This window comes from Lactuca serriola, chromosome 8, assembly GCF_051521515.1.
Source record: "Lactuca serriola cultivar US96UC23 chromosome 8, Lser_US96UC23_V15, whole genome shotgun sequence".
Lineage (NCBI taxonomy): Eukaryota > Viridiplantae > Streptophyta > Magnoliopsida > Asterales > Asteraceae > Lactuca > Lactuca serriola.
In genome coordinates, this window is record NC_136415.1 from 60,301,309 (window position 1) to 60,362,256 (window position 60,948).

At 39.4% G+C, this 60,948-nt stretch overlaps 1 protein-coding gene and 1 pseudogene across 1 annotated transcript; one reads left to right on the forward strand and one right to left on the reverse strand.

Annotated features, from left to right (window-relative positions):
• Positions 1–8,947: 8,947 nt before the first annotated feature.
• On the forward strand, positions 8,948–9,679 carry LOC145070436 (calcium-binding allergen Ole e 8 pseudogene; annotated as a pseudogene).
• Positions 9,680–30,247: 20,568 nt separating this feature from the next.
• On the reverse strand, positions 30,248–38,556 carry NUA (nuclear pore anchor). The gene is made up of 5 exons (XM_079013292.1): positions 38,066–38,556; positions 30,922–36,601; positions 30,766–30,845; positions 30,598–30,692; positions 30,248–30,513 (listed from the first exon to the last, which is right to left on the reverse strand). The coding sequence occupies exons 1-3, from the start codon at positions 38,369–38,371 to the stop codon at positions 30,835–30,837; spliced, it is 5,997 nt and encodes a 1,998-aa protein (XP_078869418.1). The 5' UTR covers positions 38,372–38,556; the 3' UTR covers positions 30,248–30,513; positions 30,598–30,692; positions 30,766–30,834.
• Positions 38,557–60,948: the final 22,392 nt, after the last annotated feature.

Below are 60,948 nucleotides of genomic sequence, written 5' to 3' on the forward strand. Positions count from 1 at the left end.
CTAAATTTTGTCACATTTTATACCATGTTACTATTCTTCGATGTGTATAAAGTGGGTGTAGTTGTTTGGTTGATATACAACTTAAGGAACACTCTTTAAGTTTGAATTTTCTAAAAAGTTCATGTTCTAAGCTTTTGCCAAATCGTATTCTGAAATAGATGTCAAGTTGTCTCATATTCGTTTTTCATGTCTCATTTTGTCAACTAATATTTATATATTCTGCAATTCATATTTCATTCTCTCGGCTTTTCGAGTCTCTTACCAAATATTGTTCGGCTTTTGATAGGTCATGATACATGCAATGTGCAACGAAAATCGAAATTGTTGCTTGTCATTTTTGTTATAACAACTTATATACACACTCACTACTTTACTCCTAAATATACACATTTCGTCCCAAGCGGGACTTGAACCCTCAACCTTTTGGTTGATGGGACACCTATCCGTAACCTCCTGATACGCTAAGCCAAAGGCCCTTTGGTTGTTGCTTGTCATTTGTTCAACCATTGTACTATACAAACAATAGATTGTCCACATGATGAGATCATGATGGTTAAAGTTTGGAATGCTACACAGGAGGGTTTAGGGTTCAAATCTTGACAAGCCAAAATATTGCTAGTTTTCCTGGATTCACGTGGTTTTGGGACAGGTTGATTCGGGCTACTCAGATGGTGTGGTTTACCATTTTTCGAATATAGATCAACAACAAAGAGATAGACGTAACAACTTTCATTAGGTGCACTCATCAAGTAGTAGGTCCAAACTCCACAAAAACCATAGACCAGTCTACATCCTTTTTACCGGTGGATACACATGGGTGTTATTACAGTACTATCGTACCCTGCTAGGACTTAATACAAAAATTTTTCTTATCAATGACTTAAGTACCTCTCTAGGGGTTGTAAGCAACCACTAGAAATCACCCAAATTCGTTTTAACTCAAATGGGGATCATATTGCTTAAATTTAACCCAAAGTCATTTTAGCTCTCTTGGAACCGTAAGCATAATAATATCTCTTGAAAAAAAGTTATATTAAAACCATTAAGCGCTAAATGTCCAAATATTTTGATTTTGAAGTGTTTTGATCACTACCGTGAATAGGGGTGTAAACGAGCCGAGCCGAGCCCGAGCCTGACCAAGCTCGAGCTCGGCTCGTTTAATTTTGAGGAAGCTCGAGCTCGAGCTCGATTCGAGCCTTAAAATGAAGCTCGAGCTCGGCTCGTGAACAATTCAGTGGGCTCGCGAGCCTAATCGAGCCTCCATGTATATATATATATATATATATATATATATATATATATATATATATATATATATATACATATATGTGTGTGTGTTAGTGTGTGTGTGTGTGTGTATATATATATATATATATAGGCTCGTTTAGGCTCGCGAGCCCACTAATTGAAGCTCGGCTCGAGCTCGTTTAATAAACGAGCCTCATATTTAGGCTCGAGCTCGGCTCAGACTCATTTAATTCGATCTCGAGTCGACCTTTTAACGAGTCGATCCTGAGTAGCTCACGATTAGCTCGGCTCACTTACACCCCTAACCGTGAACATCAAGAACGATGAACACGAACAATCAAAATCAATCAATGGTGATTATAATGTGTAAAAGTTACTTTGATACCAATGTTGGGAATTGTTGGATTTAAAACAATTTTAAGAGTCATGCACATTGAAATTTAATATGTTAGAATTATATCAATTCCCACGGTTAAATTAGACAACATATGATCAACAAACATCAATTGATTGGATGTTTAGAATGTAATGCCCCAATTTAAAAACCAAATATTTCATTTTAAAATTAAGTAAAAACATTGTTTCCATAAAACCAAGTCAAGAAAACCATAAATATCAAATACAATGATCTTGAAGCAAGGATCATAAATATGTATAACCCACGTGGGTTATCAGCCACCCTGGGTACTATCCGTAATCTCATGGTCTCACAACAGTCCTAGATTTATCAGCAACTCGAAGCACATATATCAACAATCGGCAAATAAGACTCAGTTAGTCTAACATTCACACCACTATGACATAGGTAATACAGTGAGAAGACTCGCCTCGCAAATAGCAGTTATACATAACAGCTCTCATTAGTAAAGACTGGTACTACAAGGAACCCAAACACTACATAACCATTAAAGGCCCATAATTGGCCTAACTTTCCAAATTGGGCCTTACTCCCACTTGAACTTTATCCAAAATCCCAATCCTTCACTTGGCCCAAAATATCATTACTCAAGTGGTCCAAAGAGGATTCAAGTATCTAGGCCCAAAAGGCAGCCCACTCGTGAAGCCCAAAAACCACAAGCCCACAGACTGAATATGCGGGGCATACCCAGCTGTACACTTAGCATACATGCAATGAGGCTTGTACGATGCGCGTACCAGCTGGTATGCCCAACATACTTCCCTTCTAATCCCATCATCCCATTAAGTTCTTAATACATTAAGATAAAACCCCAAAACGAAGATCTGACCTTATTGAGCTGCAAAAACACGTAAAGTTGCTAACTTTACATTCATGCAATGCTAAACAAGGTTCTTAAGCTCAAAAAGGGTTTTATACATGACTTAATGCTTGCATGAGACCCTTAACTTCATAAAGATGGCACCTTTATGCATAAAGAGGCCATGGAAAACCTAGATATGAAAGGATAAGTCTTTTGGGACGTCCTAGTTCCATCATCCACCCAACTATGGCTAAAACATAACAATTTGACCCCAAAAGAGATCTAAGCAACTAGTAATCAAGATAAGAACTTGATACCTCAAAATCCTTGCAAAATAGGTAGAGGTTCTAGATCTCCAATAACCCACCAAACTATGAACTTCACTCACTTCAAGGGGTCTTCAAATGGACCAAAGCAACACAAATTTTACTTCAAGAGCTCAAGATGTAAGAATGGAGGCTAAAGGGGATGTTTAGGACTTTCTGGAGGTTGAGGGACATGAAATGAGGCCAACTCTAAAATTTAAGAATGATTATATAGGGTGCAACAACCCACATTAGGGTTTTCCGAATCCACGTATACGCCCAGCGAACCATATCGTAGGCCCAACATACGTACCCGAAGTCCCGATCCAATCCCTAGCTAGTACGCCCCGCGTACTAGCTGCAAGGGCTAAAATGCAAAATTAAAAGGTTCAAGGGGCAAAGGGAAACTTACCAATATCGGGGTGTTACAATGATGATATTATTGATAATGCGGAAATTAGTATAACATAATTGTGCACATCTTCCCTTTTTTCGATTTTGGAATAACGTGGTTGTGGGCGGTCCAGACATGCTGAAGGCCCAGGAGGGCGGTCCAGACATGCTGAAGGTTTTGAGAGTGGTCCAGATAGGCTGAAGGCCTGGTAAGGTGGTCCAGTCATGTTGAAGACTTTGTATATGTTAGTAGATCTGTATGAGGAGAATAAGTGAATATGTCGTCATGCAATAGTAATCGATATGGTCTGGCCCCAAGTATTGATCATGATGATAGAGTTGGTTGGAGGTCGTGCGTGGGCCTTGTTAGTTATGCGATCGGATTCAGAGTATATGGGAGTTCGAGAATGGCAGTTGCTCTACATGGATAGTGTAGAGTGGAGTTTAGCTCAGTGGAACTTATAGGTGTGGTAAGGGTTGTTGAGTAGACTTCCTGGAAAGGAAAGGTATGTAGCTCCGGAAGGGAGTGTGGGTCCTCTGACAGGAAGGCAGTAGAGTAAATGGATGATCGAAAGTGCTTCAGTAATTGGTAGTAAGCACTGGGATTGTACCAGATATATGGAAGCACATACGGGTTGGATGCCCGTTGAGGTTATGGAATGGTTAGCACGGATGCCGAGTCACAAGAGCTCGGAAGTGATGCAAGGGTAGATCCTTGGGTCCCGAATTATGGTTGTGGTCATGAGCTATGTATGTAGTGGTATTTCATCCTAGGGATGGCTGGACCATCGTAGGCGTGCCTGGTTTTCCAGCCCGAGGTTGATTGGGCCAGGTACGATGTGTATAAACGTTATAGATGGGTGCTCAGGAGGGTTTCTCGGAAGCTATGAAATGTTCCATCATGTCAGTGCGGTAAGGGATTTGATACAGGGAGGAAACAGGATGAGTTTCCATCGATGCAAGTTAATAGAAGTAGCGCCGGTTGGGCGAAAAGATAGCAGGTTAATACTGGGTCAAGACCCGGTGGTTTAGAATGGTATCCAGTTTTCGCATGTGGCGAATGAATGCGTAAGACGGAAGTAAGGTAGTGTCTTCAGGTGGCACTTAGTTGATAAGTTTTGTCATCAGAGAAAAGAAGTCGGTGGCCGGCTTGAAGCAGTTATCAGGACCTTGCAAGGGAAGAGATGGATTTTAGGGATTCGATAGTAGTGTTTGAAGGAATCTGGGCCGGTTTGAGATCAGTGGATGCATTGTGGGAGTATCAACCGGAAGTTTGTGTTGCCGCAGGCTTCGAGGACGAAGCCTAATTTAAGTGGGGGAGAATTGTAACATCCCAAGTTCGGAAGCAAGAAGTTGAAGGGTGCTAAGTGAAAATAAAGGAAGGGACTCGACGAGTAGGTCTCTTGACTCGCCGAGTCGAAGCGGGTGCCTGGCACGGGGTTAAGTGGCCTGACTCGGCGATTCGGCGGCTGGACTCGACGAGTCAGTGCTGGTCGAGGAAAAACCCTAATTTTCGAGGTTGCACCCTATTTAAAGGACTTAATGTCCTCCCCTCAGCTCCCTTAGCCCCCTTTGAGATCCAGAAACCCTAGAATCGTGAGTGAGAGCCATTGGAAGCAAATTGGAGCATTGTTAAGTGTTTTGTGAAGAGATCTTGAAGATCAAGAAGCTTGGATCAAGGAGATTTGTGGAGATTCATATTACTCTTCAGTAGGAGGTCGTTTTGGAGGTAATGAATCGTTATCCTTGGCTTTCTCCTTTCTAGATCCATCTTTCATGGAAGTTTTAGGGTTTGTTTGGAGATGATATGATGAGATCTTGGTGTATATGTTAGATCTGGAGTTGAAACTCCATATCTGAGCTCTATTTGGATCAAAGATGTAGAAAGCCCTTTTGGTTGCTATGCAAAAGCCTTTCTCCAAGAGTTAAGTTCCTTTCTAGCTTGATTTTTGGTATTATGGGGAAAGAAGCACATAAAGGTAGCAACTTTATGTTGCTAATGGACTCTAGAGACCCAGATCTATTGTCTGGAGCAAAGGAGTAGCTCTGTGACTCGAGATTATGGGAATGCACATATGGACTCGACAAGTCGGGCTAGAGATCAGACTTTGAGTCGCATGGATGACTCGGCGAGTCTTATGATGATGATCTTGGACTCGACGAGTTAGAAGAACGACTCGGCGAGTCTATTGAAGATTTTCGTGGACTCGACGAGTCTGGTCGCAGATTCCAACCTCTTTTGGTTATAGCCTCAGATTAGTGAGTCGATTGGCGACTCAGTGAATTGGACAGGATGGAACTCAGAGATCGTTGGACTCGATGAGTCTTGGGCCACTCGGCGAGTTAAGTCGTGCTATGTGAGTTTTCTGAGTATGAGAACTCGGCAAGTCGACGGGTTGACTCGGCAAGTAGAGTCAATCAGGAGGGTTGACTTTGGCCAGGACTTTGACTTTGACCCGTTTGACCTTCAGGGGTGCTATGGTATTTAGAGTATTTATGTCTTGGTCCATTGATGGCATCAAGTGTTGGAGTTGGGAGCAATGCTTCGGGTCAGTGTTTTCGTGGCTCGATTCGGCAATTGCAAGGTGAGTTATCCTCACTATATCGACAGGGTCTACGGCACCAAGGTCGGCCCTTTATCAGATGGAAATCCGGGTATTGTTTGTTATGTTATTGTTTTGCTAGATCTGCATCCTGGTATTTAGGATGGTGTTATGTTAGTGACGTGGTTAAGGTCGGTACCTGGTATATAGGGTAATGTTATGCTAGTGACCGGTTATGTCGGAATCCTGGTTAGGATGGTGATATGTTATGTGATCTGTTAGACTGTTTGTCTGGTTAAGGATTTGTTATGTGATTAATTTTTTTATGTGCATATGGTTGTTTAACGGGGGTTGGGTTGAGGCGGGTCCTGCTTTGTGTTGTAGGCCAACATACCCAGGGCGGACCGGATATCCCGAAGTCCCAGCGAGCAGTCTGGATAGGCTGAAGGCCCCAAGAGGGCGGACCAGACGTATCGAGGCTCAGAGAGTGGACCAGGCAGACTGAAGGCCCGGTGTGGGCGGACCAGTCATATTGTAGACTCAGAGAGTGGACCAGGTGGATTGAATGCCCGGTGCAGGTGGACCAATCACACTGTAGACTTGATGTACATGGCTAGACTCGGAGGGTGGACCAGGTGGACTGAAGGCCCGGTGCGGGCAGACCAGTCACACAGTAGACCCGATGTGCATGGTTGTTCTATTTGTGATATGTTATGAGTATGTTTATGCGTGGTTAGTGTTTTGGGGGTAACTCACAAAGCTTTCGGGCTTACAGTTCAGTGTATTATTTCAGGTACTTTAGGAGATCGTGGCAAGGCGAAGGCGTGATTGTACCGCTCCTCATACTTCATGATTTTACGATTTGGTTCTGGGATACTCTGATGTTTAAACTCTTTTGAAAACAAATTGTAATAACTTAATGGCTTTTGAATGAATTAAACTGTTTTAATTTGGCTCAAATTTTATGGGTGTTACATATGAAGTTCTGACTTCATGAAGATGGCCAAAATAAGTTTAAGTCACTTAGATGAGATTACATGAGTAAGTTCAAGAGAAAGAATGCATAAGAAGATGCAATTTTGGTCAAAAGGGTAAAATGGGTATTTTATGCTTTTGGGCCAACATTGTGACTTAATATTAAGATCCGTATTAATTAAGTGAGAAATGACTTAACATAATTGTAAATTATGTTCCACCCTTCATGTGAATATAAAGATCATAAAAAATGAGTTAGAAACGAAGAATTTATGCACGTTAGAAGTTGGGACAAAAACTGTCCCAAAGCTAGAATGGAATCAGCTAAGGAGCTGTTGTCAAGTAGGTAACGCGGCACAGTGAGTAGATCGTTATGAAGCGATGAGGGTGATGGAGAATGAGTTACATTATTATCGTAAGTAGATGGCAATGTACTCTACCTTGCAACATGGTATATGGTTGCCATGACGCAGTGGCCAAAGTAGGATGTTACTGGAGAAGGCTCTACATGATCAGTTATACCTGGAACTTGGTGTTACAATTATATTATGAGATGTGCATGTTGGGTCTAGATGGGAACAGAATGTCGAAGCATTAGAGTGGAGAATAGATGAAGAGTAAATAGAGTATGGTGCAGGTATGCTAATAGTAAGAGACATAAGAAAAAGAAAGTAGAAGAGCATGCACATAGTATAGAGAAGAGCAGAGAAAGATTAGAAGAGATAAAACATGTGAAAGAAAGAAAGAGAAGATAGAATATGTGTAAAGTATGAGATAAGCCTGAGAATGGGCTAAGAGAAGGTAAGACATGTGTCTATGAAGAGGCTAATGAAGAGTAAGAGTAGAGTAGAGAAAGATGAGATCAAGAATAGAGCAGAGCATGAGAAAAGAAGATAAATGATAGAGTATGTAGAGATGAGGAAAGATAGAAGGGATAGATGAATGAGAAGAATAACAAAGTATGCTATTATAGAAAGAGATTAGATTGTAGAGTAAGAGAATGAAGATATAAGAAAGAAAGAGTAGATGAAACATGAAAACCGAATAAAATATAACTTACTAGACTTGTGGTCTGATGTAGTTGATGTTCTATGTTTTATAGGTTTAGGTAGTAAGCCGGTGTACATGAGAAGACAATAGCATAAAGACCCAGAATATAAAAATAGATTTTTATTTTCCTTGTTCAATTTTGTATGTAAGATTTTATTATAGATCTACGATTAAACCTAAGATTTAAAGTGTATTAATTTTAGTAGAATTTCACAATTATAGATAAAACTCTAAAAATTCTATTAGGAAAATGTATAGAAAATCTGGATCATTACATTACGGTAGTGGCGGAGCTAATGCGGGGGCTATCCGGTGCTTGGTCACCCCCAGCATTTTCAATTCATCAATTGTAAATACTAGTAGCATATATTATATTTGATTGGTTGCTAGTTAACTTAAACCACCGCCACCCCTGTCTCTTTAAACTTTTACTTTAAATATCAAATAATATACATTTTCTTCATATAATACTTGCATGTCCCATTTTGCGGATTCTCTTTTTTCAAAATAAAAAAAAACATTTTTTGAAATAGATTATAACATAACAAAACAAGATATATAATACCGATTTCTTTGAAGTGATTCTCATTCAAAAAAGTCTCACAAAAGACGATATAAATTTGAAATTCAAATTCTAAAATCATAATCACATCTGATTCCATCAAAAAATTAAAATACTTTGGACCGAGAAAAACACACAACTGATTTTTAAGACGCTAAAAACCATAAAAAAGAAAAAGGGAAAATTCTAGAATCAAAAAAGCAACCACTCGACAGCATCTCCGCCTCCTGGTCACCGTTTACTAGTACCACCGATAAATAGGGCACATCGGAGGGTTTTCCTACCCAATAAATAGGCACTAACAAAAGAATCGAACACAAGACCAGAATCTCCTTCATATGTTGAAAGTCGGTCCAAGATGTAATCCTCACTCCCGAACTTCCACATCACCATCGTGAGGAAAAGTTCGACGTCGACTTCAACAAAGGAGGAGAAAAAGCTTTTTGATTTATAAATTAACAGTATGTTGATATAACCATAAATAATGTGGGAAAAAATAATTAAAAAATAAACATTACTTTTTTAAACGACGGGAACCATTGTCTAAAAAATTTAAATTTTTATTAAATGCTATTAATTTTTTTTTTCATGAAAAGAAACAGGCGATAAATAATTGTAGCTCCCTTTTGACCATTATTTGATGCATTTCAGCTTTTGACGAATTGGATTCGACCCTAATCAACACGCGTCCTACTCCTACCCAATCTCCTACTCGTCTTCTCCAAATCCCCCCTTATCCCATCCTTACTTTCAGCGATGGCAACTGAAAGCAACAGCGCGTCGGCTTACCTTACCAACATGGACGAAGTAAAGCAAGTCTTCAGCCGTTTTGACGTTAACGGAAACGGCAAGATCACCGCCGTGGAGCTCGTCGATGTCATGAAGGCTCTCGGATCCGACACGTCTCTGGACGTGGTAAAGCAAATAATGGAGGATATAGACACCGACTGCGACGGTTTCATTAACCTGGAGGAGTTCGCCGGTTTCCTTAAAGGAAGCGCTAACGCCGGCGGCGAAGATGACGGCGGGATGAAGGAGCTTCATGATGCGTTCAAGCTTTACGATCTGAATAAGAACGGGTTGATTTCGGCTTCCGAGTTGCACCAGATCTTAAGTCGGTTGGGAATGGAAGAAAACTGCAGCCTTGATGATTGTACTAATATGATCAAATCCGTGGATTCCGATGGCGATGGTTATGTCAATTTTGAGGAGTTCAGGAAGATGATGTCCAAGTCCAACAATTCATCCAAATGATGGAATCAGTCAGTGTAATCTATATCTCTTTCGTTAAATACTTCTACCTTTTGAAATAATTCTGATGACAGATTGTGATTCGAATTTCTGAATTCAGTTAGAACTAAATGCGATTTAAGATTAATTAAATGGGTATGAAGTATGAACATTGAACATTGAACAAGAACATCGATACTTTTGGTTTTTGATCTAATTCATTAACTTACAAGTTAAAAATATCAAGTTATTTTTCTTGTTCTTGTTGTAATTTGTTTGAATATAAACAAGAATAATTCAAGCAATATTAGTTATATGAGCACACATATGGTTGATATTTTCTCAGGATCATTGATGTTTAAAGAATTTAGTTAATTGAAAGAACTAATGGGAATAATATTATTATATGGTCTCTGTTGTTATTTGAATAATTGATACTCGAATAATTCCATTAATTGACGAGTGACCGACATAATAGAATCTTTTCTTTTGTATATTTTTTTAATATAAATTACATGTTTGATCTCTAATGTGTTTGTCTCACTCTAACTATAGAAATGTTACAAACTTAGGCCCAGTTAATATTTATGTTGGGGAAAGTATTGTTTGTGAAAGTATTGTATGGAAAAGTTTTCTGACTAGAAACTATGTTGTTTGATTGTACATCTAATTGACTATGCTGAATGATGAAAAAAAGACAATATTACCCTGCTGTTCTATATTGTGATTGATGAAATTGTTGAATAATTATAAAAACATACAAACTGTCATACAAAATCAAAATTATATAATAATTATTTAAATTCCAAATAGAAGTGTCAATTAAGTTGTTTTTAGTTTTTTTTCAAGTTAATGTTATGTTGCTATTCTTTCTAGCAATTTAAAAAAAAAAAATTATAATTCAACATGTGATTCTAGACTCGGTTTATGTCCGATAGTGGTGGGATGGATGACTTTTTTTCAAAATATATTAGGATGATGGTAGTGTTGTCCAAAAAAATAAGAACTATTCCAATAAAAATGAATTTAAAAAAATAACTAAAAGAAATTAATAATCCAATAAAGTAATATTTATTAATATATAAATATTATATATTATAAATAATATTTTTTTAATATATAATAATCCAATAAAAAATTAATCCATTAAAAAGAAATAAAAAATATTTAAAAGAAATTAATAATCCAATAAAATAATATTAATTAAAACATAAATATTATATATTTAACATAATATTTATTAATATATAATAATTCAATAAAAAATAAATTATAAAAATTATTTATAAGAAATTAATAATGCAAGAAAAAAAAAAGAGGCAGAGTTTATAGCACAATTGTCTTTCCAGTCTATTCAGCCAGAAAGATATGGTTTTGAAGCTTTCTAGGAAAGATATATCCTACCGAGAAATATCCATGTTTTTGTGCATATCAAACAGTCTTTCCGGTCCATTCAGTCAGAAATATGTGTTTAAACCTGTAAAGATGTTTATCAAACAGGACCTTAGTCCCTCATCCAAATTAACTATCAATGTTGGTCTCTGGCACTTAGATTCATCGATAGCTTCATTGCTATCACTATCAATGTGATGGAAGTAGCATTGATAGCGAAAAATCCGCATGGAAACAATAGCTTTCATTGTCAAAAGCCTTGGAAGGTATTGGTTGCCAAAATAGAGATACTAAAACAATAGTTGTTTTTGAATAAAAAAATGATTAAAAACAACTTACTAGCAAGGAGCTAGCAAGAGGATATGATACAAAATAGCAACAAACTTACAAAATAAATTGAAACAACCTAAATGATCGATGCAAGAAACAAGAACTTAAAAACACAACATGAACAACCTTCAAATGGAGAAACCAATACCATCATATAATACTATCACACACACACACACGTGGATTTTGTTCAATGTTTACTTCTACATGTCCGTACATATATTGCATGTTTGTATGTGTAATGTTGACTTTGCATAAGAGGGAAATAGTACTTTTCTAGTTATGTTTTTGATGACACCAAGAGAGGGGAGAGATATGTAGCAAAGGCTTAAATGGGTGAAAAGACTAAAATGTCTTACGTGCCTTACACATGAGGAGGTTAAAGAGAACAAGGAGAATGTGTCAATGTTAGGGATCAACCTTGTGAATTTAATTTAGATTCGTGACTACTCTTGCAATATTTTCTACAGTTGGACGAACAATGCAATGTTAGTAACCAAACATGTAGTTTAGTTTATCTTGCAATATTTTCTACAGTTGGACGAACAATGCAATGTTAGTAACCAAACATGTAGTTTAGTTTATTTTTTTGGTAGGGACCAAACATGTCATTTAGTTTATTTTTTATGGTAGCAACATTATATACAGAGGCAAAAACATGTTAGAAAATGAGAGTGAAAACACTAATACATTGATAATCAAAAGAACTTTTAGATATTTGAATGATCATGTAACTTTGTCATCTATAATTAATATTTCAATTCTATGTATGTGTTCCACAAGTTGGGAAAATCTACCAAAGGCACTTTCATATTCAAACGAAAATGAAAGCAACAAACTAGATACATGTAGGAATGTTCAAAAACTTCAGTCTTAAAAAGATGACAAATTAGGATATATATATATATATATATATATATATATATATATATATATATATATATATATATATATCATTGATTTGGTTTTCCTTCTTAGAGATTTGGTTTCCTTTCTTTCAGGGATTGATTTCACATCATTCTCTTATAAATATTGTATTTCCTTTGAGGTTTGATATATGAAATTGAAGCTTTAAGATGCTATCAGAGTAGGTTTACGCTCTAAAACCTTTAAATTGAAGCTTCTAATGTCAATGAGTCCACATATCATGAAAATGTACTTGCGCCTATAATGGAACAACAATTGACTCAACTAATAAGACGATTTGGTAACCCTCCTGAAGACCGATGTTAGTTTTGTTGTTGGAACTTTTTATTAAGCATGTTGGTGAATCACAAAAATGTAATTGTTTTGGTGAAGTAGTAGATTGTAACTATCATTTGGATGAAGTATTGGATATTTAGATAATACCTATCATTTTGTGGATATTTAGTAATTACTATCATTTTGTTGAAGAATTGAATAGTAGTTACCATTTTGGATTTATATTGAATTATTTGTGTTTATTATTATTGTGGTTGAAAGTGCATATTTGAAGAATTTGTATTTGATTTATAGTTTATTATATAGTTTATGTAGAAACTGCATTATTTATAAGTTCATTAATATTCTTAATTTATAGTATTTGAAAAAAAAAACTGCAACATACTACCTACATAAAAGAAAAAAAAACATCGAATTAAACTCTTCTAAAAAGGGAGTATGCTGGAAATTTGTTGGAAAAGTTCGTAGCAATTTCGTTGGAAACAGGATTTGTAGGAATTCCATAAGAAAAAGGTGCCAGGGAGCCTAGGGAAACCTTGTTGGAAATTTGTTGGAATTTTCCTACGGAATATTTTGTAGGAAATTTCCTACGGAATATTGTGTAGGAAATGTGTCAGACATTTTGTTGGAAGTTTATAGGAACCTTGTTTCCCACGGTCCTTTTTCCAACAAACACTTTTCGTCGGAACTATGTAGCTAAACCTTATTTGCTACAAAATACCAACAATATTCCTTGTAGGTAACCATCCATTTTTCTAGTAGTGTATCACATGCATATGAGATATGGAATGCGGTATCAAAAGCCTTCCATGATGGAAGTAATGAATTGCAAGTTTTTACATTGAACCATAAAGTCTTCACATCCAAACAAAATGGTAACCTCTTTCTGAATATTATGGGGAAGTAACCGCAATTTTCTTGAGTTAGATCATTGTGATAAGGTGGTCATGAAATACCTAGACAATGTTACAGCTTATCATAGGGTTGTTAACCGGCTGCGAGTCTATATTTTTCTTACTGGTCTAGATACCAAATTCGAACAGATCTGCGGTGAAATACTTTGCAAGGATCCCATCCCGGAATTCGAGGTATGTTATGCACTCATCTATAAGGAAGCCACACAACATGCCACCATCCAAGGAGAAACTAGTGATATGGATGCATATGTGATGATAGCTCGACAACAGCAAAAATCGAACCAAGTTGATAAAACTCACTCAAGTGTAGTCATTGCAACAAGATTGGTCACATGAAAACTGGATGTTTTGAAATTGTGGGACATCCATAATGGTGGGATCATACCCATGAACCTTGGAAGAAGAACAACAAAAAGCTACCCATGACGGCTGTTGTTGAAAGTAAGAGTTCTGATGTTGTTGCTCTCAATGTTGAATCTCATAATGTTATGTCTTTAAATTATGTACATGTTAAGAATACTAAATGGATAATTGATTCGGGTGCAACATATCATATGAATTTTGACTCTAAAACACCTCTTCTCTCATACATACAACACAAAAATCTATTTCCACGACAAATGGGAACTTAACTTCAGTAATTGGTAAGTGTTCCTTAAACCTTACTGAAATAATGAATTTGGACATTGTTTTAGTTGTTCCGTCCTTGAACTATAACCTCTTATCAGTATCTCAGATTACAACTAATTTACATTGTGTTGTAATATTTTGGCCTGATCATTGTGTGTTTAAGGACATTCAAACGAGAAAGGATTACTTATGGTGCTAGGAAAGAAAGCTTTATTGCTTGGAGATGAAACCAAAGAATTCAAATAAGGAGGAGGAAGCTCTGTTTGAAGAAGAACATCAATGGAATTAGATATTTGGTTGTATCATCATAGATGTGGTCATACATCTTTTGGTTACCTAAAACAATTATTTCCAAATCTATTTAAAAATTGTGATGTTTTAAAGTTTCGTTGTGAAGTTTGTGAATTAACTAAAATCCTTGTGCATCTTTTCCACCAAATTTAAATAGAAACACGCTTCCATTCATGATTATACATTTTGATGTTTGGGGTCCATCAAAGGTTCCAACAATGTGTGGATCCCGATGGTTTGTTAGATTTATCGATGACTACAATAGAATGACGTGGTTATGTCTCATGAAAACAAAAGATGAGGTAAACATGTTCTAAAAATTCCACAAGATGATTGGAACTCTCTATGGTGCAAAAGTATGTGTTCTTCATAGTGACAATAGTAGAGATTATTAAAACAATATTCTTCAAAAGTATTTGGAAGAACATTGAATTATTCACCAAACCACATGTCCGAACACTCCTCAGCAAAATGGAGTGGTGGAATGGAAAAATAGCCATTATCGGAAGTTATACAATCCTTGTTAATTACTGCTCATATGCCACTTTCATATTGGGGTTAAGCTGCTGCCATGGTCACTTATTTTATCAACCATGTTTCGTCTAGTTCCATTGAGTTTCAAACTCCTCTTCAAGTTGTAACCGCTAAAATGATCTCTCCCGTGATTCCAGAATTGCCTCTCTGTGTGTTTGGATGTATTGCTTTTGTACATCTTCATAAACACCAACAAAGCAAACTAAACCCAAGAGCCTTACATTGCGTGTTTGTCGGATATGCTCAAAATAAAAAAGGCTACCATTGCTATCATCCACCAACAAAATGCATGTATGTCACCGTGGATGTTGTATTTCATGAAGAAAAAATGTTTTTTCTTCAAGAGTCCGAATCTCAAAGGGAGAACTAAAATCAAACTCTTGATTATACATATGAGAAATTGAATGAATCTCGGAGGTGTGTGGGGGGGAGGGGATGGGGGCTTCTTCATGAAGATAATGAAGTTACAAGAAGTGGTGAAGTGTAACACATGTTTTGAATTGGAAATGATTTATGCATGGACTTGGCGAGTTGGGAGATCAACTCGTCAAGTAGGGTCGTGAGATCAAGGAACGCGGAACGGGATCGACTCGGCGAGTCGAAGGGTCGACTCGGCGAGTCCGAGCTATTTGTAGAAAACCCTAAATTTTTGGGTTTGCCCCTATGTAAATGACATGACATGCCTTTGTAGCCTCCCTTACCATCATAAGAGATCGTTTACGGCCGCAAACACTTGGGTGTGTTAAGTAAGATCCTTGGGAGCTTAAACCTTGGGATTGTGGAAGGAATTCCAAGCTTGAAGAAGAAGTATCAAGGGGGAAAACACTAGATCTAGACCTATCATAAGGAAATGGTTCCAGATCTGGACCTTCTTAGGTCTCAAATATCAGAAATTTACACATTTTATTAAGCTCATTCCATCCCCATGCATGAAAACCTTGGTTGAAGGATAATTTTGGTGTTATGGCCATGTGAGGCCTTGCATGCACGTAAAGTTTGCAACTTTACGTGTAATCCACACTAGTAGAGTATAGATCTACAGTTTGGGATCTTGAGTCCCACTGGAAAGGGTCGTAAACATAAGGGACTAAGGGGACTCGGCGAGTCGTGCAAGTGATTCGGCAAGCCGAGAGGGTTTTCTCGTTCACGGTCAAGGGTTTACGGTCAAGGGTTCACGGCCAAGGGTTTACGGTCAAGGGTGTTCAGTTGGTGGTTTACGGCCATGAACATCGAGGAACTCGACGAGTCCCTTGGGTGACTCGGCGAGTTGATGAGTTAAGCAAGGAACTCGACGAGTGGCTGGGTGTACTCGACGAGTTGAGGTCAACATGGACTGTTGAACTTGACAGTGGATCTTGACTTTGTTCGGGGTTGACCTAAGGGTATTTATGGGATTGTGAAAAGCTAATCACTTGATGATTATGAGCAGTTGGAAGGAGCAGTGTGTGGGATATCTGACTTCAGCTTATCAGTTCAGCATTCGAGAGGTGAGTCTTCTCACCATACCAATGGGTCTAAGGCACCAAGGCCGACCCATTTTATGTTAGTTGGTATGCTCGTTGTGTAGAGATGTGTGGCTTGAGTATGTGGTAATATGCTCTAGAGATAGCCCTTGTGGCTAACGGTAGAGATAGCCCGTGTGGCTAATGATAGAGATAGCATTTGTGGCTGATGTTAGAGATAGCTTGATAGCTAATTAATATGTGTTACGTGGTAGATGTAGCTTTTATAGCTAATGGATATGTGATATGTGGTAGAGGTATCTTTTGTAGCTAATTGTTCCGTATTATGTGGTAGAGATAGCTTTTATAGCTAATATGATATGTGGTATGAGGTAGAGATAGCTTTTATAGCTAACAGGTTATGTGTTATGTGTATTGTGTGTGGGGTATGCTCTGGGGGACTCACTAAGCTTTGTGCTTACGGTTTACAGTTTTGGTTTCAGGTATCATCGATTTGGAAATGAAGAGCTCAGATTGATCGCAGTGCATGCACCTATGATTTCCGCAATGAATGATTTTTGGAGGAAATCTGATAAATGTTTTACTTAATGATGATTTGAAATGTTTGGAATAAATGGTATCAATGTTTTAGCTATATTAAAAATGAAATTTTTACCCTTGATTTTTGGGTCGTTACAAGTTGGTATCAGAGTCTTGGTTGGAGGGATTCGGGGATACCTTCGGGTGTGTCTGAACTCAAACTGAGGATCTATAAAGTTTTCAAAAGCTTTCAAAAGAAAATGTATTAAGTAAAGATTTTCTAAGACAAGAAAGGGTGTGGAGCATGCAATCAGCAGAGCTCAAGTAAGTTTCCCCATAATACCCACATTTGTTATCCGTTATGATTTGATTATGAATCTGTGAATCACATGCTAGTTAGGTCTAGGGGAGATGCATGTATATGTTGTATGAGCTGGTAGATTTGCATGCTAGTGCTGAGTAGTCAGAAACAAGTTGGCCTGATATGTGATACTTGTAGCCCTGAGGATATTGGATGTCATGTTGGGATGAGAATGATAATTGTAATTGCAATGTGTATGTTTTGAAAATTATATACGGTTAGGATCGTATAGCCTTAGAATAGCTGATTTGACCTTATTTCTCATGGTCTTAGGGTAGAGTCTATTATTCGACAGTATATTAGATCTTGTTTTGTGTACAATTTGCATGCATGAGGCAGCCGAAAACAAGGGTGGATGTGGGCAGCATGGGTTGTGGTATATGGGTCGAATATTCTAGGATAGTTTGGGGGTCGGAGATTACCCTAAGGAGAGCCTAGGATGAGATTAGTGATAAGTGTTACCTTCTTGCGGGTTGTATGGGTGGATAGACTGGCTTGGCTAGTGTATGCTGGTTAGATTTACCGATTACCTGAATGTTGTTTGCTTTGTGCTTTGTAGGACTCTTATTAATGTGAGTTAGCTATTAAGTGAATATGCTAAGTCACATGTAGCACAGAATGGATAATCTTAGAGTGATGGACTTGACCCTATTGTGCAACTCTCGTTTGAGTCTAACTGTTCTAGGGATGAGTCTTTTACTTGAAGGATTATCTGATCTCTGCTATATGTGGCTATATTCATGAGGTAGCTAGTTGACATTAATGGGAATCTTTCAGCAGCTGAGGGTAGGGTGAGGTTGGGAACCTACGAAGGCCTAGGATATGCTCCAGTGAGCTTAGTGGGGCGGTTCAATGAAGTTGGGAACCTAAGGGGAGCCTACAAGGTACTACAGTAGAGATCATTTTGCTGTTTAGCAAACGTTTAGTATATCGGTGAAGAAAGTGACTCAGAGGATTCAGGAGGATTGTCGAGGAAAGTATGGATAGGTGTGGAAGGTAGTATTAGGCTCGTACTACTGAAAGCACAGGATCCATACTCGAATCGGTGAGAGTCTTGGAGAATCTGAGAAGCTTATGGGAAGGAGAAATATCGGTTATGCCTTGATCATGGGAATAGCCGCTCCGTAGGATGAGGATGAGCGTGCATGAGTAGGGCAAGGGTTTGGTCCCAACTCCGGTGGTGGGCCAGTTGGTGGAAGGACTGCCAGGATTTTGAGTGCACCTTGGATCAGGCGGTAAGGATTGTGCGACCTATTACACATTTGGGATTGGAGACCAAGTCTCAGGGATAGTTTGTAGCCAGCTTTAGAGCAGAGAATGCTCCAGCTGTTGTAGCGTAGCCGTGGCAATTGAGCTAGTAAGTGGATCAGGGTGCGAGACCCTGAATGACATGGATCACAGAGCTGAGGACGGAGGATTGATTAGGAATACCTCAATGCGAGAGGTTCAGGTCAGGTGAATTTGTTGGAGGGGTCTCAGGCGGAGACCCAAGAATTTGGATCAGCTTTTGAGAGGCCAGTAGGGTCGGATCCAGTGAACCATTTGCAGAAAGTGCGCGAAGAAGTTTCATTCCAAGGGTTTGGATCGTCATTGGGATCGAAATGAGGTGTTACATTATGTTCTCAGGGTGGTCGAGGTACCACATGAGGATGGGGTCAGGATTCCTTCAGATGTTCATAGATATGCTATCTTCGGCCATTTTTCGGTGGATATCGGGTATATGTATCGCTTGAGTATTGTGATGAGTTGGATCTCAGGTTGGTTTTCTGCTATTTTCTAGGTTAGCAAGGGTTACCAGATGCCATTCAGCATGTCGAGGAACCTTTGAGAGATCTTCAGACGGACGTACCTCGCGGAGAGGATTCCACATGTACCGTGATTGCTACGAGTCGTTGTCGGAATCTGTTCAATGATCTGGGTTGCTACCGGTGTAGCAGGTTTGGCCACATCATCAGGGATTGGCCATAGGAAGCAAGTCCGTTGCATTTTTGTGTGTTCAGATGGATGACAGGGAGGTCAACCGTTTGAGAATCAGATAGGAGCGGTGAGTGCATCCGCTCCGGCTATTTTGAGGATTACCATTGGACGAGAGGGTAAAGTTGGAGCCCAGCAGGGAGGGGCACCATTTTGCATAGTCAGACAAGGGAGATCGGAACTCCTGCAGGCAAGAGTGCAAGGTATGTACCCTTTTTCCTCCCCACCAGTGTTGCTTGTATTTAGTAGCGGATATTTTTCATCAGCATGGGAAGGCGTATCGTTGGTTGTTATCTCAGGTGGTGGTTGAGTTACACGCATCTTCAAGAAGAGTTATATGCCATCTGCAAACCGCAAATTTGGGTGGAGTAGTATGGGGTCATCTCCTGATATATCGCGGATTTTTCCAGCATTCGAGTGTCATTGTGAATATAGTCGGGGTTGATTCAAGGTTTCGTATGAGGGGATTTTGAATGGGATTCAGTAACCTTAGCAATTATGAAAGCCTCTCGGAGTTAGAGAGGGAGGGAAGGAGAAGTTGTCGATGAAGTACTGTGGGAGCATCTGACCTTTGGACTCCGAGAACTTAGTGTGATGTCAGTGTGAACAGTTAGAGTCATTGGCATTTTTGGGACACATGATGTGCTAGTGGGTTTTCGTGAATTGTGTTGTTTGGAAGGGTTATGCATGGTGTTCTAGATTTGGTAAGCATCGGTCGTCAGCAAGGTGAACATTGGAGGATTAGGAATTCTCCATTTTCCGTGTGCCAAGTGGACTTAGTTGAGTCTAAGTGGGGGAGAACCGTTCAATTATTCAGGGCAGAAGCAAGGGTGAAAGTGATGTAAGACAACGGGGGAGTCGTAGCATTCGCTAATGGTCAGTTAGGGTATAGTGTTGTAAGACTATGGGGGAACCGTAGCATTCACTAGCAGTAGAGAGTGTTGTAAGACTGCGGGGGATCCGTAGCATTCACTAGCAGTAGAGAGTGTTGTAAGACTGCGGGGGTGCCACAGCATTTGCGGAGTCTTTCAGGTGATCTGGGCTAGGGTAGACTAGTTCGCATGGTTGTGGGGGAGCCACAACTTATTTAAGATCAGGACCAGAGGTGATTGACCGATCAATTATCCGGAGGCAAGTTGGGTGGTTATGGGAATTCAGGTTGGAACCTGTGGAGACGGTTGAGCTAAGGGTTGGATCTTGTGATACAGGATCTTGTGGTCGAGTAGTGCATGTTTTTGTAGGGTTGCGGCTGGGTAGCCCTATTATAGGACCTCATAAGAACTTGGTGGTTGGACCGGGTGCAAGACTAGAAGTCTCAGGGAATCGGCTAAGGGTATTTAGTAATCAGTCGAGTAAAGGATGACAGGAAGTCATGGGGCATTATGCAAATTCCGATTCAAGGATCTCTGGATAGTAGCGGAGTAACAATTCGGATTGGATAGGAACCTGAATCGGAAATTTATGCAAGGTTTTGTTTCAGTAAGATGGGATGTGGGGCATCTATATGCCAAGGGAATCAAGGGCAGAATTCCAGGGTGGTGAACGGGTTGGTTTGACGGTAGTTTAAGCTATTGTGATGTGTCTTGGGTGGCTTTATTTGTAATCGAGCCAGGATATGTCAGAATCAGGAAACGGTAGGTCGGAGGAGATCAGGTATGATGTAAGACTACAGCTATTCTGGTAGTATACACCTTTTTGCGTCGGATTCAGTGGCGACAGGTTGTCAGCCTATCTCGATCGGATGAATCAAATGTATTGAAGGGGATAGGGTAGTTATGGATAGACGAGTTATCCTTCAGACGTCACATGGGACTGCTGAGTGTGTTTTGGCTCAGTAATCGGGTAAGTGTCCAGTGTTCCGGACAGTTGGCAGACAGGGTGGGGCCAGGGAGGTCCCCGGTTGTTCTTCTGGAAAACAACCATGTGTCAACAATAGGTGTAGGAGTGACTTTAGTGATTTGGGTTCTGTGTGTGAAATTGCTTGTTATTCGGTAGTCGCAGTTGATCGGTGGTTTCGTTTGTTAGGAAGCCTCAAGGCATTGCGAGTGGGAAGTTCTATTTAGACTGGTTTTCTGGTGGAACTAGTTCGTTGATAATTCAATGTAGGCAGTCTGTCAGGGAGACAGACCACCTCGAGGGATTATCAGGTTTCGGAAGAGTGGCAAGATGGGGCCTCGGTATACAGGTCGTTCATGATCTCAGCCCGGATGGGAAAAGTGGCGTATCGCTTAGATTTGCCAGAGAAGCGTAGCCAAATTGACAACACATTTCATGTGTCACAGCTTCGGGAGTGTGTTGCGGACGAGTCCGCAATCGTTTCTTTGGACGACATTCATATGGATGAGAGTTTGAACTACATTGAGAAGTCGGTTGCCATCTTGGATAGGAAGACGAAGGCTCTTCGGAATAAGGAAGTAAGACTGGTGAGAGTGCAATGGCAGCATCGAAAGGGTTCCGAATGGACTTGGGAACCGGAAGAGGACGAAGTCTAGTTCAAGTGGGGAGACTTGTAACACCTGTTTTGAATTGGAAAGGATTTATGCATGGACTCGGCAAGTTAGGAGGTCGACTCGTCAAGTAGGGACGTGAGATCATGGAACACGGAACGGGATCGACTCGGCGAGTTGAAGGGTCGACTCGACGAGTCCGAGTTGTTTAATGAAAACCCTAAATTTTGGGGTTTGCCCCTATGTAAACGACATGACACGCCTTTGTAGCCTCCCTTAACATCATAAGAGATCGTTTACGGCCGCAAACACTTGGGTGTGTGAAGTAGGAGCCTTGGGAGCTTAAACCTTCGGATGGTGGAAGGAATTCCAAGCTTGAAGAAGAAGTATCAAGGGGAAAACACTAGATCTAGTATCTACTTCGTCTTGGCTATCAAATTGAGGTATGAATCTGTTATCTTAAGCCTAGATTCTATTTGAGAGTTTATGACCAACTTTGAGGAAATGGAAGCAAGCTTAGATCTAGACCTATCACAAGGAAATGGTTCCAAATCTAGACCTTCTTAGGTCTCAAATATCAGAAAATTACACCTTTTATTAAGCTCATTCCATCCCCATGCATGAAAACCTTGGTTGAAGGATAATTTTGGTGTTATGGCCATGTGAGGCCTTGCATGCACGTAAAGTTTGCAAATTTACGTGTAATCCACACTAGTAGAGTATAGATCTAAAGTTTGGGATCTTGAGTCCCACTGGAAAGGGTCGTAAACATAAGGGGCTAAGGGGACTCGGCGAGTCGTGCAAGTGATTCGGCGAGCCAAGAGCGTTTTCTCGTTCACGGTCAAGGGTTTACGGTCAAGGGTTCATGGTCAAGGGTGTTCAGTTGGTGGTTTACGGCCGTGAACATCGAGGAACTCGACGAGTCCCTTGGGTGACTCGGCGAGTTGATGAGTTAAGCAAGGAACTCGACGAGTGGCCGGTTGTACTCGACGAGTTGAGTTCAACATGGACTGTTGAACTTGACAGTGGATCTTGACTTTGTTCGGGGTTGACCTAAGGGTATTTATGGGATTGTGAAAAGCTAATCACCTGATGATTATGGGCAGTTGAGAAGGAGCAGCGTGTGGGATATCTGACTTCAGCTTATCAGTTCAGCATTCGAGAGGTGAGTCTTCTCACCATACCAATGGGTCTAAGGCACCAAGGCCGGCCCCTTTTATGTTAGTTGGTATGCTTGTTGTGTAGAGATGTGTGGCTTGAGTATGTGGTAATATGCTGTAGAGATAGCCTTTATGGCTAACGGTAGAGATAGCCTTTGGGGCTAACGATAGAGATAGCCTTTGGGCTACTGGTAGAGATAGCCCTTGTGGCTAATGATAGAGATAGCCTTTGTGGCTGATGGTAGAGATAGCTTGATAGCTAACTAATATGTGTTACATGGTAGATGTAGCTTTTATAGCTAATGGATATGTGATATATGGTAGAGGTAGCTTTTGTAGCTAATTGTTCTGTATTATGTGGTAGAGATAGCTTTTATAGCTAATATGATATTTGGTATGCGGTAAAGATAGTTTCTATAGCTAACAGGTTGTGTGTTATGTGTATTGTGTGTGGGGTGTGCTCTGGGGGACTCACTAAGTTTTGTGCTTACGGTTTACAGTTTTGGTTTCAGGTATCATCGATTTGGAAATGAAGAGCTCAGATTGATCGCAGTGCACGCACCTATGATTTCCGCAATGAATGATTTTTAGAGGAACTCTGATAAATGTTTTACTTAATGATGATTTGAAATGTTTGGAATAAATGGTATCAATGTTTTAGCTATATTAAAAATTAAATTTTTACCCTTGATTTTTGGGCCGTTACATGAAGAAAAGGGTGAAAACTCCATTCCAACAGAAAGTAATGAAAAAAATTATCAAGATGAATATGAAGATCATGTCCAGGAAGATGAAGAACTGGATACTACCACACCATACCAATCGTTGTCTCAAGAGGATGATAATATTCTCGAACCTCAAACAGGAAGAAAACAACTTCCCCACTGTCATAATAGAGGTATACCTAAACCTACATATGAACCTGATATATCTGCCAATGTTAGGTATCTTATGAGTAACTATGTCTCAGATCAAAACTTTTCAGACTCAAATAAGTCTTTTATGAATCAATTATTTGTTGTAGTTATGCCTAACAATGTGTAGGAAGCTTTAGTGGATCCAAAATGGAAAAAGGGCCATGAACGAAGAAATGGATGCATTATAAAAGAATGAGACAAGGGATTTTGTAGATCTACCACCAGGAAAAAAATAGTTGGATGTCGATGGGTCTACACTGTCAAATATAAGGCCGATGGGAGCATTGAAAGACATAAAGCAAGATTGGTGGCAAAAGGCTATACACAAACCCATGGAATCGATTGTACATAAATATTTGCTCCAGTTGCCAAGTTCAACACAATTCAAGTATTGTTATCCTTAGATGCTAATTTTGATTGGCCTTTACGACAATTTGATGAAGAAAATGCTTTTTTACATGGAGATCTTTCTGAAAGAAATATATATGGATCCTCCACTAGGGTGCATAACAACAGAGAAACAAAAAAACAAGGTTTGCAAGTTAAATAAGTCAATTTATGGTCTCAAGCAATCCCCGAGAGCATGGTTTGGAAGGTTTACTAAGGCTATGATTTCATTCAGTTACAATCAAAGCAATGTTGACCACACATTATTCTTGAAAAGAAAAAAAAAAGGTAATATCATTGATCTTATCGTATATGTTGATGATATGGTTGTTACCGATGATGACCCCAATGAACAAAATGCTCTGAAAGATTACTTGTATCGTGAATTTGAAATGAAAGATCTCGTTCCACTAAAATACTTCCATGGGATTGAAGTTTCTCGATCAAAGGTCGGAATCTTTCTATATCAACGAAAGGATACCTTAGATCTTTTGCAAGAAACTGGAATGTTGGGTTGCAAACCAGTAGATACACCAATAATTGAAGGTTTGAAGCTTAAGGGTGAAACACATCATGTGCCATTTGACAAAAAATGTATCAAAGACTTGTGGGAAGGTTGATGTACTTGGCATACATGCGTCCAGACATTGCTTATACATTAAGTGTGGTCAGCCAGTTCATGTACAATCCAGGTGAGCAACAAATGAATGATGTCATGTATTTACTATGGTATTTAAAGTCGGCTCCAGGAAAGGGAATTCTTTTCAAAAGGATTCAAACTACCAAAGTGTTAAAATATACACGGATGCAGATTGGGCAGGATCAAAAGTTGATGGTCGGTCTACTTCTGGTCATTTTAGCTTTTGTTGGAGGTAATTTAGTAACTTAAAGAAATAAAAAGCAAAATGTTGTGGCTCGATCTAGTGCAAAAGTAGAGTTTAGAAGTATGGCTCTTGGTATTTGTGAGGCATGGTGGCTTAAACGTCTTCTACAAGATTTAGGTTATCCTCTCAAACAACTTGTTCAACTTTTTTTTATGATAATAAATCAGCTTGTGACATTGCCCATAATCCAGTTTATCATGATTGTACCAAACATGTGGAAGTGGACAGATTCTTCATCAAAGAAAGGTTAGACAACAAGACATTCGCATTACCAAAGATCCGATCAAAAGACCAGCTTGTAGACATCCTGAACAAAGCAACCTCAAAGAATGTTTTTTCCGATCTTCTTAGCAAGTTGGGCATGTGATATATATGCACCAATTTGAGGGGAATATTAAGAATTAATTTTAAAATAAAAGATATGTTTAGATTATGATATATTAGAAAGATACCATTGATTTGGTTTCCTTTCTTAAAGATTTGGTTTTCTTTTTTTCAGGGATTGATTTCACATCATTCTCTTATAAATATTTTATTTCCTTTGAGGTTTGATATATGAAATTGTAGCTTTAAGAATATATATATATATATATATATATATATATATATATATATATATATACATATATATATATATATATAGGGTTAGGTTATATCGTTTCTAGTAACTATTGTGTGCTAGAATGCACAGATCTGGACCACCGGATGAATAGAATCAACAATCATGATCTGAGGGTCTATGATATTACAATAGGGTAGCATGTATCATATAATCACACAAACTTCAGCAAAAGACTATTTTGGTCAATTAACCTATTTTAAAAAAGGAAATTTTCGGATTTTAAGGGATCATTAATTCCCTTATTTTTAAAAAATATGAATTTTTTAAATTAATTCTAATTATATTTTAATATTAATTTTAATAATAACCGATTTTATTCTGTTAGAATGACAGAAAATCAACAATAAACTAGTAAATATATTTGCGGTTTTATTCTTGCGGAATATTGTTTCATTCAAGATATTTTTTATATTAAACATGCTTAAAGAATTATACAAGATATTATCAAGAATAACATTTTCTAAAGAATACGGATTTTATTCTTTAAGAATCACTATTTACATTCATCAGTAAATAAAAAGACTATAAACAATTATTACAATCATTCTAAAAAAATTATGATTAATAATGGTTTAACGATTACATTTATTCTTAAAGATTAAAACTAAAAATGGTTAAGAAAAGGAATAAAAAAATCATCAAAATCTAACAAAAACACTACTCTATTCCGAAAGAATATTATTGTTAAGAAACAATTTATAAATTCTGACAGAATACATTCTGTTTGAATACAAATATCATTCTCCATGTTTTCTTCATTTTCCACATTAATGACAACCTCTTCAAAACCTAAATTCACAAGGAAAACATAAGCAACTTTCAAAATATTAAAATTTTTAGTGCATTAAATAGAATAAAACAATAAATTTTAATAGAATGTGATATAGATTCAAATAGAATATAACTATAATTTCTACAAACCAACATTAACAATCATCTGTAAACTTGCAATATATATTATTCTGAAAGAATGTAATGTTTCATTATTTAGGATGTCATTCTGTAAGAATCAAGACCAATAACAAGAATATAAACCAAATTTATTCTGACAGAATTGGTTACGGTAATTCACTGCTTAAGTTGACAAGGAATTCAAGATTCTTTTCTGACAAAATTAGAATTCAATATTCCATTCTAACAGAATAATTGACATTAAGATGCATTAAAAAAAACCTATCTAAATAGAAAAAAGGACTATGAAATTGAAATAGCAGGATACATAGAACGCATAAACATATATACTTATATGTTGGTTAAAAAACTGATGATTGTATTCCAAAATCAAAATAAAAAAGCAATTGGATGTAAAATCTATTTTTAGGATTGAGGTAAATAATTTCTACAGTTAAGCATAAGTTACTACATCACATAAAAAATCTTTTGTTTTCCAGTTACAAATAGCTAGATTTCAACTATGCATTTTATCGAACACGTGGTGTGCTTCCTCAGTTTATTCAATTCAGTTTCTTGGTTCGTTGCTGTCTCATTCAAGAAATCAATTTAGTTTGATGTATCACTTTTAGAAATGATCTTTATAGTTGAAAAAAAAAAGTTACAGTTTGACCTAGATTTGTGGTCAAGGGAATGAAATTCAACTTAAAAGCTTATACGAGTTCATTGCTATTAAGGAAAAAACTGTTTTATATGTTAAAAGTTATAGTGTGTTAATGCCAATCGCACCAAAATATGAATCTGTAACAAGTAACAACATCAATCGATCTTCAATACAAAATTATACGCATCTTACCAGGAAACAATGCATCTCTTCTCCTTAGGCAAGAAGCAAAAAAAAACCTCTAATACGAGTTTAAGATCTGCTACGGTAGCATTCATAGAAACCTCAAATTAGTCAAAGAAAAAGAAATCGGAACTTAAACAACTGAAATTGAGCGTGGAAACAGATTATATTACGAAATAACAGAATAAGAATCGGCTAGAAAAGGGTTTGAGGATTTTGGATGTTTCTGATGGTGATGGTTTTTATGCCAATGATGAACGTGTTAAACCACACACATGACTAGGTCAAATATATTTACTTTATTTCTTTAATTGCAAGATTTCAATTAAATGATTTCCTTAATTAAAAGTAGAAAATATCCAAAATACTCTTTAATGATTTATTTAATTATTTATTATTTCTTGAATTCTCATTGGTGTATTTAGGCACACAATAGTTGCTAGAAACATTTGAACCTATATATATATATATATATATATATATATATATATATATATATATACCCATATTTTTTAAAAAGTGGATAAGGATGACGAAATGATAGTTTAAAACTATAAAAAAACATATTTTCATTAGCGGCTTCACGTGTTTGGAAAAACTAATCATACATTTGGTATCTCATGACAAGTTAAGTTGTCTGAGACAGCTGTTCAGTTGGGGTGTTTGGCGGCTCGGGCTTTCCATATCCAAAAAATTTAATTTGTCTTTAGTTTAGTAATGTTTTTCCTTGGCATTGTTTGATCCGAAAATTTATCTAGTTTCGGGGCACTCCTCATCGACCCCTACTGATCGATTAGTAGGACCATGCAAGGGACTTTGTCCTTTGATCCCACAAGAGGACACGGTCCCTTTGATCCCATCATTCGTCGTCGGATCAAACTTGTCTTATACAAATATGCATCTAATTTGTATTAAACCACAATTTGAATCATCTTGGCATTCATATAAATTCCAATTACGCTTAAATCATTGCAAAACAAACAAGTCGTATGGGTTGGGTGTTGTTTGAAACAAGTCTGTCAAATTGAGTAAAACAGGGCTGGCCGTAGAGCATGGGCAAGCTGGGCGACCGCCCCGGGCCTCGTCAAATCTTTGGGCCCTCAAAAATTTTGATTTGTTTATATATATATATATATATATATATATATATATATATATATATATATATATATATATATATATAATATGCAACGAAATACCAAAAGCAATATTGGTTAAGGTGGCTGACATGCATAAGTTTAGGTTTGTGAAGTCTCGTGATCGATCATTGTTTTGATAATTTTTTTAACTTTTACTTATTTTACTTATTAATCTATTAAAGGCTAAAGGCCAAACAACGTATTCCAAGAGAGGACACTTCAGTTTTCAATAAGCAATCAATGTCTCCTCATAATACACAGCTTCACACAATAATTTTCAAGAAGGCAAAAACTTAAATGGGTGAGAAAGAGACCAAAAAGCAGCCATATTGTTTCTCTATTTGTTTAGAGGGTGGTTCAGTGATTATATTTTCATGTTCTTAAATTTTGGTTGCTCTTTATCATGTTGATGGATTTTTTTCCCACGTGGACGGTTTTGCCCCTGCCACCATTTGGCTCCAGGTGTGGTTTGTGTGTCTCTCCAATGTTTTGCTCCTAATGTGGAAGGATTTATATGATTTTGATCTTTATTTTGGGATGATCTATACGCTGGCTATTAGATTTTTTTGCCATTATGGATAGTTTTGCCCCTTGCTCCAATTTTGCTCCTGCTGTGGTTTTTTTCCCTATCGTCGGCCTTGCTCATTGTTTTTTGATTGCTTGTTGTTTTCACGGTGCTTATAGAGAAAGTCATGTAAATGTTCTATTTGTTCTCTTTTGGCCTATTGTTCGTTGTTTTTAACTATGGTTTGTAGCTTTTAGTTTTCCTTTTCCTTTGTTGTAAGTTGCTTTGTTTAGTTCTGGCTTCCGATTGTTGTTTATATAATATCTGCTATGTAATATTTTGTTTCTCTTAAATGCATCGGCCCTTTTTATATTTGTTGTTTGTATTTTTTTTCCTGATTTACGTGTTCTATTTTCTTTTCTCATTTTATTGTAGGTAAATTGAAAGAGAAAAAGTAAATAAAAAGACGGGAAGAGGGATGAGTTTTGAACTTCTGAACTTATGATTTAGTAATTGATGATTGTGCCCACTTTACTTACCTTGCCAATTTTCATATACATTAATTAGTTCTAAAAACCAAAATAATATGATTTTGTTTGTCATAGATGAAATTTTTTGATGTAATTGATGGACAACAATAAAGTTTGAATAAGTATAATTCTTTTTAAATCGGTGTGTAAGCTTATACTATGTGCTTTGATGATGAAAGAAAAAATAGGATCATTTTCTAATTGTTTTAAATTGCCCTCATATATTCTATCCATTTTGAAGGTCAAAAAGGGACCTCATTTTCGATTTCGCTCCAGGCCTCAAATCAACTTGGACCGGCCCTGGAGTAAAACAAACAATCCCAAACAAATATGTCAAATCAAGTAAATTTTGAACATCTAATTTTTTAAATGTTAGTCATATATATATATATATAGTAATCTAATTTTACCAATAAAACAATAACTTTACACATCTTTTAATCCACCTAGCTTAAGCCTTTCCGGGTTTAACTCATTTATTTCACTTAGAATAACACATAAGACAATTCAATAAGACTTCATTCATAAAGTAGATCAAATTTACCACCTCTAATATTTTGTGAATGACTTGGTGGGTGTTCAGTTATAAGTTTCGCGGTAAAACATTAATATAGTATTGTTTGAAAACAAAACTAATAATCACTCTTAAAGTAGCCTTAAAACTGGTTATAAATATCCCATCCAAAAAAAGCCATGTTTTAATGGATATGTCGTCTAAAATCATGCATAATTAATTCTCAATGGCAAATATCGAAAGTGAACTTGTCTACGAACAAAATAACAAAACTTCTTTGTGACTATCTGATAAGAAATACGTCTAAGGTTTTGAAATGCAATTTAACTGAGGAAACTGCAAAAATAAAAATAAAAATATTCACGTTTTAAGAAGAAAATCATTTAAACATGTAGCTAATTTAATATACTTCATTCGGCTCCCAAACCCTTGCAAAAAAATAAGCCATCCACCCCAGTCGCAAAACTCCAAACATTCAAACAAAATTTTAACTCAAACACCATAATTAGCCATCATTCAAAAACAAATCCCTGCAATAACATATACCAATCAATGATTAATAAAAAAAAAATAGAAAACCCTAGAATAACATAATGAAATCCTCCAATACAAACCTCTGCTCTATCCACCAGCTCCACAAATCTTCAAAGTAACTACTTACATTACATCAGCTAGCTGCTCCCTTTTTACTTTTTATATTCCAACCCTTCTGTATTTCAAATAGTAGAAAATTCATAAATCCATTTAAAATAAATAATAAGTGTGTTTATTACTTATATTACCTGACAATGGAAAAACATGATTCACGTAAACAACAGGTGATAGTGCTTTGCTTGGTTGCATTTGGCATATCACATTCCTCCTGTCAATTAAATCCCAGGAAAAATCAATATGTGGTTTTAATAAAATGATATAAATTTTACAGAAAATTATATAACCTTGAGAAGCAGGGTTTTGACCAGCACCACCACGGCCAGCAGCGCGTCCACCACGAACACTTCGTCCACGTGGGGCCTGCCGTCCACGACCCCTGGCGGCAGCAGGAGGAGGAGGTGAAGTATTTGTTCCGGCCAGTCTCTGTAAAGACCTCAGCCTTGCTCTCTCATTCAAATTAATTGTTGTCGAATTACTTGTCTCAGCAGTACCAGTACCAGTACCAGCTGACTCTTCTGGTTTCACTTCTGTTGTTGACCCTCCAGTTTCAGTAGTCAAAGCAGAAGTTGTTGTTGATTTCTCAACATGATCAATAACAGCAGCCTCTTCATCATTCGCATCGTTATTCACCTTATTATCCATTGAGCTCTCGGGTGTAGTTTCCTCCACTTCTATTTCACCTTCTTCATTTTTATCTTCAGTCTCCTCCATTGTCAACAACGGAGAACCAATCTCCATCTCCCCGAGCGTATCCTCTCCTCCTGCCATGTCATCTTCAACCGGCATAGGTGAAGCCGACCTCCTCCCATGCTCAACCACCTGACCTTCCCCGGTTTCTTGGTTACCGACAACAGCATCCGACACCATTTCACCTTCTTCAGGCTCACTTCCCACTTCACCTACTGCCACCTCACCCTCCTTCGGTTGATCCTCAGAAACTTCCGCCTCACCAATTTCATTCTGTGATTCCGTTTGAACATCTTCAACCCCCTGTTCTTCACCAGTCTCCACCTCCTCTTCCCTTCCTGTATCCATATCTTCTTTCAAAGTCTGACTTTCGTCTACAACATTGATCGGAGGAGCCTCTTCGGGTATTACACTTTCGGGAGCATCTGTCATGTTTTGAGCCTCGGGTGGTGGTTCTGAGCCTCTGGATTTCTTGACAATTGGCGCTGCCACATCGGAACCGGTGGTCTCACGCGCATTTGATTGTGATCCTTCTTGTCCCTCTGAAGGACGTTTGCGTACAGACAAAGACTGTTGTGAGTTGGTTGCAACAGAATCTGACATGTCAACATCGCCCTTTGACTTCGCTGGATCAGGCTTTACGATACGAGGCCGAACTAGCCTTCGTGCAATTTTACGTGGTTCCACTTTTGCTTTATCGCTTGATGCTGGTTTTGCACTTTCTTCTATTGTGTTTTGAGGTGGAGGGACAGCTTGCGGTGGTGCACCGGAGTCGGCTGGCGGTGACTCGGTGGTGGTGGTGGTGACCGGAAGTCCAAACTCGCCGGAAACTTGATTGGCGACTTGTTCGAAGTTTTCAACAGCAAGAAGACAAGCTGCAGCGAGTTCATCAATGGAGTCGCCAGAATTCATCTTTTCGATTTCCTCCGAAAGGGTCTTTAAGGCCTGTTTATGTTTCTCCAAGTCATCTGCCAGCTTTGATGAATCAACAATTCCCTTGTCACTCTTTTGATTCTTTGCTTTCTCTTTCTCCATTCTAACTTCGTCTTTTCCTTTCCTCACGTCTTCTCTAAGCCTTTCGATAACTTTCTCCAACATCTGTATCCGTTTATCTTTCTCTTCTCTCTCCCTTGACTCCTCTCTTAACTTCTCAACAGTCTTCTCCAGCATCTGAATTCTCGTATCTTTCTCTTCTCTTTCCCTAGTCACGGCTGCTTGTTCAACTGAACTGCTATCCACGTTACTCTTTTTCACTTGGCTCGAATCAGCAGCTAAATCTTTAGAAAGTTCTTGATTCTTCTTTAATAATTCCTCCTTCTCCTTCACAACAATGTCATTTCTACGTCTCAACAGAAAATAATTTTTCTTCAGCCTCTCAACTTCTCCTTTTAAAAACGTCTCGGTTTCACCTATGCTGTTTAACCTCGATTCCCGTTCATCTAATTCCACTTTACTTTTACCAATCTCCTGTTCCAATTTCACTATCACCTCCTGTTTCTCCAAAACAGCTTTCTTAACCTCCTCCAAGTTTCCATCTTTCTCTAACACTTTCACCTTCAAATCCTGCAAATCCGCACACATCCGACCATATTCTTCAGGATCCATATCTCTGAATTTTTCAACAAACTCATTCACTTTAATCTGCAACTCGTTTTTCTCCTTCTTAAGCATCTCTATCTCCCTCTTACAAGCCTCCACCTCATTCACCCTCTCACCAAGCAAGCTTTCCAAATTTTCAACTTCAGCCCTCACATTATGAGTAGATTGACGTAACTTGATACATTCCTCAAAGTTATGTTTGTTTTCTTCTCGAAGCTGTACGTTACTTTCACGAAGCAAATTCATTTCTCTAACTTGAAGCTGCAACGCCTTGAACTCCTCCTCTGTGAAATGAACTGATCTAGAATTCTCCCTCTCAGCACGAAGCAAATTTTGAGCTGTTTCTTGAGACTTCAAAGCACTTTCAAGCTGTGATTGTAACCGAAGCTTTTCCTGTTTCAACAAAGAGATTTCAGTTTCAGCAATCTCTTTCGAACGCCTCAAATACTTCACCACATTCTGTAATCCCGCATCATCAAATGTATCAGAAGACTGAGCACCACCAAGACTCTTTTCTGCTCCCTTAATGTGTAAGGCCTCGAGCTGATCGTGTAAAATCTTGTTCTGTTCGTTGATTTCATTATACTTCTTTTCGGCTCTATCTTTGGAATCTTCTAGAACCTTCTTTTCTGTCTCCCACTTGCTTTTCAGCTCTTCGTTTTCGATTTTGAGAATGTCTGAAACCTTACGGAGCTCAGATGCTCCTTGTTGTAAGGAACCCAATGCTTGTGATGTTTTTGTTAACTCCTGAATTGTTTCAGACTGAAGTATGACCTGGCGTTCATAATTATCTTGAGAAATACGCCATTTTTGATGCTCTTTCTCCAAATCAACTTTCATGGCTGACACTTGTGACTCTAAGGACTCGATACACAGGTTTTTAGCAGTACATTCGTCTCTCAATTTGGAAATCTCTGACAACGTGTTCACAAGAGCTTCTTCCTGTGAAACAGAAGCAGAAGCTGCTTCTTTTGCTTTCAAATTATACCCTTCTTGAAGCCGATTCACCTCCTCTTTAAGTGATAAAATTTCTTCTTCTAGTGACTTCTTCAACTTTTCAGCTTCAACTTTGAAATTCTCATGTGAAGCTTCCATCTGTTTCAATGCAGCCTCATTCACCTGTGCTATACTCTTATACTGCAGCATGTGATCTTTGTTGGTTTTTGCTTCAACTCTTAACTTCTCAATCTCTTCCTTAAGAACCCGCATCTCGTCTTCCTGGGTAGGGGCGTTTTCGTCATTTGCTTCAGAACTCTTTGTTTTCTCAAATTTCAATAATCGTTCCTCTGCAGCAGCTGCTTTAGCATTAGCATCTGCAACAGCATGTAACGCGTTTGCCAATTCTTTCCCCATTTCTTCAATTCTTTGCATAGCTGTTCTCATGGCTGAATCATGTTCAAGTGTGAGCTTTCGGACATTATCACGTTCTTCTTGAAGCTCCTTTTTAGCATCTGCCCATTCTCTTTCTGTACGTTTGACATAATCGCCCTCACGCATACGCTCAGCACTTCTCGCTTCTTCTTTCACTTCTTCAGTAGTTTGAACAGTATTCAAAGTAGCCTGCAGCTGATGAACTCTCTCAGAAAGTTGACGAACCTCTTCAAATGCTCTCTTTTCAGAGTTGATTAAAATTTCTTTCTCACGCTTCACAACAGAAACCTCCATGTTTAGTTTTCGGGATAAATCTTCAGCAGTGTGCAAAGACTCGGAAGCTTCACGAATCTTTCTTTGGTAATCGATTATCAGCTGTGAGAACTCAACATTTCTTGCTAAAACCCCATTTGTTTCTTCCCTCTGATGCTCAAAATCTTTCATGAACCTTTCGAGTTTCTCATGTGCAAAAGTTGCTTCTAAAGCTGACTTGTCACGTTGTGATTTCAATGTAATGATCTCGCCTCTTAACACTGAGAGCTCTTCTTCAAGAGCCTTAATTTTCTCATAAGCTCGATCTTGTGCTCTTTTTGAAGCATCGTTAGAACCTTCTAAAAAGAGAGTAACATTGCTCCTTCTCTCCATGTGTGTTGTATCTGGAGATTCCAGGGGTAAAAGATGGCGTTTATGTTCTTCTTCATATAGCTTTTTATACATAGCAACAGAAGTATGAAGTGACTCAATCATTCCTGCTTGTTCTTCTGCTCTAGCTAAAACTGCATCAACTTTAGAAGCTGTTTCTTTATTATGTTTTTGGAACTCCTTCTCGAATTGCTCCTTTAACTCCATTTCTTTACTCTCAATCTGTTCAGTTAAAAGACGAACTAGCCCCCGAAGCTGTACATTCTGCTCAACTAATCCGTTTATATCCTTGAAAGTCAACAACCTCTCAGACAAAACAGAGTCACCATCTTGGTCAACGAGTTGACTCGTGTCTTCAATGGCAGAATTGTAATTAACAGAACTACAACGAAGCTGTATGTCACGACATTCCTTTAGCAAAACAGTCACCTCTCTCTGAAGGTCTTTGTTCTCCTTTTGAGCTAAATTGTAGTCACGTTCATGTCTTCTTATTTCAGCTTTCAGCTCCTGTAGTGTTCTCTCAAGTAAAGTTTGTTCAGAAAGAGAATGCTGTAGTTTTTCATTTAACATATCATATGCTTCCACCATTCTTTCGTGTTCAGCTCTTTCATCTAATATGACCTCAGCTTTCTCTTCGATTTCATGCAATACTCTTTTTAGTATAGATTCCGCCTGTTTTCTTCCCAATTGTTCATGTCTCAAGGCATCAACAGCTTCTTGGTATTTCTCATACATTTTGACTAAACTCCAACCATCACGAAGAAGAGAAGCAGCTAATGCTGTCCCTGAAATGCCAGCTGGAATACTGGGAACAATCATTAGATTATTGTCGTTATCCATAGAGTCTTTATATGAATTCGGGTTGAAAGTGGTCATTTGAAGAAGATTAAACTGATCTGAGTTTCTGGAATTTTCCAATTCTGCTTCTAACTTTTCAAGTTTTGCTTTTAAATTTGAAACTTCACTTTCAAACTCTTTTCGAGCGGATGTTTCCTTTTCGAGTTTTTCTTTGTAATCCTTTTCAACCTGATTTGCATGTGTCTCTAAAGCTTTGATAACACCTTCAAGCTCTCCTGCCTTTTTAGACCATTCATCTGAATTCTCCTTGTAAAGTTCAACAAGCTTGTTTACAGTTGACAGCTCAGCAGACAATCTTTCTTCAGTACTTGCAGCTGTATCTTTAGACAAACATAATTCTTCTTGTAAAGCTTCCAGCTTTGATTCCAGCTCCTTTACTCTGTCATCTTTCCATTTCAATGAAGTACGCGTGTCATTGTAGTTTCTCTCCAACTCTGCAAGTTTAGAAGACATGTCTGCCTCTAGTTCATTATGTGTCTTTCTGAGCTCCAAGAGATTGTTGACTTTAGTGGTTAACTCATCATTAAGCCAAACATTATGCCTTTCGACTAATTCTTTCTCTTGAGTTAATCGAGCTAAAGAAGTGTGAGCACGTGCCAGCTCAGCCTCAAGTTCCCTGGTGCGTGATTCTTTAGAGGAAGTATTGTCAGTCAAGGAAACAATCTTGTCAAGATAACCCTTGATGCTACTGTTCTTCTCATTGATCTCTAGATCCTTATGCTCAATCATTTGCAGCAACTGACTTTTGGATTTTTGAAGCTCTGAAGCTTCTAATGACAGTCTTTCAATCTCACCATCCTTGCCAATCTAAATAAAGTACAATCCAAATAAAAGTTAGAAAATCTACACATAGAAATAACTTTTCAGAAAAAATACTTTTGTTACATAGGTGGTTTCAGAAAGGGTCAGAGAAGGTAGCTGGTGTAGAAATACAAAAAGCTTGAATACAACATGTCATATTAAAAATATGTACAAATTATTATAGTATTCTGTGCAAATATACACATGTAAGAAGACAATTTTATTGAACGAGTTTGTTTTTTCACTACAAACTCTCTAGCTTTGGCATCTGGAAAACCTAAAATCTAATTTGAAGAAGCTTAACTGAAGTCCAAAGTCGGGATTGATGTTGTTTCTAGCAAGGAAAACAATTAAACTGAGTCTAAACCCTGGACATTTGTGATATAAGGCAGTTCATATTTTGAAGAGCATACTACAAGGTTAGAGGTTCCAACCAAGAGCTCATGTAGGGCAAATAACAGTAACATGGGTAAATATTTTAAAATAATAATAATAATAATAACTATAATAATAATAATAAAACTTTTCAAACAAACCAATTAGACAAGATTGATTATATCATCCATATAATTGATTAAATCATGCATCTAATCTCCAATTTCCAACCGAAATTACGCAACATTAAGCAGTGGAAAGTAGGCCAAACTAAAGCCTAACTACATGTCTGCTTGAAGGTTTACAAAAATGATAATGAAGATCTAACGCCTTTATTTAAAATGAGGAAATAATTTCAAATAACATCTATCACCATATCAAGTTATCAACTACTGGATCAATATAACCACTAAACATTATCATTTTGTTTTTTACTTTCCAAACATCTGAAAACTAAACAACTTATGCACTTCAGTTAAGCTTCTTCAATTTAGATTTTAGGTTTTCAAATTAGCTGGAAATTAGAAATTCATATTTTTTTCTGGCAAACATAAGCAGTTATCCGAGGGAGAGAACTTCCAATGATTGTAAGAGAGAACTTCCAATCATTGTAAATGAACATTTTAATAGTACAATCATTCCAAACACAAATAAGTCCGCTTGGAGCACACATTCACAGCTTGCATTTTCCAACAGATCATACAAAATTTTACCTCTGTCAGAGAGATCAGTAGAGTCAATGTTTCCTATAATTAATGCATGTATGTGGGTGCATCGACTAAATTTAGTAAAAAAAATCACACTTGGAAAACCCAAAAAACCCTAAAGCAACATCAAATGAATATACCTTTGCAAATTAATCCAGATAGATTATATGTAGGTCACACATTACAACCTAGTTCCAACGAGTTATAACAAAAGAAGCATAAAAATGTATACGATACTAAAACCTAAGAGATTATATTAGAGAATCATCGACATGAAAAGAACTAGCAGATGAAGTTCGCCAAAAACAGCACCGATTGCATTGAACAAGTATTTCTATCCAAACAAAACCATAAGCATATATAAAGTGCAAAGAAATAGAGATATTACAGATTGGAGATAGATTTGATGCTTATCCGCTTGAAGCTGAGCGAGCTCAGAGACGCGTTCTTCAAGAGTAGAATTGAGCTGCGAGTGTTGCGATTGAAGCGTAGTAAATTCAGATTTCAGAGATACATATTTTTGCTCGAGAATCGAACAAGTCTGTTCGGCGGTTATGGAGGAAGCATCGTATTGAGCTTTTTCAGTCTCGAGTTGATTGTAGAGTTCTCTGATATAGGCGTCGGCTTTCTGCGCAATCAAAGAAGGGTCGTGGGAGCAGCGAGCGTACTCTTCGTCGGACAAGAACAACGGCATCTTTTCCAGTACAGATCGAAGATCTATGGATGGAGAAGACGAATGGATATCATGCAGAGGGAAAGAGGAGATCAAAGAAACCCTAACCCTAAAAGAAGTAGGAGAACACGAGTGGATTTTGGAGGGAGATGAAACGCTTTGAAGAAAGAAAAGCCCTAAACATTAAAGTCTGTGGATTCGAGAGACCGAAGAAATCGTATTGATTTACTAGAGGAAGAAGAAAAAATAAATAAATAAATAAAAACTTACAGATTAACTTTTAAAAACTCAAGAAAAATCCAGACTATTATAATTATTATATATATTATTATATTATAATTATAATTATAAATTATAAATACAATTAATTCTCATAACATTGAGGAAGAGTATAGTATTGTTGTTTCAGAAATTTGCCACCATATTTTCAAGATTTGCCACTTCTTGTCCCTACTCTTTATTAAATTGGTGTGCTGGCCCTATATTTTTGAGATTTGCCTCTTTGGTCCCTACTCTTTATAATTTCCTACTTTGAAGGTATGTATGCAAATTTTCTTTATAAAAATTATAAAATGGTTGTGTTGGTAAACATTATTCCATACGTACACTAACATCTTTTGCCCGCACTAAAGTGCGGAGCTTCTCCTAGTTATTATTATTTTTTATAATAAAATTATTTTTATTTTTACAGTACGTTTTTAGTAATTGCAAATCTATAAAATTATTATATTTTTATAGTATATTTTTCAGTTGCAAATCTTTAAAGTTGATTACATAGCATTATGGCTTCAATATAACTTACATATTTTGAAAATTAAAATTATTTTATTACGGTTTACTATAAAATCATTTTCTTTTTTAGTTTTGTACAATAAAATTATTTCTTTCATATCAGCATGTCACATCATTAAAAGTGTTAATCAACTTACAACTAAATTTACTTGTTAAGTGGTCGGAATAATAAAAAATTGGTAAACAGAATGTCTAATTTTAGACAAAAAAAAAGTATCAAAATCAAGTTTTTTGTGAAAAGTTAGTAACTTTACTGGAACTTGTCTTTATTAATCATACAAAGTAACCCAAGGTTGCTTGATCTCAAACAAAATAAATGTCAATCTTTATGTATTTCATGTGTTGATGTTTCATGGGAATCAAGTTCAAGTATACGATATTGAAATTGTAATATTACAAACCCAAAATGTTATGAAGATTGTATTTACCACTATATGATATTTAACTTTGGCACTAAAACGAGAAATAACACAATGGCACTTGGATAGACATAGATGAGGTTGTCACCCAAAAAGATAAAGTTCGTGAGTGTGGAACCACTAAGTGATGAAACTCATAAACTCATCGTATTAAAAACAAAGTACAAATACAAACAAAATCTCACTACAATAAACCCTAAAACATAATCAGCCAAAATGTTTGAATACATAGTGACACATATATTGAATACTAATTTGTTACATGCTCTGAAGAACAAACCCTATACTACTAAAAGAACCAAACAAGAGAATAGTGTGAAGTGAGTACGTGAATGAACGAAACTGAGCTACACATAATGTCGCACCCCCAAACCAAGATGGTGGAAACATTCGGGGGCGGAGGATGTCATTTTCAGTATCACAACAAATGTAGAATAGTAAAACAAGCAACAACATCCATTACATTAAATATTATAGTGTTTACATTGTATTCATTTCATATATGATTGACTCCAAAAGTAAGTAGCAAAACAAGACATGAAGCTACTATGCTCCATCTTCTAAATCCTTGTATGTGTACCTATCTACTAGCTTCCTGAGAATACAAGTGGTTTTGAAAGTGTATCAACATTTAAGTTGGTGAGTTCATAAGAATATTGTTTTAGAAAGTATCTTCGTTGTTCCATGAAAACCTTAATTTGTTCCTCCAGAAAACCCAATATTTTCCGTTGTATTTATTGTAAGAAATGCAACTCATACTAGTTCTTTCTGTAATCATTTAGTGGATACAAGTTATATACAATCCAGATCAAACAGATAATCGATTGTGTGGTTCTGCTCTAAGCCCACAACCAAACAAGGAACAGGAAATGAGGCAGAGATCACACATTCCACTGTTTGTCGGACCTGCTTTGTATGTAACTTTAATGTATTCACTAGTCGATTTCAGTGTTAACAGTGTTGGTCCTTTTTGAGTGAAATTTATCTAGTACTTAGAAAAGCAATGTAATACAGTGTATAAGTATGCAACCCTTTTTATGTGTATGTACTTAGTTAATCATTCTCTTCAGAAAAGTAAGTTTTGTATTAGAAAATAGTATGTTGTACTTGTATGTTATGACCTGACTCATACCTGTTCCCCCCTATGATTACTTAGTGTATACAAATCATATTCACAACCAAAATCGATTAGATAGTAGACGGTGTGAATCTGCTCTAAGCCCACAACCAAACAAAGAACAAGAAATGAAGCGGAAAACACACATTCTACTACCTATCGGATCCTATTTAGATATAACCCTAGAGTATAAACCAAGGAATCATAAAATTAGCGTTATAGGTCCTTTCTACGATGTATGTTCATGTTACTAGTTCGTATGTATGTTCCTGGATCCACCAGCTATACTGTAAAGTATTGGATTGTAGTTTTGTTATTGTATAAAACTATGTAAAGTTGTTTACGTATTCATACACTAATCGTATTGTTAATACCAAATTGTGAGTTATTATAACCATGTTAATGACCAGGATGGCCTGATACAACGTTCTTCGGGCGTCGTAACTGTTATGACATTTGTAACCCCAGGACAACTGTAGCTAACAGTCAGGGTGCGGGATTGTCAGTCCCGTATAGATTTATACACAAACTCACGCTCTCCTCCAGGAGACTCTGGTTATAAAATCAAGTCTTTCGTTGGCACGTGGATAAGCACTGGAATGTAACTCTCACAAATCTATATTTACGATTACGTGTAGAATAAAGAAAAGCCTTTTTATAATGATATATTGTATGTATTATCCTTTTCATAGTTGAAAATTGTAGTATGTAAGTCCCTAAACTATATCTATTATAGTTTATATGATGTGACATCCCCATTTTCACAGCCAGAAAAGACCGATTTTGTTTATGCTTTATGAAAATTAGAGTACCTCTTTTCATAAAAATGTTGCGGAATTTATTCCCAGAAAAACACGATAAATACGTTATCAAAGCATTTCTGAAGAAACGTATTTTATTCGTTTTAAAACATTTGGGATGTCATCGTCAATACAGAAACATAAGCATAAACAGAACTTACATTCATTTACACTAGTGACCTATATCTCCTTAATCTCTCAGTGTAATGTCACTTCATATCAACACCTGTGATATAAATAAACTGAGTGGGTCAGGTTGGGAAACCAGGTGAGTACATAGGGTTTTCAACCCATAATAATATAATTATTATGTTTAAACAATCAAACAATCAACCCAATTACCCATCCCCATTATCTTCTTTAGTCTTAAGGATCTACCCTAAAAATCAGTTATTCCTCGTTTATCATTCCTAAGGATCATCCTAAGGAATCGGCACAAAGTCCATCGTTGCCACGGTTTACACAACGGGCACTAAGTCTGCATAGTCGCCATGGCTTAGGCACAAAGTCTGCATAGTTGCCAGGGTTTAGGCACTAAGTCTGCATAGTCGCCAGGGTTTAGGCATCAAGTTTGCATGATCACCAAGGTTTAGGTATCAAGTCTGCATGATCACCAAGGTTTAGGCATCAAGTCTGCATGATCACCAAGGTTTAGGCCCCAAGTCTGCATGGACGCTAGGGTTTAGAGTACACCGGGTGAACACATCGTTCACAACACCTACAGGTTGCGAGCCTGTTAGTATTCCACTGGACTATCTAGAATAGTCCGTGGTTGTCATCCATACTCTGCTGAATGACGGGGCCATCATTTGGGAAAGGCTTCTCACATCATCCACCTTTCACCCTCACCTCGTGGTCTATAACACCTCCCAACTCGTATTTCATCTATTACATCTACCCATGTTTTACCCCAACATTATCGTAGATATAAAATACATATAAAGTTTAAATCATTTAAAACATGTATAAAATCGTTCATCTAGCATAGACAGCAAGTACTCAGATAATATGTACACATAGCACGTAATTTATATAAAATACTTCATATCTATGGGTAAGATGAAAGTAACTATGCACTCACAACACGTAATTTATATTAAATACTTCATATCTATGTGTAAGATGAAAGTAACTATGCACTCACAGCACGTAATTTATATTAAATACTTCATGTCTATGTGTAAGATGAAAGTAACTATGCACTCACCTGAGAAGGTGGTAACTCGGTACTCGGACAACGCTTCGTTTACTTTAAAATAATTTCCTTCGACGAAACCTAGTATTATTACCACTAGATTTTAGTCTAATATTTACCGTGACTAATTATTAATCTTATTATTATTATTATTATTATTATTATTATTATTATTATTATTATTATTATAATATAAGCGTTTAAACAATACTTTCCAACCACTATGTACAGAGAGGGGTCAGACATAAAACACTGGAGGGCAGAACCATTTTGGCATATAGCACTTCTGAAATTCAACAACCCTATGCGGCCCTTTAAACCAGATTCCCCATACCGCGAGTAGTTAAAAAGATATTATAACGACACTTATATAATAATAGCTCAAATATTTATTATAAGTTCATAATAACAATACTAATTTTAAATATAAGCTATATTAAAATAGGGTAAGCATAACTTACTTACAAGGGGGTTTTAGCTAGGAGTCGGACTCTGCAGGGGCAGAACTTCGTCGCTGAATCTTTCTAAGAAAGATTCGTGCAGTGCTTCGGTGCTCACCTTACTATACTAAAACTACAGAAAGAGAAGTCGAATCACGAGGGACCGAAATGCTCGGTGGATAAGAAGAGAAAGACTTTTGAATCAAGAGAATGATGCAAGAAATATGAAAGCTAGAGGCCCTTGTTTATACTAATTGAATTTTTAAAAACTACTCTCCATAATTACTTAATGACCTTATAGTTATATAAACAACTAAACACCCCTTTATAATACCATTTTAAATAGATTTAACGATATTTGTACTAAACTAATGTCGAAAGCACTCAACATTAGTCTTATAATGACCGCATCGTCGATACCTTTCTAATGATATATACATATGTATATATATGTACGTATATATGATTTATACTTTATTTTAATACGTAAATATGCTATTATAATTTTTAACTCGTTCATACGAACTCCGTTTTTGACGTTATTTATATCCACATGTAGGTGGAGACGTACTCTACAACTTTCGTTTAGACTCCGTCGAGTAATTTTGACTTTATTTTTTAAGTTATATTTTTAACAGGCCGGGATAGGATTGGTCCGTTAAAATCTCATAACTTCTTCATCCGATGTCCATTTTCGTCTGTCTTTTTATCATTACGCTACTAATAATGAGATCTTCGATTCTTGCTTAGGTTGTGTCGGCTAAAAACCGCTCGATCTAATACTCGAACTTCGGGCTGTACACCCTAAGCCGAAACTTCGAAAAATCATAACTTCCTCATAAGAAGTCAATTACACTTTACACATTTCAAAGCTATCTAACTACTAAAACTAATATCATCCTTCAACCCTATGCGCCTTGCATGCTGGAGATGCTTAACCCTACCCAGTCCCTTCGTGAGGGGATCTGTCGGGTTCTCATATGATGATACCCTCTTTGCCACGAGGAGTCCTTATTCTATTTGATGTCTGATGAAACGGTATTTTCTGTCGATGTGTCTGGATCTCCCGTGATCCTTTGGTTCCTTGGCTAAGGCAACTGCATTTTTTACTATCACAAAAAATCTCTATAGGATCCTTTATAGTTGGTACAACTCCAAGGTCTCCAATGAATCTCTTTAGACATATAGCCTCCTTCGCTGCCTCGCTTGCCGCTATATACCCTGATTCGCAAGTTGAATCAACCACTGTCTCCTGCTTGGAACTTCTCCAAGAAATAGCTCCTCCGTTTAAGGTAAAGACCCAGCCTGACTGAGAGCGGAAATTATCCCTATCAGTCTAAAAGCTAGCATCACTATACACTAATACTCTCAAGTCATCACTCCCACCGAGGGTAAGGACCCGGTCCTTAGTCCTCCGTAGGTACTTGAGAATGTTCTTTACCGTAGTCCAGTGAGCCTTGTCAGGGTTCCCCTGATATCTGTTGACCATGCTCAATGCAAAGGCCACATCAGGACGGGTACAAGTCATAGTATACATGATCGAGCCTACAACGGAAGCATATGGTACTCGACTCATCTCTGCTATTTCATCCTTTGTACTCAGGCTCTGAGTCTTACTCGGTCTGGTGTTACTCTGGATCGGTAACTCTCATATCTTGGAATTCTGCATGCTGAATCTATTAAGCACCTTCTCCAAGTAGGTACTCTGACTAAGTCTAATTAGTATTTTACTCCTGTCTCTCAAAATCATTATCCCTAGGATATAGGCAGCTTCTCCAAGGGCCTTCATAGCAAAACACTTCCCAAGCCAGACTTCACTTCATGCAGAGTTGGGATGTCATTTCCTATAAGTAGTATGTCATCCACATACAACACCAAAAAGTTGACTATACTCCCACTAGCCTTGACATATACACAAGATTCATCTTCACTCCTCAAAAAGTCAAACTCTCTGACTTTCTCATCAAAACAAAGATTCCATCTGCGAGGTGCTTGCTTTAATCCATATATGGATTTCTCAAGCTTACACACTCTATTAGGGTACTCTGTACTGAAAAAAAAAACCCTATGGCTGACTCATGTCAACATCCTCAGCCAACTTTCCATTAAGGAAAGTGGTTTTGACATCCATTTGCCATATTTCATAATCATGAAATGCAGCAATAGCTAACATAACCGTAATAGACTTAATATTCGTTGTTGATGAAAAGGTATCGTCATAATCAACTCCCAAAGTTTGAGAAAAGCTCTTTGCAACCAGTCGCGCCTTATAAGTGTGTACATTACCATCCATGTCGGTCTTCTTCTTGAAGACCTGTTTGCACCCGACTGTCTCACGACCTGGTACATTGTCAACCAAGTTCCAAACTTGATTGTCATACATGGATTGTATCTCGCTATCCATAGCCTCTTTCCATTTAGCAGCCTCACGGCCTGCCATGACTTCCGTGTAGCTGTTAGGTTCATCCAGACTTACTAGTGTGCTATCACTGATAAGTGTATCACCTTCTGCAGTAATATGGAAACCATAGTAATGCTCAGGTGCATTCCTAACTCTCGTGGAACGCCTCATAGGTACAGACTCTTATGTCGGATCAACAGGAGTTTCCTCCCCAGGTTGATTCCTAGGGTTTGTGGTTTCTTCACCACTTGACTCTTGAATTTCTTCAAGGTCAATTTTCCTCCCACTGTTTCCTTGGCTCATGAATTCTCTCTCGTGAAAGACTCCTCTCCTTACTACAAAGACCACATTATCACTGTAACATCCCGGAATAGCAACGAGTATAGTTGAAGGGCTAAAAGAGTAAAATTGGAAGGGAACTCGGCGAGTCAATGGGTGGACTCGGCGAGTAGAGTCGCGACTTGGTCGCGTGTTAAGTGGCCGACTCGGCGAGTCAGTAAGGTGGACTCGGCGAGTAGGCGCTGAGTGGAGAAAACCCTAATTCTCGGGGTTGAGCCCTATATAAAGAACATAACATTCATTCCCCCAGCCTCTTTACTCATCCTCAAGTCCAGAAACCCTTACCTTCGTGTGTGAGTGATCATATTGCATTGGGAAGCTTGGAGAAGCAATTGTTGAGTAAATCTTGAAGGGTAGGAGGCTTCCATTGCAGTTGGGGCGTTCTTTTGAGGTAATATCATTATGGGGTTTGTGGGGAGCTTATCTTTTGGTGTTTTGGAGTTTAGAGGTTAGTTCTGAGGTTGCTACCTCAGATCTGGAATGGAGAAGGGTTGGAATGCCTGAAAGTCCATGTGTTTGAGTGTGTTGTGAAGCTATCATGTCCCAAACCTTAGCCCTAAAGTGTTAAAGGCCTAGATCTCTTTGGATTCACGTAAAGTTTGTCACTTTACATGATGGATGGGTTGTAGGAGGCTAGATCTATGTTTTGGATCAATTGCATGGCTTGGAGTGCTTCTGTATGGATTCAGACCGGTGGTACTCGGCGAGTCACATGGGTGGACTCGACGAGTTGCTTGAAGATGAGCTGGAACTCGACGAGTTGGAAGAACAACTCGGCGAGTTGGATGAAGATGGCCTGGAACTCGGCGAGTTGTATGAACAACTCGGCAAGTAGGTTGAAGATAGCCTTAGACTCGGCGAGTCTGTTCTTGGACTCGGCGAGTCTTGTCGAAGAGTCCCAATATTTTCTGGTCGAGTCGAGAATCGGTGAGTCAAGGGATGACTCGGTGAATTGTGTGCGAGTGGACTCAGAGTTGTTGGACTCGGTGAGTCTCGGGGTGACTCGGCGAGTTAGGTCGCGGATTGAGGGAAGTCCTGAGCTTGGGGACTCGGCGAGTCATCGGGTTGACTCGGCGAGTAGAGTCAGTCAGGGGTTGACTTTGACCTTGTCCAAGGGTTGACCAATTGTCTTCCGGGGTTATTTTGGTAATTAAGGGTATATATTGAGTTGAGTGTTTTGGTGTTTAGTGGAGGAGTTCGTGTCGGAGTTTGGAGCAGCGGGATCTTATCCTTTCAGCCGACAGTTTCGAGGTGAGTTATCCTCACTATATCAACAGGATCTAAGGCACCAAGGCCGGCCCTTATCGGATTGAGATCCGGGTAGTTGTTGTTATGTTACTGCTTTGATATGTTTGCATCCTGAGCGCTAGGATGGTATATGTTAGAGACCTGATTGAGATCGGTATCTTGAGAGATAGGGAGATGCTATGCTAGTGACCTATTAGGTCGGTATCCTGGTTAGGATGATGATATGTTATGTGATCTGTTTGATCTAGTTATTGACTGTGAATTGCTATATGATTGTATGTATATGTGCACATGGTTGTTTGGACTGGAGTTGGGTTGAGGCGGGTCCTGCTTTGTGCTGTAGGCCAAGATACCCAGGGCGGACCGGTTGTTCCGAAGGCCCAGTGAGCGGTCCGGATAGGCTGTAGGCCCCAAGAGGGCGGACCAGATGTACCGAGGCTCGGAGAGTGGACCAGACCGACTGAAGGCCCGGTGCGGGCAGACCAATCATACTGTAGACTCAGAGAGTGGACCAGGTGGATTGAAGGCCCGGTGTGGGCGGACCAATCACACTGCAGACTCGATGTATGTGGTTAGATTCGGAGAGTGGACCAGGTGGATTGAAGGCCCGGTGCGGGCGGACCAATCACACTGTAGACTCGAGGTTTATGGCTAGACTCAGAGGGTGGACCAGGTGGACTGTAGGCCGGTGCGGCGGACCAGTCACACAGTAGACCCAAAGTGCATGGTTGTTCTGTGATCAGATATGTTGTGGCATGTTATGCGTGTATGGTATAAGTGGTTGGTATTTTGGGGATATCTCACTAAGCTTTCGAGCTTACAGTTGTGATTTTATGTTTTTCAGGTTCTTCAGGAGACCGTGGCAAGGCGAAGGCGTGATCGTACCGCTCCTCATGATTTTGTAGTAACGTGATTCTGGGAATACGCTAAATGTTTTGTATTGAAAACCCTTTTTGTAATGATTTAATGGAATCGAGTTGTTTTTGAAAATTTTAAAATTTGTTGTATTTTTCGGTCATTACAAGTTGGTATCAAAGCCTTGGTTTGAGTGAATTGGAGAAACACTCATGTGACTCCAGTCTCAAATCGAGGAGAGTTTTCAAAAGAGAGTTTAAAATGATTTTCAAATGAGTAAAGGAGGATGCGGAGGTATGATCAGCCGGAGCCAGTAAGTAACCCCAAAATACCATGCATGTTATTTGTTTTTGAGCTTTGATAGAATAGCATGCTAGTGTTAGGCTAGGGATCTTTAGGATTTCATGATAATGTTGCCTGATTTGTGATGCCTGTAGCCTAGGGTTTCCTTGTGGGAGATTTTCAGAGTTCCTCTAGTGGTGAGGGTTGAGAGTTATTATGCATGTTTTCACTAGGGTGTTGTGGTAGTACTTCATACAAATATGGGTAGGTGTGGAAGGTAGTATGGGCCCGTACTACTGAAAGCACAGGACCCATACGCGTATCAGGGAAACCATGACCTCTAGGGTTGGGTTGAGAGAGTTGGATCCCAGGATAATGGGAAGAGTCTAAGATTTTGTGTGGTGTTTTTCAGTATGGAGATTTCGAGGCATGATGAGAGTGGATCCGGATCAGGATCGGGAGCAAGAGAGGGAGTTCCAGGCGGGTCAGTACCGCCCGAGGTTATCGGTCAGATGAGCACGTGTGAGTTGGATGCGAGGATTCGTGAGATCCTGCATGATGAGATTGTTGAGTTGTTCCGGGCTGAGTTGTCGGAGCTGTTTGGGTCGATCAAGACCGCCATGGTTGAGTATTTTGATGAGCGCTATGCAGCTCTCACAGAGACGGCTGCCGCGGCGGCTACAGCAGCTGTAGCAGCGGCAGGGGGAGGAGCTGGTCGGGGCTTTCAGTATCGGGACTTCGACAATACGAAGCCTCTTGCCTTTGATGGAGTTCAGGACCCGATTGTTGCTATGAGGTGGTTATCGGACGTGGAGGGGTGTTTCTTCACGTGTTCATGCCCTGCTGATCAGAGGGTGAGGTATGCTCTGAACCTGTTGAGGCTCGGGGCGAAGGATTGGTGGAGATTGACCACGGGGTTATATTCGGATGCGCAGAGGGCTGCGGTTTCATGGGATCAGTTCAGGGAGATGTTCAATACTCGTTATGTTCCGCAAGTTGAGATGGAGAGATTGGCTCAGGAGTTCCTTGAGCTGAAGCAGGGTTCGGAGTCGGTGACTGAGATCACCAGGATGTTCACTGAGAGGGCAATGTTTTGCCCAGAGTTCGCTTCGGAGCAGGCTCAGATGTCTCGATATCTGAGCATGCTCAAGAGGGATATCAGACAGTTTGTATCTACCCAGAGGTGCGAGACCTTGTTAGAGTTGCAGGAGGCCGCTAGGCGGCGTGAGTTAGAGATTGAGTTGTAGTTGCGTGAGCTGAGGCAGGCTCCGGTGCAGTCGCAGCCGGCGCCGAAACGGTCCAAGACCGTTGATGTTAGAGTGGGGGATCTGAGCAGCCACACTTGTGGGAAGTGTGGGAGGGGTCACACCGGAGTTTGTAGGTCCGGTGGTGCATGTCGCAAGTGCGGAAATGAGGGGCACTATGCGAGGGATTGTCGGCAGTCAGCGCCGGTTCGGGATTTTAGGATTTGTTATCATTGTCATCAGGTTGGACATTTGAGGGTCAACTGTCCACAGCTTGCTGCGGGACCGGTGCAGGCTCCAGCACCGGCCACTTTGAGGATTACAGGTGGAGGTTAGGGTGGAGCGGAGCCCCCAAGGGCTCAGGGTCATGCTTATCAGCTTGCGGCAGAGGAGGTCAGAGCAGTGCCGAATGCAGCTGCGGGTATGTTTCTCTCTTGATATCTTGTTATCTTGTGATTATTTGTGGTGTATTGTTTATGTGCTGGTATCTTTGTGTGGTTTTCGATGCGGTATTCGTCGTTTTGAGGGTTGTGGTTTGGTTATGGGTTATTGTATTGGGAATTTCGTTGGTTATCATTCATGAGGGTTATTAGTGGAAACCTGGCATTGGTTTGAAGGTCGGGTGGCATCTGCTTTCTGAGGAGTGGTTAGATGCATATTGAATTTCTTTCGAGCGGGTTAATTAGTGTTGATGTGGGATCTTGTTAAGGTTGTTTATGCCTGTGTAAATCAGTCCGCGTGTAAGTGTTGGTTTTGTGCAGAGCTGTTCTGGGAGGTCGGTGATGGCGACCGGTGGTTGTTAATCAGTGTTACAAGTGGGGGAGAATTGGAAAATTCTCCGAGAGATCGATGAGTATTTGAGGGTGCTTAGCTTCTTGGATTTCAGCAGTGGTTCTGTCAGTCAAGAGTATAGGCTGGTACGAGTAAGCGGCAGGCATGCGGGGCGGGATACAGACCTATGGCATTCGATTGTGGAGGGCCTGGGAGCAGGTCAGGATCGAGCATGTGCGATTGAGACAGAGTTCGGAACCCTTAAAGGGTTAGAACAGTATGCATGGGAGGATTTCCGGGAGAGATAGCTCGGAATGATGAATGCTAGTTGAGCGGTTCGGATAGACTGAAGGCCGGTAGGCATACCAGTCAGGCCGAAGGCTCGGAGAACGGTCCAGCCAAAATGAAGGCACTGAGAGCGGTCCAGATTGGCTGAAGGTTCTGAGAGTGGTCCAGATTGGCTGAGGGCCTGGTGAGGCGGTCCAGTCATGCTGAAGACTCTACAGGTATTGCTAGTCCGGTTGAGGAGATGGATTGAGTATGTTGCGATGTGTTAGCATCAGGAGGTCTGGCCCCGGGTATTGATCTTGATTAGTGGAGATGGTGCATGGACTCGAGAGTCCTTGCGAGTAGATTCAGAGCATGTGTGTTGCATGGATAGCGGTTATGCTATAAAGGGGTGGTGCAGCGTTGGGTGAGCACCGTGGCACTTGTTGTGGTGACAAGGCAGCCAAGTGGATTTCCTTGGTAAGGAATGAGAGAGGAGTGTAACTCCGAGAGGGAGTGCAAGTTCACGGAAGTGAAAATGGCAGAGCAGAGTTATGATTAGAGTGATCCGAGTATGGTTATTGAGCAGCATGTTTGCGGCAGTGGAATGGAGTCACATTCGGATTGGGATGTCTGCTGAGGTCGCGGAGGGAATTCCGCGAGTGTAGAGCCAAGAGGCTCGGAAGGGATGCAGGGAGAGACTCTTGGGCTCTCAGTGTGATTCTGATCAAGGGTTGAGTGCGTAGTAGTGGTTCATCCTGGGGGATGTTTGGAGATATCATCAGTGTATCGGGTTTTCCCAACCTGAGGGTGCTAGAGCTAGTTCAACATGTGTATGTGATTACAAGAGGAGAACTCATGGGAGTTGCTCGGAAGAATGTGTCTTTCTGTCAGTAGAATGATTAGAGTTGGACTCGGATCGGGAATCCGGTGGTGCATGGTTATCTTCTAACTCATATGGGTCGAGTGATGGTTGTGATTTGGAGCAGTGATGCATCTTGGGTAATTCTCGATTGTTGAGTGTGATTATCAGAGGGTACAGCCGGTGCCCGGTTTGAGACGGTGGTCAGGACACCGCAAGGAAAAAGGAAAAGAGTTCGAGTTTCGATGGTTATGCCTTGAGGAACCTAGTCCGGTTAGGGCCAGGTGGCGCGTCGTGGGAGTATTTTGGAGTTTAGTTGTCGTAGGCTTCGAGGACGAAGCCTAATTTAAGTGGGGGAGAATTGTAACATCCCGGAATAACAAAGAGTATAGTTGAAGGGATAAAAGAGTAAAATTGGAAGGGAACTCGTCGAGTCCATGGGTGGACTCGGCGATTAGAGTCGTGACTTGGTCGCGTGTTAAGTGGCCGACTCGGCGAGTCAGTAAGGTGGACTCGGCGAGTAGGCGCTAAGTGGAGAAAACCCTAATTCTTGGGGTTGAGCCCTATATAAAGAACATAACATTCATTCCCCCAGCCTCTTTACTCATCCTCAAGTCCAGAAACCCTTAGCCTTCGTGTGTGAGTGATCATATTGCATTAGGAAGCTTGGAGAAGCAATTGTTGAGGAAATCTTGAAGGGTAGGAGGCTTGGAGCAAGGGGCTTTGCTTGGATTCGAGTTCCATTGCAGTTGGGGCGTTCTTTTGAGGTAATATCTCGTCCTTGGGCTGTTATTCTTATGGATTCATCATTATGGGGTTTGTGGGGAGCTTATCTTTTGGTGTTTTGGAGTTTAGAGGTTAGATCTGAGGTTGCTACCTCAGATCTGGAATGGAGAAGGGTTGGAATGCCTGAAAGTCCCTGTGTTTGAGTGTGTTGTGAAGCTATCATGTCCCAAACCCTAGCCCTAAAGTGTTAAAGGCCTAGATCTCTTTGGATTCACGTAAAGTTTGCCACTTTACGTGATGGATGGGTTGTAGGAGGCTAGATCTATGTTTTGGATCAATTGCATGGCCTGGAGTGCTTCTGTATGGATTCAGACCAGTGGTACTCGGCGAGTCACATGGGTGGACTCGACGAGTTGCTTGAAGATGAGCTGGAACTCGACGAGTTGGAAGAACAACTCGGCGAGTTGGATGAAGATGGCCTGGAACTCGGCGAGTTGTATGAACAACTCGGCGAGTAGGTTGAAGATAGCCTTAGACTCGGTGAGTCTGTTCTTGGACTCGGCAAGTCTTGTCGAAGAGTCCCAATATTTTATGGTCGAGTCGAGAATCGGTGAGTCAAGGGATGACTCGGTGAGTTGTGTGCGAGTGGACTCAGAGTTGTTGGACTCGACGAGTCTCGGGGTGACTCGGCGAGTTAGGTCACAGTTTGAGGGAAGTCCTGAGCTTAGGGACTCGGCGAGTCATCGGGTTGACTCGGCGAGTAGAGTCAGTCAGGGGTTGACTTTGACCTTGTCTAAGGGTTGACCAATTGTCTTCCGGGGGTATTTTGGTAATTAAGGGTATTTATTGAGTTGAGTGTTTTGGTGTTCAGTGGAGGAGTTTGTGTCGGAGTTTGGAGCAGCGGGATCTTATCCTTTCAGCCGGTAGTTTCGAGGTGAGTTATCCTCACTATATCAACAGGATCTAAGGCACCAAGGCCGGCCCTTATCGGATTGAGATCCGGGTAGTTGTTGTTATGTTACTGCTTTGATATGTTTGCATCCTGAGCGCTAGGATGGTATATGTTAGAGACCTGATTGAGATCGGTATCTTGAGAGATAGGGAGATGATATGCTAGTGACCTGTTAGGTCGGTATCCTGGTTAGGATGATGATATGTTATGTGATCTGTTTGATCTGCTTGTTGACTGTGAATTGCTATATGATTGTATGTATATGTGCACATGGTTGTTTGGACTGGAGTTGGGTTGAGGCGGGTCCTGCTTTGTGCTGTAGGCCAAGATACCCAGGGCGGACTGGTTGTTTTGAAGGCCCAGCGAGCGGTCCGGATAGGCTGTGGGCCCCAAAAGGGCGGACCAGACGTGCCGAGGCTCGGAGAGTGAACCAGGCCGACTGAAGGCCCGATGCGGGCGGATCAGTCATATTGTAGACTCAGAGAGTGGACCAGGTGGATTGAAGGCCCGATGCGGGCGGACCAATCACACTGCAGACTTGATGTATGTGGTTAGATTCGGAGAGTGGACCAGGTGGATTGAAGGCCCGGTGCGGGCGGACCAATCACACTGTAGACTCGAGGTTTATGGCTAGACTCAGAGGGTGGACCAGGTGGACTGTAGGCCGGTGGGTAGGACCAGTCACACAGTAGACCCAAAGTGCATGGCTGTTCTGTGATCATATATGTTGTGGCATGTTATGCGTGTATGGTATAAGTAATGGGTTTTAGCCATAAGAACTTTCCTATGTGCGCATGCAAAACCCTAATGCTCGGATCTAGGCTTTCGAATAAACATGCTTTGAATCCAAGACTTCTAATTACTAATTAGGCTAAATAACAATATTGAAACAGATCTAGAATCATACCTTTGAGTTCCTTGTTGATCTTGAGGTCTTGGAGCTTCTAGAGTCACAAATGTCACTCCTCTAATGGCTTACAAACACCAATAGCAAGAAGAATGATTTAAGAGAGAGGAGAGGGAAGGAATTCGACCAGAGGTTCCTTACTTTAGGTTAAGTGTCGAATTCCATCAGCCATAGGGTCTATTTATACTTGTAGACTCCTTAAGGATTACAGATAAGTCCCTATCAGATAATCTTCTCTTAAGGCTATCCAAATCCATTCCTAAGATAAGCCTTTGGACGATTTTAACTATCCTATATCTCTTAGGATTCGTCCATACCATATCCAAATGGATTTACAGTCCAAAGTTTAACTATCAAACAATTGACAGTTTATACCCCTTTATTTAATTAACTTCTTTAAGTCACCAAATTAATTCTAATTAATTCTATGACTTATATTAATCAAATAACAATATATTATTCATTATATTATTCCCATAATATATTAATAATATCTACTCTCTCTTATTAAATCATCCTATCAAGTTGCTATGGTGAAGGCAACCCAAAAGGACTATGCACAACCGGATATAGTTACAGCCTTAGACACTATTCCAACAGTCTCCCACTTGGATAAGTCTAGTAACTATACAAGTACAATTCGGTTTGCAATCGTAGCTCTCAAAGACGCTGTCAAACTCTGATCTAATCAATCTTGTCCTTTAGATAAGGGAACGTACAGTCCTCTGTTAGATATCATGCTGACAATCCTATGGAATGGTTAGTCAAGCATTTAGGTTTCTCGATCTCCGATTTATTTGACATAGAACTTAATCAAACACATCAATTTAGTTCTGACCGGGCCCGGCACATAAGTCAAATCAAATCATCGAGCGGCCGAGATATCGCTTTTACCTTCTTAGATAAAAGTTACAGATAAACTTCGACTTATATGCATTTACTTATTCATTAACCAACTATACACAACAATGCGTTTTATAACACCGAGTTACTGATGCGTTTTCGCATTATCAATGTACAACCAATTAACAAATAACAAACCATATATCTAGGTTTTAAGACTATATGATATTATCGTCTTGCGATCACCCTTTTATATCTTATTCCATAAGGTGATTCCAGCAAGCGCGGGTTTTGTTCCAATGCTCAAAACCAGTTCATAAGCACTCATGAACGTTGCAGCAATCCTTTGCTATGTCTAACACCATTTAGACATTCTACACACCAATTCATGACAATCTTCATTCATATCTACTCCCAAAATATGAACGATTGTGGACCATTTGAACAATTCGATTATTCCTAATAAACTCAATTATTCTGGAAGTCAAAACATGCAAAGTGAAACAATAGTTAAACAATTAACATAAGACAGTAACATTACTCATAAATAAAACTCCTTTATTTAATCATCAAATGTTAATTACATTTATCTATTACACGTTTCTAATACTATCTAATCTATGCTAATATCATCCTTCAGCCCAATACTCCTAGCATGCTGCAAGTGCTTAACCCTACTCAGTCCCTTCGTAAGCGGATCTGCTGGGTTATCTTCTGATGATATCCTCTTCACTACGAGTTGTCCTTCTTCTACACGATGTCTGATGAAGTGATATTTTCTGTCGATATGTCTTGATCTACCATGATCCCTCGGTTCCTTGGTTAAGGCAACCGCACCTTCGTTATCACAGAAAATCTCCATTGGCTCCTTTATGGCAGGTACGACTCCAAGATCACCGATGAAGTTCTTTAGCCATATCGCCTCCTTCGACGCTTCGCTTGCTGCAATGTACTCTGATTCACACGTTGAATCAGCTACGGTTTCCTGCTTGGAACTCTTCCATGCCACTGCTCCTCCATTTAGGGTAAAGACCCAACCCGACTGCGAACGGTAGTTGTCCCTGTCGGTCTGAAAACTGGCGTCACTATACCCTCGCACCTTCAAGTCATCACTCCCTCCGAGGACTAAGAACCATTCCTTCGTCCTCCGAAGGTACTTAAGGATATTCTTCACCGCAATCCAATGTGCTTTGCCAGGATTCCCTTGATATCTGCTAACCATGCTCAAAGCGAAGGCTACATTAGGGCGAGTACAAGTCATAGCGTACATGATTGAGCCAACTGCGGAAGCGTATGGTACTCGGCTCATTTCTGCTATCTCAGCTTCGGTACTCGGACTTTGAGTCTTACTCAACTTGGCATTGCTTTGTATCGGTAATTCTCCCTTCTTTGAGTTTTCCATACTAAAACGTTTTAGTACCTTCTCTAAGTAAGTGTTCTGACTAAGTCCAATTAGTCTCTTACTTCTTTCTCTCACTATCCTTATTCCCAAAATGTAAGATGCTTCTCCGAGGTCCTTCATAGCGAAGCACTTCCCGAGCCAGGACTTAACTTCCTGTAGAGTCGGGATGTCGTTTCCTATAAGTAATATGTCATCGACATATAGAACAAGGAAGCTTACTATACTCCCACTGGTTTTGACATATACACAAGACTCGTCTTCGCTTCGTACAAATCCAAACTCTTTGACTTTCTCATCGAAGCAAAGATTCCATCTGCGAGATGCTTGCTTAAGTCCATAAATGGACTTCTCAAGCTTACACACTCTATTCGGATGCTTCGGATCCACAAACCCCTCGGGCTGAGCCATGTAAACATCCTCAACCTACTTCCCGTTAAGGAAAGCGGTCTTGACATCCATTTGCCAAATCTCATAATCATGAAATGCGGCAATAGCTAGCATCACTCTAATAGATTTAATCTTCGCAACTGGTGAGAAGGTCTCATCATAGTCAACTCCAGGAGTTTGAGTAAAGCCTTTCGCAACCAATCGCACTTTATATGTGTGCACGTTTCCATCCACGTCGGTCTTCTTCTTGAAGATCCATTTGCACCCAACGGTCTTACGTCCGGGCACATAATCAACCAAATTCCAAACTTGGTTATCATACATGGATTGGATCTCGCTATCCATTGCCTCTTTCCATTTCGCAGACTCCGGGCCTGCCATGGCTTCCTTATAGCTATTAGGTTCATCAAGATTTATTAGTGTACCATCACTAATATACGTGTCCCCTTCGGTAGTAATATGAAAACCATAAAACTGGGGTAGAACTCTAACTCTATCGGAACGTCTAAGAGGTAAGGATTCGTCACTCGGTTCAACCGGAGTTTCCTCCTCGGGTTGAGTGCCAGCGGTAGAGGTTCCTTCATCTATCGACTCTTGAATCTCTTCAAGCTCGATTTGCCTCCCACTGTCTCCTTGGCTTATGAGTTCTCGCTCTCTAAAAACTCCTCTCCTCGCAACGAAGACCACATTGTCCTTCGGTTTATAGAGGAGATATCCAAAGGATGTCTGCGGGTAGCCGATGAAAATACATCGCTCACTTCGAGGTTACAGCTTGTCGTGAGTATCTCGTCTTACGAAAGCCTCGCAACCCCAAACCTTGATATGTGCCAACGAGGGAGCTTTCCCTGTCCACATCTCGTGAGGTGTTTTGGCAACCTTCTTGGTAGGGACTCGGTTAAGGATATGGGCGGCAGTCTCTAAGGCATACCCCCAAAAAGAGATAGGTAGTGAAGCACGACTCATCATAGAGCGAACCATATCCAATAAGGTTCGATTACGCCTTTCTGCCACACCATTCAACTGCGGTGTCCTAGGAGGCGTCAATTGTGAAACTATTCCACACTCCTTGAGATAATCGTGGAATTCAAGACTTAGGTACTCTCTTCCTCGATCGGATCGAAGCATCTTGATTTTCCTGCCCAATTGATTCTCCACTTCATTCTTGAACTCTTTGAACATTTCAAAGGTTTCTGACTTTTGCTTGATTAAGTAGATATACCCATACCTACTATAGTCATCGGTAAAAGTCACATAGAAGCGGTTCCCATCCTTCGTGGTTGATCTAAATGGTCCACATACATCGGTATGTATTAGGTCCAATAGACCTTCGCCCCTTTCACATGTACTCGTGAAGGGTGATTTAGTCATCTTCCCAAGTAAACAAGACTCGCATGTGTCATCTTCCCTAAGGTCGAATGATTCCAACACTCCATCCTTTTGGAGTTGGGCTATGCGTTTCTTGTTGACATGTCCAAGACGACAATGCCACAAGGATGCTTTATCCATACTAGTGGAAGAATTAATATTCAAAACATCATTTCCTAAGTTATCAACAATCATAACAGTTTCATATATTCCATTACATGGTATAGCTTCAAAGTAAAAGACACCATTTAGATAAGCCAAAATGGAACCATTCTCATTATTAAAAGAAAATCTAAATCCTTGTCTATATAAACCATGAAATGAAATGATGTTTCTTGCCATTTCTGGCGAATAGCAACAATTGTTCAAATCTAAAACCAAACTATTACTAAGCACTAAAGAATACACTCCAATCTTGGTTACAGGCGACGATCTTCTGTTCCCCATGATTAGATTGACCCTTCCTTGCTTCACATCCCTACTTCTTCTTAGTCCCTGCACATTAGAACAAATGTGATAACCACAACCGGTATCAAGGACCCAAGAAATAGCATGATTAGAATCGTTAGATTTAATTGCGTATATACCTGCGAAAGATGGCTTGATCTTTCCTTGTTTGATTGCTTGCAGGTACTCTGGGCAGCTTCTCTTCCAATGTCCTATCTTGTGGCAGTGGTGGCACTCTGCCTCCTTCGGGTTAGGACAGGGCTTAGCGAGATCAACTTTGGTCCCACTAGAAGAGGCACCATCTCGGGCCTTCGCCTTGCGATGGTTCTTCGATGAAGCTTTCCTCTTCTTTCCCTTTCCTTGACCAATAGCCAAGACAGGAGCAGCGGGCGGATTGGGAGTAGGTGCAACAGACTTGTCCTTGAAGTTGCTCTCAGCGACTCTCAAGAGACCTTGGAGTTTGCTTAGGGTGACATCCTCTTTGTTCATGTGGTAGGTCATCCTGAACTGGTTGTACATCGGAGGCAAAGAGTGAAGCACCATGTCGATCGTCAAGTCTTCCCCGAAGTCAACATTTAACTTGCGAAGGCGGTCGACATACCTTTGCATCTTTTTCAAGTGCACGGTAAGAGATTCTCCATGACCCATCTTCGCGGAAATCATGTTAGTGAAAATCTCATACCGCTCTTGTCTCGCGTTTTGGTGGTACCTCTCCAATAAGTCTTGGTGCATCTCGTACGGGTACATGTCCTCGTAGGACTTTTGGAATTCGGAGTTCATGGTAGCAATCATGATGCAATGTACCTTCGTTGCATCTCGCTCATGAGTTTCAAAGGCGGTGATTTCGGCTGGAGTAGCGATTTCGGTGTTGATTTTCTCGAGCTTCTCATCAAGGACAGACTCCTTGTCCTCATAGCGAGCAATGGTGTGAATGTATCTTATCCATTCGCTAAAGTTCGTTCCATCGAAAGTGACCTTTTGGCAAAGGCTCATCAACGTGAAAGAACTAGCAGCAGCGTTGTTAGCGTTCGACATCTATAATTAGAAAAGGACAAAGATAGATTAGAATATGAATCCCTAATTATCACCCAATAAGAAAAATTAGGGCTAGGATCCAACAATGACATTTACATATTAGAAAAGGGATGTCGTAATCTAACATGCAAATAAATTGAAGGTAAGTGAATGACGATTCACTAATTCTCCATCACAAAAACCTAAACTATTAGCCCTAAGTGTTTTTGAGAATTCCTAGGTTCGGATGAGATTCATTGAAACTATTCAATGGCATGTTTAAATCTCGATATGCCCCTCTTGTTTGTGACTGGGATACCGAGGATCACAAAGCGAGTGTGAATAACCATGCAAATTCACATGGTGCCTTCATTGTAACGATCACCTATTCGATGTGCCGGTAAACCACACACGCTCCATCGAACTATGATATACAATGAATCACCCTTTGCCACATTCGCTTAGAACCAATTAGTGTGCCGGTAAACCACACACGCTCCACTAACTTCTTAGCAAGGTGCAAAGTGTAATTTCATGGGATTGCATCAATTCACTTTTCCTAAAGTAACTAAGATTGAGAAATTTTAAAATATGTGTAGTTACTTTATATTTCTTATTATACTTTTAATGAGAGGATGAGGTTGCCCTATCCTACCCGTTCGGCTAACGACCCTACACCAATCAAGCAAGCGGTGGGTGTGAGTGTACACCCATTAAGCGCCATTTTATAGGCCGCAACCTTATACCCACCTTATAGATCGGCTTCGTGAATGAGGCCTACTAACGGTAAGACTAGCATTTAGTTATACATATATATATTATACTAGTAATATCATATTAGTATAGGGTTGTATTTTAAACCTTTTAAAATCTAGGGTTTTGAAATTTAAGTTGTCTAAATTAAAACTTTTAATCATAAATATAAATTTCAAAACTTGAGGGCAAGTTTTAAACATTTAAAACATGGAGGATCAAATAACAAATAATTCCAATTAACAATTAATATCCTAATTATCTATATTTGATTTATTCAAGATTTCTTTTAAGATAATTATCAAAATAATCAAAATAATTAATTAATTATCATATAAGGAAATTAAATATTTTATTATATGATAAATATCTTTAATTAGATCAAGATTGCAGTTATATTTATCAGAAAAACGAATTAAGATTGATCTAATTAGTTTATGGAAAGTTTAGATAAGATAATTACAAAGAAATCCCGAATCTGGCCATTCCTGACGCCTGGACTCGCCGAGTGCACAAAGGGACTCGCCGAGTCCACTTTGAGACTCGCCGAGTCCATGACTCAGAAACCAAAAAAACGAATTTTGCAGGTTTGTTTCAGTTAATCAAGCAACAATTTAAAGAAAACCAAGCTAGGCTCTGATACCACTGATGGGTTTTAGCCATAAGAACTTTCCTATGTGCGCATGCAAAACCCTAATGCTCGGATCTAGGCTTTCTAATAAACATGCTTTTAATCCAAGACTTCTAATTACTAATTAGGCTAAATAACA

What these genes read in the sequence shown, in the direction of transcription:
- NUA (XM_079013292.1), bottom strand. Translation starts at nt 38,371, where the DNA reads ATGCCGTTGTTCTTGTCCGACGAAGAGTACGCTCGCTGCTCCCACGAC. An exon ending in ATCAAATCTATCTCCAATCT is followed by an intron (nt 36,602 to 38,065) that starts GTAATATCTCTA and finishes TACTTTATTTAG; the next exon opens with ATTGGCAAGGATGGTGAGAT.